We start from the raw sequence: 72,089 nt of genomic DNA, 5'->3' as shown, positions 1-72,089 counted from the left end.
CTGACCCTTTGATAAAACAATTGTTTGGTTTCTGCACTGATTAGTTTACAAAAGTCATTTTTAAAAACCCTCTTATATACTTTTTGTAGGCTGCAAGCCTATGAATATACCCAAAATACAATTCAGTGGGAGGGAAGCTTACTTATGAGTAAGTTGCCTTGTTACACATCACCCCTCTTCTCCACAGAAGAGGCAATCTAGTAGTACAAGATTTTGGTAAATGTGCATTTTAATCAGTTTTTAATGTATAATTTAGTTATCAACTAATTTATAACTAAATAAAGAAATGAATAAATAAACTAACTGAAATGGGAGCATAATATTTCTTACTGTAACAAGAAAACAACTGGCATCTGATACTGTATATGCCTATCTATTTTGTTCTCTATGTTCTGACTGTTCATAACAACCAAACTTCTTCTAAAAAGAAATGATTATCTATAATGTAGGATACAAGCCACTGTACTTCTGAAAAATGTTTATGACTGTTCTTTATTCTTTTCCCTTTATTTAAATGAAATGATGAAAATAAGTATCTTAAAGACGTAAGAATCATGGTTACATGTACATAACAGAAACAATGTGGAGTAATGGCATGCATGGGGATGATGATGTGGGGAGGGGGGCAAATGACTTCACATCTGTAAGGAACTTTAGAGCTGATCCTGGGGAGGGTATGAGAGAGTTATTAAGGGGAGAAGGAAGGAGCAGGTTATTACGGAGGGACTTGGACAAGAGATTACAAAGTCCGGAGATAGAAGGAATGTGAGAAAGAAAAAGAAAAATAATCGTGCCGTGATTAACATGAGACAGAGTGAAACTTGATCAGGCTCAAGATTCTGTTATTATACCCTACAACAATAAAGTAGCATTCCTAGAATCCCTGCAGTGTCTTGTTTGTTTATCTGGCCTACCTCAAAGGACTGACAATATCTGTTTCCAGGTCTGATTCAGTGTTTTAAAGGAACATAGAGGGATTTCTTATACAGGTAGTCCTTGTTTAGTGACTGCCTTTTACAGCGACCATTTGCAGTTATGATGGCAATGAAAAAGTAACTTTGCAACCTTCGCAGGTCTGTAAAGCAAAAGAAAGCTGAAGTAAGATTGTAAGCACAGTCATGGTTTCACTTAGCAACCACTTCATTTAATGACTGAGTTGCTGGTCCCAATTGTGGTTGCTACAGGACTATCTGTAACTGAAGCATTCTCACATGTCTTGAACCAGCATTGGAGACAAGGGATATATCCCATACTTTAGATATATACAGCTACTGATTGTCCAGCAGCACTTTGTCCAGGTTGGTGGTGTCAGTGGGCATAGGTTTTCCACCTCTCCTTGAAGTCCCCCACCTTCCAACTTAAAGAGTTTGATTGCTTTATTAAATAACTTGATGGAAAATTGTTTTATAATTTTCAAAGATTATGTAGTTTTGCACCTCTATATCGGTAAACTGAAGATGCTGAAGATTTGCTGATGACAGTTCATGATAACCATATGATTGGCTGCTAAAAATGATGAAAACTCTAATTTCCAATGTTGTAAAAAAGGCGCTATGCAAGAGGAAGGGGCAATTTTCAGCAGACTAATTCAGACAGCAGCATCCAGTATTTCTCCAGTAATGCAAGTTAAGTCTATTCAACAGAGATTGATAATGCAATGCTCAGAAATAATTCTGTTGAACTAATAAAAGTGAAGCCTTTATTATCATGAACAGTTTATTCCAATGTCCTTTCCTGGGGTGCTTATAATTATGTTTGTTATATCATCAAGCTGAGATTCTCTCCCCACCACACATGAATGTAATTTGCTTCATGCTAGCTAAATTCTTTTTAAATCAAGGCGATTTTACAATTAATATTTTGGGTCATTAGGAATGGTTTCCACTTCTGGTTGGGTTTGATATGTTCATTGGACTAATCAATAAACAATAAACTAAACTAAATACTGCTGGTTGTGCATGCAACTAGGGATATCAAATAGTGGCACCTGAAAAAAACATGTGGCTGTCACTGCTAGGTACAGGATAAGGGGATGCCCAGTGGAAGCATTTAGTAATATGGGAGAAGTGAAGTAGATGTGTCAGTCTGCATTCAAATATAGGATTGCTGACTAGTAGGAAGTAGAACCTGTGTTCCCTCAACTTTGCACAGAGCCAGATAACTACTTTCTTCAATATCTGCTACTCCAAATGGTAAGTATTTAAGCTGCAGGTTAAACCACTGAGCTGCTGAGCTTGCCGATCGGAAGGTCGGTGGTTCGAATCCGCATGACGGGGTGAGCTCCCGTTGCTAGTCCCAGCTCCTGCCAACCTAGCAGTTCGAAAACATGCCAATGTGAGTAGATTAATAGGTACCGCTTCGGTGGGCAGGTAATGGCGTTCCGTATAGCCATGCCGGCCACATGACCACGGAAGTGTCTACGGACAGACGCCGGCTCTTTGGCTTTGAAACGGAGATGAGCACCGCCCCCTAGAGTCGGATACGACTGGACTTAATGTCAAGGGAAACCTTTACCTTTTCAGATACTTCTAAGAAATAGTGAATAACAAGCTGCATTTCTCTCTCTTTCTCCTTCCCTTGCTAGTTTCTCAGAGTCCATGCAGTTTAAAATAATATACTTGTTTGAATTTTGGGTGTAGGAACATAATATTCCAATATAGGCAATATAGATGTTTTAATGCCTTTTATAAATATAAAAGAAAATAAATCTGAGGCAGTTATATGAAAATTAGAATGGTTTCAAACATTTCAGTGGATTCAACAAAATGAAAGACAGTATATCTCACTGTTTTGTATCTGTTTATGTGAAGATGATGTGTTTGTGCATCTGTGTGCAATCATAATATCTTTGTCCAAGAAAAAAAAATGTTCTGGTAATTTAAAAGATGCATATACTGATTTGAAAGTATTGCTCAGTTCCAATCCTCATGATGTTTATACATCATTCAGAGACACGGCTTCCAAATGAACTTTTGTACTGCTGATTAAAGAACTGCATTTTGTCTAGTCTTCCTTTTAATCAGCAAACATAAACGAACAAAAGAATCTCTTTCTTTGTCATTAAAAAAATGCAATCAGCTCTTAACCTCAGGTTGTTCCTCAATTTGCATAAAGATTAAGCTCTAGTCCCCCATTTGGAGCTGAGTCTTTGTAAGTGGGTACAAAGTCGAAGTAGTGGTAGCAATCCAAACTTTTATTATTATTTTTTACTTTGTCAAAACTTGAATGAGGCTTTAAATGGTTGTTTTGCAAAAATACAATCTTCTGGTCAGATGGATTCCTCCATAGACTATTTCCTTAACTTCATTAGACAAAGCTTCATTACTATAAAATAATCTTCTTTAATATATAACACTGTGTGACAGTATAAGGATAAAAATGCAGAGAGCATACAAGTTTCCTTGATTTGAACTATTTATAGGAACTTAGACAATCACTGCTCCAACTGAGCTCCTATATTTTTATACCATGTAAGTAAAAAGAAGAAAAATACATACTTCTATAATATAATGTCCTGACTAGGTTGCTTCACTTGGGAAAAGACAAAGTTATGAAGGATGGGAGCCACAGAACTGAGAAACTGAAGGCTTTCTTGTGAGACCAGATGGTTCTGTGCCACTGAAATGCAGAAAAAAGAGCAAACTTGTAGTTTTCACCTTTTTGACTTCCGCCTTTTATATTACTGGAGAGAGATCCTGTTAGTCTTCCACAGTCTGACACCCTTCAGAGGCACTGGACTACATGTCTCTTAATCCTGGGAAATGGGACTTGTAGTCCAATACCTTAAATAGTGCCAGGTTGAGGAAGGCAGGTGTAATCTGCATGAATTCACATAAGGGACTATAAAAGGCAAAGGGATGAAGCAGGCTCATAATTAAAAGATAAAGGTTTCCCTTGACATTAAGTCCAGTTGTGTCTGACTCTAGGGGGCGGTGCTCATCTCCGTTTCAAAGCCGAAGAGCTAGCATTTGTCGTAGACACTTCCGTGGTCATGTGGCCGGCATGACTGAATAGAACACTGTCACCTGCCCACCGAAGCGGTACCTATTAATCTACTCACATTTGCATGTTTTCGAACTGCTAGGTTGGCAGGAGCTGGGACTAGCAACGGGAGCTCACCCTGTCACAGTATTGCTTGTTTCTTCATGTTTTTATCATGCCATTCCAGTGCAAATCTAATAGCAACTATTAGTCTTTTCCTGAAACCCTCCTGCCTGCTTCCTAGTTCAGAATGGGAATTTTATAGAAAGGAATTAATTACCTCTTTGCTATATAGTAAAACACAAATGGGTTGGATCTCAGGAGCCAGACTCCTGTTTTTTATTAGATTTGGGTCTTTCCCAACTGCTGAATTGAAATGCTATCCATTCATCCAATGCCCTGCAGGTTTGTCTACATAGAAGAGTCATTTACATTGTCTGCTTGCTTTTCCCTTACTGGGCTTTCTGTGCCTAACTTAGTTCACCCGTTTCCTTGCCATTAATATTCATCTTATGTTCAGGAATATAGGAAGACTTGAAATCCTGTAAATTCAAAAAGTTTCACATCAGGGACTGCCGCCTGAACCTTTCCGTTTTCCCTTCAAAACCTTTCCTGTCAAGAAACTAAGAATGCAGAAGTTTCCATAGAGGTTAGAAGGGGACGTTTGAGAGAATTAAGAACAGTCAGTTTCAGTTACTACTCTGAAGCACAAAGATGTTTCTGAAATGTTCTTTTTCTTAAAGTCTGCTAACCAAGTATGAATTTGCCAAGTTCAGTTTTCAGTATAGCTTGAGAAATGTATCCTGTTTTGTCAATCTGAGAAACCACAGTTTTGGTGGGCATGGTACTGAGAGATGACTGGGTCTTAATTAGAAAAAATAAGAACCAGTTCTTTTCATGTCAATATGAAATGTCTTCACTGCTTTGTGTTTCACAAATTGAGAATCCAGGTCTAAATAAAATTCCCTAAAAGGCAGACTATCTAGCTGATTCTCAGATGGCTTCCATTAATTCAGGGTCTCACTGCTCACTCTCTGCTTCCATCAGCAAACGTTTGGCATGAGAAGGTGTTAATTGTAATCTCCCTGGTAGGTTAATTGAAATGTTTTATCTAGTATCTCTCCTCTCCTCTCAATTCAATTCAATTGATTTTATGATGGTCACTGACCAGTACAAGATACAATTCTATAAAAATATGCACATTAGCCATTAGCCATAAAATATGAGCCATCTAAATTAAAATAATTTTAAATTTGAGTTTACAAGTTCCAATTAGGTGTTAAAATACGTTTGGATCACAATGTAAGTGAGCCCCTTAATCAAGTTTAAAAACAATCTTATTAATTTGCATTATCATGACTAATATTCTATCAGGTATAAGTGTCTATAAAATATATATGTAAAATATTAAAAGGAGTGATAAAAAGAGTAAAATATCATATATAAAATGTGTTATATAGACCACAAAGTTATTACAAGGGATACATTACTACATTTTTCCAATCATAATCTGATGTATCTTCATAGCAGCTGCACAGAATCTGGCTACTTGCGCCGTGACCGTTGGATATTCATCTATAAGTAACATTTGTGTACAATCTATATCTTTCCATCTAGGGCATTTACTAATCAAAGATAATATTAGTTTACTCCTGAGCTCTTTATAAAAAGGACAACGGAGAAGCACATGGTCTGTAGTTTCTATCTCTTACAAGGGCACCGCCTTGCAGCTATTGGGATTTTTTTGTATCTGCCTTCCAAGACTGCAGAAGGGAGTGCATGGCTTCGAGCTAGGGAGAAAGCTTTCCGCTGGCTAGGAATTTCAAGTTGAGAAAGGTAGTTAGCAGTATTGACAATATATTTATTATGCTCTGAAGATAGGAAATGAGGGGCCTTCTGTAAGTCCATTTGTCTCTCTATATCCTTTATCCTTTGCTTCAGGGTCAATTTTGCCTGTTCGTAACCCATCCTAAGAATTGAATCTGTAGAAAATCCTAGCTTTGTGAGGCTAAATTCAATGTCCTTTAACCAAGAGGATTGGAAGTAATCTTGAAAAATGAGTGGTGCTAAACCTTGGGGATAATGCTTGAGTTTTAGCCAAAGGTTCAGGGAGGCTAGATGCACTCTTGCCTCGACTTTTATCATGCCGACTTCCAATCGAAGTTGAGCGTTTGTCACACATTTGGGCATTTGGAGTACTGCTCTAATAAATTTGGACTGCACTCTTTCCAGAGCTGTAATGCTTGAAGTCAGAGCACCAACGCAGGACCCGTAAAGGAGCTGGGCTAATGACTTCACCTGGAAGAGCTTAAGAGCTGCTGGAATATAGTGCCCGCCTTTGCTTTGGAAAAACTTTAGCATGGCATTGGCTGATTTTTGTCCAGAATCAGCTGCATACTCAAGGTGAGGTTTCCTAGATCCAGTGGCATGCACAACTACCCCTAGATATTTGAAGCTTGTCACTTGCTCTATTCTGTGCCCATTTATATGCCAGGAGCGAAGTTTCGGCCTTTTAGCGAAGGTCATTATCTTTGTTTTCTGATAATTTATTTCTAACTGATTATTAATACAATATTGGGCCAAGGATGTCAAAGCTCTCTTGAGACCTATAGGAGTCCTGGGGAGTATGACTGCATCGTCTGCAGATAGCAGCAGGGCAATACTTCAGTCCCCTAATTTAGGAGGATGAAAGTCTGGGTGACTTAGGCATCTTACCATATCATTAATGTAAAAGTTAAAAAGTAGGGGAGCCAAAATGCAACCCTGTTTCACCCCCTTTTGTACTTTAATTGGCTTGGACAGTGACCCAGATCTATTGCACCTGACCTTCAAGGCCGTATCTGAGTGTAGGGCACGTATTAGGTAGAGAAGCCTGCTATCTATTGAGGGGGCTTCCAACTTCTCCCACAGCTTAGGCCTAGATATAGAATCAAAAGCTGCCTTTAAGTCTATGTAAGCAGCATACAATGATGTTATCTTGTTGGAACAATATTTTTCAATCAAGTGTTGAAGAATCAGGCATTGTTCAATAGTTCCTCTGCCCTCTCTAAAGCCAGCTTGTTCGTCCGCTATAAGATTTCTCTGGTCCAGCCAGTCTTTGAGTTTTCCTTGCAAATGTCTAGCATATAGCTTACTAATTATATTCAGTAGACTAATAGGTCGGTAATTGGCAGGATCATTTATCTTCCCTTTTTTAAAAATCGGGACTATAATAGCCAGGCCACAATCCTCTGGGATTCTCCCCAAATTATCAATATAGGTAAAAAGTGATGCTAAAATTGGGGACCACCATTCAACATTATTCTTTAATACTTCCACTGAAATAAAATCCATTCCCGGAGCCTTCCCTTTTCTAAGTTGTCCAATAAGAAATTTGATTTCAGCCACCGAGACTGGGGGCCACTCGGTTAGACCTTCGTTCATTTGTATCAACATCGCATTGTTAGGATCCTCATACATTTTCTGGAAATGGTATTCCCACACCTCTGGTGAAATGTGAGAGTCTAGAATAGTAGATGACAGTCTGATTGAACAATAGTTGCCAAAAAAGAGAGGTGTTCTTCAGTTTGGCAGCTTCAATAAGACGTTTCCACTTGGTTTTCATATCCTGCTTCTTCTTATCAGCCACCAGTCTCTTATACTGTTTTTTGCTAGCAAGGAGGTGTTCAAGAGATTTTGTATTTGTGTTGTTAATAGACTCAGTCTCAGATTTATATAAGTGATAAGCTGCAGTGAGGGCTTTCTTAGCTTCAACACATTCTTTGTCGAACCATGTCTTAGAGAAAGTCACAACCCTTTTGCTGTCAGGGTTAGTAATGCGAGTTAATACCGGTTGTAATTTTTGTATTAAATTTTTATACAAAATCAATGGGTCTTGTGAGGTATTGGGAGACATAAATGATGATCGAATTGTTGGTAAATCATCCTCTGCCAATGTCTTCCTCACCCTTTGATCAAGTTGTAAGGTCCATCTGGCATGACAACTTACTTGTCCTGCTGGTACAATGACAGGGGTAAAATATGTCTCCGGCCGCAGCTGACTAGTAGGTATCTTCAAATGCAGACATAAAGGAAGATGGTCATTTTCTAGATGCGGAAGCACCTTAAAGGACTCCACTGAATGTAATGAATTAATAGAGACTATGCTGCAGGTTAAAACACTGAGCTGCTGAGCTTGCCGATCGGAAGGTCGGTGGTTCGAATCCGCATGACGGGGTGAGCTCCCGTTGCTAGTCCCAGCTCCTGCCAACCTAGCAGTTAGAAAACATGCAAATGTGAGTAGATTAATAGGTACTGCTTCGGCAGGCAGGTAACGGCGTTCTGTGACTGTCATGCTGGCCACATGACCACGGAAGTGTCTATGGACGAACGCCGGCTCTTTGGCTTTGAAACGGAGATGAGCACCGCCCCCTAGAGTTGGACACGACTGGACTTAATGTCAAGGGAAACCTTTACCTTTACCTTTAGCATATAATCAATAGTACTTCTCCTAGTTCCAGCCATAAATGTATATTCTCCTGGGTGATCACTTTTCATGGAGCCATTTAGTATGTATAGATTAAACTTGTTTGCAAACTTGGCCAGACAAATCCCAGCATAGTTAGATCTTTTATCTTTGAAGAGGCGTACAAGAGTGGCATCAGGTAAATTAGGAGCATGGGTTGGTGGGTACTGCTGAAATTTGGAGAACAGTGTTTGGTCATCAGGACCTAGCCTGGCGTTAAAATCCCCCCCGAGTAGTACCAAGGCACTAGGATATTCCAAAAGGAGGTTATCCAGGTACTGCTCTAGATCTGACCACATTGCCTCTATTTCGGCTCTTCTTTGTATTGGCGGGAAATACACATTAATAATTAATAAGGAAATATTTCCCAGATCCAAGAGTATAGCCATAGTTATTTGACTAAGTGGCTGAATGGATTTATGGCCTACTCTCAGAGTGGTAGAAATTGTTGGCAGATGCTGGGAAAGCCTTTAGCCCAGGAGAGGTCAACAAAGTCACACACCAAGCATTTCTATAAAAATAATTTATTTACAGAAAGCAAAAACAAAAGCAAAACATTTAAAGGACTTAGCTCTCATTGAGAGCTACCTGGCTTGCTACATGCCGGCAGAGAGAAAAAGAGGAAGTGAAGAACAAGTCCGGGCAGGTCCTCCCCCCAGGCTATTTTGCATGAAGCACGTGAGAGGAGACAATCACTTGCAACCTTTTCACCCGGCCAAATGATTAGGTATAATAGTAGCTTAATCTGTTAGTAGGAAAACCTCAACAGAAATAAGAATTCCCAGTCCACCTTTCATCCGCCCTGGCCCTCTGCCAGCGGTTGCCTCCAACTTGTACGAATAATAGCCATTGAATACAAGATCATCAGCTGTCCAAGTTTCCTGAAGCAAAAGGATATCCGTATCTAACAAATGATCTAAATGGTTAAGGCCTTTGTTACGATACGATCCGGCTATATTCCATGAAATAATTTTCAGGGGATTTATCTTACACTGGTCTGCATACCATCAGGCGATATGCATTAATATCTTAATCTAGACAAACCCTCTTAATGACCCAAATGGGTCCCATCCATATCCCCATCTTCTAAAGAGCCAAGGTTGGAAATTTCTAAGGGTTGCTCGTGAACTTGGGCCACTGTAATAATTTTTGCTTTAGTTGTTTCCACTTGCTTCTGTGTGATATTAATACTTGTAGTGAGAGCAAAAGGCTCCTCTATCTCAGATATTACATCTGGATTTTGTAGTTCATGGTTCTCATTGACAGCTTTCTGCCTACAGCTAGTTTGCTCTCTCTTTTCAGTGCATTCATATTGTTGTCCCAAGTGAGGATTTTCTTCTTGCATTGTTTGAGGTGTTAAATTTAATAGAGGGTTCGCTGTGTGGCAAGTTGCCATTAAAGCTCCTTTCAAGTCATTTAATTTCTTAAGTGTATTAACTTGTCTATTATCTGGTGGAGCACTGGATAAGTTAATTAAGTTCTGTTCTAAAGGAACAGGAGGCAACTGAATTGTTATCGGGTGGAGAGAATGTTTACTATTATTGTTCCTTGGCATAGTCTTCATTAATGAGGTGTCCTTGAATTTATCTGCAGGAGTATTTCTACTATGAGTTAAATTTATAACACTCTCTTGATTATGCTGAATTATAAGGGGACTAACTTCCTCTGAATGAAGAACTTGAATTGGGAATATTGAGAAAGTATTCAAAAAAGGTTTCATTTTTAGAAGCATACTTGGTATCACAGAAAGACCAAAAGTCAAGAGAATCCGTCTAAAGCTGCCTCTGACTGGTAGCCAGTCTATCTTTTGTAAATCCACAAATCGTTTCTCACATCATAGTAACTGACTTAATGATTGCAGTATAGCTCTTTTCGACTCCCATTTGCCTCCATTAATTCTATTAGTTTGTATTTGAAGGGCTATCTTATTGGGTTGTAAGTAACATTTACCTAATACAGGTTTTTTACCCTTTTCATCCATTTCTATACAGATGTTTGTCGTTTTCTTATCTTCCCTTTCAGCTCCTAATATAGGGTTAACTTCAGAGGCTGAAACTTCCTTTCCTCCGCAGCCTGACTGAGAGGAGCAGTGCAGGTGCAAGCCCTTAGCTTTATCAGAGGCCTCAGTTTGATTTGCAAGAGTTATGCCAAATTCAACCAGGGAGTCTCTTAAAGAATCAACTTGAGTTTTGATCGTAGTCAGTAAATCAAAGATTGAGAGAACTGTCTGTGCCGTCAATAGACTGTGTCTGGTTATAAATTCCAATGAGTTCTGGACTTCCAAGCTTTTATGATCAAGGAGTCCTTCCTTATTTAATTGTTCAGCAGCTGTGCAGACAGCAACAGCCTCTGGGGAAGAAGCATTTTCTATCAATGATGAAGAAAACTCCAACAATTGCTGACTCTATCTCAGCCTGTAAGTCCCACTCCAAAGAATCCTTTCTATTCAATAAGTAAGTTGGGGAATCATAGTTTACTGACAAGGTTCGTTTACTTGTAACAAATCTGTCCACCTTCTGTTGTTTCAGCAGTTTAGAAGAGGGTTGTGTGGCCGAGGGAGTCCTTTGTCTCTTCCTCCTTTTCCCCATATCAAGAGATAAGTGGTATAAGTCAAATATAAATAAGCAAGGGAGGCTCCGTAGTAGGATAAAAAACTATCTAAAGTTGAATGGTGAGTTTAAAATGTGATAAAATAGAAATAAAAGGAACTTGTTAGAGGAGCTCATTACAAGACGTTGCCTATCTCTCCTCTCTTTTAATGCTGTGTTGTATGCTTTTGTTTTAATAAGTTATTTCAACCATACACTGTCTTGAGTATTTTTTTTATCAGAAAGGTGGAATACTTAAAAAAAAAATCTTTAAATTCATATATTCACCTGCAAGATACTATTATGCTTTATAGGACTCATACCTATATCTTCCTTGCCACAGCACCAAAGTGCTCCATTAACTTCTTGTAGAGGATATTTGCTTATTTATTCAACTTATATGGCCGCCCATCTCACCTGGGTGACTCTATTTTCCCTCTTATCCTGACCCTAAACTTTACAAATGGAGAATCTAGGATGCTTGGAGAAGGAACCTTGGGATGACATGGTCACTGCCAGCAATCTTCTCAGCTCCAATTGTTGTTTATTCATCCAGTTGCTTCCGACTCTTTGTGACTTCATGGACCAGCGCACGCCAGAGCTTCCTGTCAGTCGTCAACACCCCCAGCTCCCCCAGGGATGAATCCGTCACCTCTAGAATAGCATCCATCCACCTTGCCCTTGGTCGGCCCCTCTTCCTTTTGCCCTCCACTCTCCCTAGCATCAGCATCTTCTCCAGGGTGTCCTGTCTTCTCATTATGTGGCCAAAGTATTTCAGTTTTGCCTTTAATATCATTCCCTCAAGTGAGCAGTCTAGCTTTGTTTCCTGGAGGATGGACTGGTTTGATCTTCTTGCAGTCCAAGGCACTCTCAGGATTTTCCTCCAACACCACAGTTCAAAAGCATCGATCTTCCTTCTCTCAGCCTTCCTTATGGTCCAGCTCTTGCAGCCATATGTTACTACGGGGAACACCATTGCTTTAACTATGCGGGCCTTTGTTGTCAGTGTGATGTCTCTGCTCTTAACTATTTTATCGAGATTTGTCATTGCTCTTCTCCCAAGGATTAAGCGTCTTCTGATTTCCTGACTGCAGTCAGCATCTGCAGTAATCTTCGCACCCAGAAATACAAAGTCTTTCACTGCTTCTACATTTTCTCCCTCTATTTGCCAGTTATCGATCAAGCTGGTTGCCATAATCTTGGTTTTTTTGAGGTTTAGCTGCAAGCCAGCTGTTGCACTTTCTTCTTTCACCTTCATCATAAGGCTCCTCAGTTCCTCTTCGCTTTCAGCTATCAAAGTGGTATCATCTGCATATCTGAGATTGTTAATGTTTCTTCCAGCAGTTTTAACTCCAGCCTTGGATTCCTCAAGCCCAGCATGTTGCATGATGTGTTCTGCGTACAAGTTGAATAGGTAGGATAAGAGTATACAGCCCTGCCGTACTCCTTTCCCAATCTTAAACCAGTCCATTGTTCCGTGGTCTGTTCTTACTGTTGCTACTTGGTTGTTATACAGATTCTTCAGGAGGCAGACAAGATGACTTGGTATCCCCATACCGCTAAGAACTTGCCACAATTTGTTATGGTCCACACAGTCAAAGGCTTTAGAATAGTCAATAAAAAAGAAATAGATGTTTTTCTGAAACTCCCTGGCTTTTTCCGTTATCCAGCAGATATTGGCAATTTGGTCCCTAGTTCCTCTGCCTTTTCTAAACCCAGCTTGTACATCTGGCAATTCTCGCTCCATGAATTGCTGAAGCCTACCTTGCAGGATCTTGAGCATTACCTTACTGGCATGTGAAATGAGTGCCACTGTTCGATAGTTTGAACATTCTTTAGTGTTTCCCTTTTTTGGTATGGGGATATAAGTTGATTTTTTCCAGTCTGATGGCCATTCTTGTGTTTTCCAAATTTGCTGGCATATAGCATGCATTACCTTGACAGCATCATCTTGCAAGATTTTGAACAGTTCAGCTGGGATGCCGTCGTCTCCTGCTGCCTTGTTATTAGCAATGCTTCTTAAGTCAACCTCCCTCTTCAGGATGTCTGGCTCTAGCTCCCTGACCACACCGTCAAAGCTATCCCTGATATTGTTATCCTTCCTATACAGGTCTTCTGCATATTCTTGCCACCTTTTCTTGATCTCTTCTTCTTCTGTTAGGTCCTTGCCATCTTTGTTTTTGATCATACCCATTTTGGCCTGGAATTTACCTCCAATGTTTCTAATTTTCTGGAAGAGGTCTCTTGTCCTTCCTATTCTATTGTCTTCTTCCACTTCCGTGCATTGTTTGTTTAAAAATAATTCCTTATCTCTTCTGGCTAACCTCTGGAATTTTGCATTTAATTGGGCATATCTCCCCCTATCACTGTTGCCTTTTGCTTTCCTTCTTTCTTGGGCTACTTCTAGTGTCTCAGCAGACAGCCATTTTGCCTTCTTGGTTTTCTCTTTCTTTGGGATGTATTTTGTTGCCGCCTCCTGAACAATGTTGCGAAGTTCTGTCCATAGTTCTTCCGGGACCCTATCTACTAAGTCCAGTCCCTTAAATCTATTCTTCACCTCCACTGCATATTCCTTAGGAATATTAGTGAGCTCATATCTAGCTGATCTGTGGGTCTTCCCTAATCTCTTTAGTCTGATCCTAAATTGTGCAATAAGAAGTTTGTGATCTGAACTACAGTCAGCTCCAGGTCTTGTTTTTACCGACTGTATAGATGTCCACCACCTTTGGCTGCAAAGGATGTAGTCAATCTGATTTTGGTGTTGTCCATCTGGTGAAGTCCATGTATAAAGCCATCTCTTAGGTTGTTGGAAGAGAGTGTTTGTTATGCAGAGTGAGTTGTCTTGGCAGAATTCTATCAGCCTATGTCCTGCTTCATTTTGTTCTCCCAGGCCATGCTTACCTGTAATTCCAGGTGTCATTTGACTGCCCACCTTAGCATTCCAGTCTCCTGTGATGAAAATAACATCTCTTTTAGGTGTGCTGTCCAGTAGGTGCTGCAGATCCTCATAGAACCGCTCTACTTCAGCTTCTTCAGCATCTGTGGTTGGGGCGTATATTTGGATCACTGTGATGTTAGATGGCTTGCCCTGAATTCGAACTGAGATCATTCTATCGTTTTTTGGATTGTATCCAAGCACTGCTTTAGCCACTTGACTATTAATTATGAAGGCTACTCCATTTCTTCTGTGGTCCTCTTGTCCACAGTAATAGATCTGGTGGTCATTTGATGTGAAGTGGCCCATTCCAGTCCATTTCAGTTCACTGACGCCCAAAATGTCTATCTTTAATCTTGACATCTCACCAATAACCACATCCAATTTGCCCTGGCTCATAGATCTTACATTCCAGGTTCCAATGGTGTGTTGATCCTTAGAACATCGGATTCGCCGTTCACCACCAGCACCGTCGGCCGCTAGCCATCCTTTCGGCTTTGAGCTAGCTGCGTCATCACGTCTGGGGCTAGTTGAACTGATCCTCTGTTCCTCCCCAGTAGCATTTTGACCATCTTCCGACCTGGGGGTCTCATCTTCCGATGGTATACCGACATATGTCTGGTTGTACTGATCCATTTAGTTTTCACAGCAAAAATACTGGGGTGGGTTGCCATTACCTTCCCCAGGGATTACATTTAGTCTGACCCTTCTGTCATGACCTTCCCATCTTGGGTGGCCCTTCATGGTTTAGCTCATGGCATCATTGAGGTGCTCAAGCTCCAGCACCATGACAAGGTAACGATGCTTTGCTGAAGTCAGCTCCAATTAGACCAGCATATATGTTAGGGGATACCCTTTCCCATCTGGACACAGAGTACTGTTCCTCCATGGTAATTTTGGCTATGGCTGTAAAAGAGACTGATTGTCAGCCCTACAAGGTAGCCCAGACCAAGAAACAGATGCCACATAGGCCTAACTATTAGAACAGCTACATTTGCAGAGTCTTGCAAGTCTGAATATGCTTTTATCTTCTTGGGGGATGCCTATCTGAATTGTTTTAGTAAAACACTCTTCGTATGGCATTAAGCCATGTTTATCTGTTGTCTTGGTAACGGATCTTCCCTCTCTCTGTCAAGGTCATCCTTTATACTTTCTACATAAACTACCTCACTTACATAACTTAGTTCATTTCCTTTGGGGGGGAGCGGTCTTGACATGGGAATATTGATTTATAGAAGACCAAATTTAGGAAACTGATATTCCCATCAGTACACAAAAATAAAAGAATTTTTGTAAAATAAAAGAATTTTTGTAAAATAAAAGAATTTTTTTAAAATAAAAGAAAGGCTCCAGAAGGCTCATAATGCACCTTTCTTCCCCATTGTTCATGAATACTTAGTTTCATTGGGGTATTTCTCAGAAAGGAGCACAATGCAGCATATCTAGGATGGGAATATGCATCTCTTCCAGGAGGTCAGGTGACTGATACTCTTATGACTAGATTTTTTCCCCCTGCACAACATTCAATTGAAAAATGAGTGTCTAAACAGAGAAAAGCCCTCAACAAACTCTAAATCCTGTTTTTAAATATGTTGAGTCTTGTACTCAGTTCCTCCCATAGTTTTCCCAAAGTAACAAGAAATAAGGGAAGAATTATTTCAGGGGAGCCACTCTGAAGTAAGTGGCCTGCCAGAGTAGCAGCTTGCTTTATTTATTTATTTATTTATTTAATTTATTTATCTCATTTGTCCCCGCCCATGTCCTCCTGTCGGTGGACTCTGGGTGGTTTATATGTGAAATGAGGGCCCTGTTGGTTTAGAGCCGTGTTTCTCATCCTTAGCAACTTTAAGACATGTGGACTTCAACTCCCAGAATTCTCCAGCCAGCCATGCTGGTTGGGGAATTCTGGGAGTTGAAGTCCACACATCTTAAAGTTGCCAAGGTTGAGAAACACTGGTTTAGAGAATGTAAACCATTGTGAAGGAGCTTCCATTGTTGGCTCAGCAATCCTTCTAGCCTCACATTGTAGAGGACACAGCAGAGAGAAATCTCACCCAGATCACCCTAGATCTCAAACTTCATACTGGACTGAAACTGAATTATTCCATTATATAACTCAAAATACTGGGTTGTTTTTTTAAGAGAAAGAGAATCTGGGAGTACACTCCCCAAATTTGGCCTCCTCAATAGTTCATTAATTTCTGGGCTCCAGTATGAGAGAAAACCTGGAAATCAGGGTAGCATTAAATCTCTATGATCTTTTTTAACCCTGGTTACTTGGAAGCAAATCCCAGTGTGGGGGTAGCGTTGAGCACAGAACCCCACTGCAGGCCTGTTCCTCCCTAACTTCGTTCAAGCAAAATGCCATCAAGTTTGGCTGGTGCTCCATTCCTCAGGAATGATGGAGTTTTTAAAGGTTAATAAAAGAACTCCAAGCAGCTAACAGCACCCTTGCAGAGTAGAAGCATGAACCAAAAGAGAACTTGCACATTAAGCTTAATTACGTTCAGAAATTACAAAATTACGAATTATGTTCAGAATTACGTTCAGTCTTCACACTGTAGTTAGATGAAGAAAAAATAGAGATAGCTTACTTTTATTCAGTAGATCTGCATACAGGTAGGTTCATAGTAGAAAGCACTTAATCATCACTGGTTCTTTGTAGACACTTTCTATGTGGAATAGAAAGTCTGTGTACAGGTGAGATTGTAGAGGGAGGAGCTGCATTCTGCAGCTCTTCCTGCTTGCATGCGTGCCAGAAGGGTAATGGAGATTGTTAATCCCCAAGCCCAAGAAGGAGGAGGAAGTGGAAATCAGGTGATCCATGTGACATCCCACAAGCACAATAGAGATGCGTTTGCTAGAGAGACCCCCTTATGCTTATGAGACAATGCTCAGTTGACCCCTGATAATTCCAACAAGGAAGTCTATCTTTTTGCCAGGATAACCAGATGGTATATAATAAAAAAAAATCAGGTAAAATAAGTATTCAAATGTTGGCTCAAGGACTCAGTCCTGTTTTGCCACATTTTCTGGTGAACAACTAGTGGCCTTTTTTCCTCCAGATTCTACTGGTTTGGAGTGGGAAGGACAACAAGAAATCCATCAATTGCTACCCTCAAAGTACCCTGCATTACGTTGGGGCAGGGCAACGTGTGATCAGCCTCCTTGCTAGCGCAGTACAAACAGGCTGTGGAGGTAGCCCTTTTTATATCATCATACTCTTCTTCTGACTGAAGGATGAGAGAAGCATTGCGAGGAAGAGCCCCAACTTAACAAGTGGGGACTTGCAACAGTCATTTACTGTAGTAGTTTTCCTAGTTGAAATGCTCTGTCCTGATTTCTCCCAACCAGCCATCACTCCCACCAGGGAAGCGTTTAATACCACCTTTTTATTCTGTTTTCCTTTTCTAATGGAAATTCAACATTCTGCTTTTTTTTTTGCCCCATCAGTTTTCATTTCTGCTTCTGCAAATTTCATGATTGCAGCACACAGATGCTGCTGACTTTCCTCCGTATCCCATCTTGACTCTATTCCTGTTGGCACACAGTGCCTGAATTCCCTAACACAATGTTTCTCAACCTCAGTAACTTTAAGATGTCAGGACTTCAACTCCCAGAATTCCCCAGTCAGCTTGGACTTCAACTCCCAGAATTCCCCAGCCAGGTGGGAGTTCATGTCCATACATCTTAAACTCGGTAAGACTGAGAAACACCACACTAACAGAAAGATAATGCAGATATATTTCACCAATTTGACACATTCATTCAGAGGAAAAATTGCAAGCAGCAGCTAAACAATCATGTGAAGTGTGACACTCTGAATTTTAGTACAAAATGAAACCCTTCATTTAAAGAGAGAAAATATAACTCATGTCTGACAGCAAGACACCCGCAGACTGTCAAGCTGATAAAGTCTTGCTTTCAGAACATACTGAGACCCAAGGTAATTACAAAAGCACATTACAGTTTTATTATGTCAAAATAGATGGAAATTGTGAATTGTTAATGTGCTTGACAAGTGCAGAACTTGCTTTTGCCAATATTTTAAATGAACAAGAGTTTTTTAAAAATTGGGGAGGCAAAAGCTATGAGAGTCAGTTTGGAGTAGTGGTTAAGGCACCAGGCTAGACACTGAGAGACTGTGAGTTCTAGGCCCGCCTTAGGCGCAGAGCCAACTGGGTGACCTTGGGCCAGTCACTCACTCTCAGCCCTAGGAAGGAGGCAATGGCAAGCCACTTCTGAAATCTTGCCAAAAAAACCTGCAGGGACTAGTCCAGGCAGTCGCCAGGAGTCAACACTAACTTGAAGGCACATGCACAAAAACTGTATAGTATAGTTTAGAACAGTGTTTCTCGACCTTGGCAACTTCAAGCTGTGTGGACTTTAGCTCCCAGAATTTCCATAGCTAGCTGGGGAATTCTGGGACTTGAAGTCCACACAGCTTGAAGTTGCCAAGGTCGAGAAACACTGGTTTAGAATATGAAAATGAGCAATGGCCCTGCCCTAAAGATAGGAAGTCTTACCATACTGACTGGAAATGCTGGGATCTGTAGTCCAAACTTATCAAGAGAACTCCAGGTGATATACATTTCTTTTAGGATTGCCCTTGGAAGGGGGACGTTGTAATCCTGCTTTTCTGGCAATGTATTAGTAACCATTCCCACCCCCCAAGTTTGAGGTAGAAAAGGAAGGGTTTTTTTTCTCCTGGCCCTACAAAATCCTGATAGCAATATGTTGCTGTCAATTTGTTCAAAACAACTGCTGCAGTACAAAGAAACAGAAGATATTTGTTATAAAAGAACTCGTTAGGTGAGTGGGAAAAAACATGGGATGAGTTTCAAGGCTATTTCTGTTTTTAGACTCTAATATATTATTCTGTTAGTAGTAAGTTTGCTAATACAATGAAGAGAGAAAAAACAACTGAAAAAAATGCTGCATCAAGTACAGGAAATACAGGCTCATAACAGCAATGGAGGATTTGCTGTATAAAAAAGTCCTCATGGGATCTGGATCCCACTTCACCTATCACTTCTGAGTTTCATAATCTTGACAAATTATTAATGGCAATGCATGGCTACTTTTTTTTTTCAGATCTAACATTCTGGTGCAAAAGCTAAGGAATTTTTTTAAAAAGCCCTAAAGCTACCTTTGCATCTTCTAATGTTAATATTTTTATAACAGATTTTGAATGTGTTTTCCTCACTGGAAGATAGAGACATTGCCCTAACTTTATACAGAACCATCTAGTGTGCCAGTTGTATTGGACTGGGAGTCCTTTCAGACAGTTACTCATGCTCTACTCATCTCAAAAATGGACTATTGAAATGTCCTCTACATGGGACTGCCCAAAAAAATCACCTGGCAGCTAGTCCAGAATGTGGTGGTAGGGGCAATAATGGGTATGCCATTGCACGCTGATGTGACGCCATTGCTTCACGAACGGCTTATGGGTACAATTCAAGGGGCTGGTTATCACCTATAAAGCCCTTCATGGTATAGGGCCTAGTTATTTGAGGGACTGCCTATTTCCAATAGTTTCTGCCCAGCAGAGAGGGTGTGTTTCAAGTCCCTTCCGTTAAACAATGCCATCTAGTGGGTTCCTCGAAGTCTGTCTTCGCTGTCATGGCCCTTGCCCTCTGGAACAGCATCCCCCCTGAGATTCATATAGCTCCCACCGTAACCATATTCCAAAAGATAATGAAAATCTCGCTATTTTCCCAGGCCTTGTGGTAAGGTGGTTGGTGAGCCCCTGGAAGATTTTGTGCTGATTATGTTTTTTCTGTTTCTGTAGGTACATCGTCTGTTCTTTTATTTTATTGTTTTGGCTTTTTATATTGTAAAAGTACCGGAGTAATTGGGCATTCTTTAGATCTACGTAAATACATACATACATACACCTTTTGAATAAACTCCATTAACAGAATGACCTTTGTTATAAAAAAAATTCTCAGTAAAGGCCATTCAAGTGTTTTGTTTCAATTCCATCATTTGTTCTGTTTTCAAAACAAACATTTATTTGGGTTTTAATGTTTTAAATAACATGTAAGTTATTTTTGGCAGATTTAAGCATTCCTACGATAGTGAAGACATGGGGACATTTTTTGTTCTGACTTAAAAGTCATGGAGCTTTTGACACTTCTGAGCAATGCTTCTTTATGGTTTATCTTTTTCAAGAATGAATGGCAATTCTGCTGTTCCATAAAAAGATAAAGATGGCCTTGTCAGTAGACTTCCTCCCCTCCCCGAAGCCAGGAATCCTGTCTTTAAAGGATTGACAGGTAAAATACAAACACTTGCATTTATTTATTTGGTTGGGATGAATTTGGGGTTTAGTGGGACAGAATTCATAATCACTCCAGAGTTCTATTCCTAAGGCTGACTGGGGAATTCTGGAAGTTGAAGTCCACACATCTTCAAGCTGCCAGGGTTGAGAAACACTGCTTTAGGGTTTTTCAACATGGACTTTTCATGCTCCCAAATCAGCCCTGCAACAACTGTTGTCACTGTTCAATAACCAAGTCATTTTATTTTATTTCAAGCTCAGCCTGAATTGAGAACTTCAGGAAAAAAATCATAATTAGTTTTTCTTTGTAATATTGCAAAACTTTTCTTTGTCGCTCTAGAGGGGCTTTGGGGTGATCCGTTTTCCCCACTATCTCCTGGCTCCTAAACCTTTCACGGAAAAGGTGTCTTGGCAGTTTTGCTGTTCTCCTCATAGAAACCACTCAGATTTTTTTTTTAATGTAAAAAATTGGTTGTGAGGGAATTGGTTTTCTTCAGGCCCTATGGCAGGCAGAACAGAGCAATGATTGTTTGCTCCTTGTTCTCATCATTGTGAATTTGGATGAAGAACACCTGATTGCAGATTTTTCAATCTGTTTTTGAGGAACAGAACAGTAGAACTAATGATGGTGGAAATATTTTTGGTTGCTAACTTACAGCTGTGTAGTTACAATGGGCTGTGCTGTTCTATAACATTTTTTTTTTCAGAGTTGAAGTATTTATGCCATTTGCTGAAATACCATGATAATTGCAAAGATTTCTTTGTTTTGGCAAATGAATGAGGTGATAAGGCTTAAATTTTACTGCTGTTTGTGATAAAACAGCACTGAAGAAATTAGAAGAAAATAATCAACAGTGGTTAGATATGTCTTTCTTTTTCTGTGATGGGGATTCAGCTCCATGTTAACAGTTTAAATTGTAGCCTTGATTTTATAACTATTAGCTAACTTTTTAAAGCTCTACAGTATATGTTTTATAGGTTAAATCTACGTAAACAGATTCATGCTCCACCACTATATTCAGTAGTGTTATTTTTCTTTAGCCATAGTAGCTACAAGATTATGGGAACTGAGATTCAGCACATTAGATGGTACTAGTTTAGAGACAATTAATGTAGGTATTAAACAATATAGTATATAACATAGGGCAGGGCCTCATAGGCTAGCAGAACCTGCTCAAAGATACATCAATCATCCCCACAAATTGTCTTCTACCTTCCAAAAATGAACAGAACCAATCCAACTTGTCTTACTTGTGGACTTTCCATAGGCAGAATGCTGGACTAGATAGGCCTTGGTTCTAATCTTAATTCTATTCCTCTGTTAACTAAGTCAAATGTGCAAATCTGTCAGTATTGATTTAAGCTACCCAGGAGGGCAAAATTCAAATGAGCTACATCTTTCCAAGGGTTTTACTCACATTTTGAGGGTGATAGATATCTAATAAAATCTTAAAATTGGCATCCTCAGTAATTTGCCACTGACAAGCTAAGGTTCCAAATTAGACTCATCTGAATAATTGTATCTGCAAAATGCTTTCTTATAAATCATTTAGTAATTATTTTTGTAAGCCAAAGTACAGACCTTTCATTACAACATCAAGCAAATCCTAGAGTGGTAGAAAATTTCAGATGTCTTTGATGCCATTACCCCAGAAAATAAACCCAGTAATGTTCCAAATCAAATCAAACTTTAGTACATAAGGCCAGAAAAGAATGACATAAAAGCTAAAAAGTGAATACAAATATACATATATATCAACTGATTAGTATCTATAAATATAAAATATGTAACAAGAAATAAGAATGACACATAGAATATAAAAGTACAAGGATAAATTACAATGATAATAGAATAAAATAACATAAAATACCAGTAAGTAAATAAGTCAGAATCTTCAACTACAAGTAAAACAAATAGCACATATAGAGGCACAAAACTGGGCAGGATATACTTGGGTTCTTATCAAATAAGAGGAGTGACAAATAGAAGTTGTACTCTCTGCCTGGAAATGTCATCAGGATGGTGTGGATGAGAGTCATCCTAGAGTCCCTGTAAAGGAGCATATGGCTTAAAGACTCTATTGAGCCATCCTCACATGGGCTTAGGCACTGGTGCACTTGAGTATTCTTATAGTGTCCAAAAAGGACTGATGAGGGCAGTGTGTCTAGCCTGGCTAAGGTAAAAACTCTATGAAAATTTGATATTGCAATAGACAGTAAATTTATTTATTTGTTTGTTTATTTGATTTCTACAGCCGCCCATCCCAACAAGTGATTCTGGTGCAAACATTTGGGAAGAATCTCCCAAATTATAGGACTAGCCACTAGTCTTAGATGAGATTGAAGGTCCATGTCCCAGATCCATTGCTTGATAGTGCATCTGGCATTTTCAAAGCCTGAGGAGGAGGCTCTCCATTGAAAAACCCAATAAATGGATTTTATCAGTAGCTTTCTTAGGCCACGTTGATTTAAACTGTTCCCTAAGGACCAAAGAGACCAGACCTATAGGGAAGAAAATTAATTTTAAGCAAAAGTTGATAAGCAAAAATCAAGCTCTAGCCTCCTCAGAAACTAAACCCATCTCCAAACGTAAATGTTCTAAGCAATACGCAAATGGACCAAATGACACAGTTTCATTGTTTCTTGTTCCATTAACACCCTTACCTGGGTCAATCAGATGGGAGGAGCAGTTTGGAAACACCAAAAAGAGGTCAGCTGACCCACTCAACAAACCCCATTTAGTTAGATTTAGTGTAGAGAGACCTAGATTTACAGGCTGTTAGACATACCCCTCCCCACTTCCCCACAGTAAAATGTGTTGTAGGAACATCAAAACCCTATTTCATTTACTATTTCTCTGCTTAAAAACAGATAATGACTCCTTCAGCTAAAACTTAGCTCCTGATGACTTCATGGACATGAAGTTTTGTTGGCACCAATCCAGAAATGGTTTGCCATCTATGGGTTTTTTTCTTTCAATTTTTCAGCGTAATCATTTATGAATAAGCCAATGTTCCCATAGGAGACATTTTGTGAGAATGTCCACATGCTCTCAAAATTCCAGATGTACCATGCAGCTCAAAAATGTTGCATATTCTGGGTTCAAATCCTTATTCAGCCTTAGTTAGCCTAACAGGATTCTTGTGAGGGTAAAATGGGGAAAAAGGACTCATGGAACCATCCTGATACATTTGAGACCATACATTATGTTCTACTTTCTCTAGTTTGGATATATAAATCCAGGTCTGACAGAGCCACGAAACTACAGAAATCCAAGCAGTAACTTGTATATGTAGAGTCCTTGGTGCTCTCTGAGCTTGGTTGTTTGCTTGCAGATATTTCTTTTCCTGACTAGATAACATCAGTGCTGATGATGCTACCTAGTTGGGTAATGAAACGTCTGCAAGCAAACAACCAAGCTCAGAGAACACCAAGTACTCCACAGTTCAACCCTGAGCTACAGATACTCTCTTCTACTGAAACTTGTGTATCCTTCTAAACATTATCACACTGTCATGCTTCCCCTTTCGAAAATGCTATCCACTCTTTTGTTTTATTATTATTAAAAATGATGTTAATGATTTATTTGGCTCCACAGGTTCTTGTTTCTAATTTGTTTTGTTAAGCAGAATTTGCTGGTAGTAACATGCTGTTTAGCAATCCCAATGATTCCTAGATGTATTCCAAACCTTATGGTGAAGTCATTAGGACAGCTGGATAAGTTCTTGATGGCCCGCATACAATGTTAATCTAATCCATCTATTGAAGTGGAATCCAGCCAATCTCAGTAGTCCGTGAATAGCTCTTAGTCTGTTTTCCATCTGGAATATATGCGTTTTTGCATTATTCGTGCCATGACCTGCTTTGTTGTTTCTTTCATGAATGAACATCTTCTCAAATGGCATTTTGATGGTAGATAATGTGATACACTTTAAATAAAATAATTTACAGTGCAGTCTCTCAGAAGTCTATTCCCCTGTGGTAAATGGCACTTACTCCAAGTAAGTATCTGCAGGATTACAATCTAAATTTCTATTACTGATAATGCCCAATAAGGATTCACATCTGCTCTCATATTATATAGAATCAGGATATCATTTTCTTTACTGGACATATATTCACTCCAGTTTGTTCCTTACCCAAGATTTAGAGTCAGAGAGGAGTATCAGCAGGAATATGTAGATCTTAGATGAGAAATTGGTTGATTATCGTATTTTCCCCACATTTTAATTTTTTCCTCACCAACTTGGTTATAAGGCATCCAACACTTCAGTCCTCAACTGGAAAAAAATGGTAAGCATCCCTTTTATAGGATAATAGTATTGTAGGGAAAAAAATGAAAAGATAAGGCGATAAAGAACATATTTATTTATTTATTTATTATTCCGATTTCTATCACTGCCCATCTCCCCCCAAAAGGGGGACTCTGGGTGGTTTACAAGAAAATTAAAACATGAATGTATAAAATTACAAAGTAAGCAACCAAGATAGTAAAATAATAAATATAAATATAAAATCCAAATGGGGGAAATTACATTCGGCAGGGAGGACTGTACAACACCAGCCACCCCCAGGAGGAACTATTGCCCTTCCCATCCCAGGTGAGGCAACAGAACCAGGTCTTCAGGTCCTTCTGGAAGGCTGGGAGCGAAGGACTTATCTTCTTCCCCAGAAAAAGGAAGGTTGTTCTGAATGTGCATTTTGTGTATGAAAGAGAAAACTGAATTTTGAATAAGGCTTGGTTCAGGCATAGCGCTAAGCCAGAAATCAAACAAACCACATAATGACGTAAGGCCTTTTCCTACTATCAAGTTAAAATGCTGTCCGCCCATTCTTTTGCTTTTAGAAAACTAAAGAAGCATATAATTTGCTGCCCCCACTACCTTATACCTCAGTTCTTGCTTGCTGCTGAATGAGGTTGTCTTGACCTTAGGCTGTGTTAATGTGCATTTCTTCAGTCTTTGGTCACTGACAAAGCATATTAACATAACCTGCCCCACCCTGACTGCTGAGCTCTATTCTGACCAATGATGAGAGAGACAACTGGTGCCAATCTTACTGGCTTAATGAGGGGGAAAGTTAAGTAAACAATTGGTAGATTCTCCTGGCTTTGTTTCCCTTTCCACACAGCATCTCTTGCTGATGGGAATAAATCTACCAATTAATGTCCTTAATGTGGGGTGGGGCTGGGGAGCAGGTGAGTTTTGACAGATGGCTAGATCCATGGATTCAGCCTTCTACAAAACTTGGTACTGAGAAAGCTGATCCTCTTCTGGCTGTGGCTCTCTGTCTTGCTCATCTCTGATTTCAAAGAAAAGTGTATTACAGGTAGTCCTTCTTTAGTGACCACAATTGGGACCAGCAACTTGGTCGTTAAACAAAGCAGTTGCTAAGTGAAACTACGACTGTGCTTATGATCTTACTTCAGCTTTCCTTGGCTTTACAGACCTGCGAAGGTCATAAATGCGAGGATTAGTCGTAAAGTTATGTTTTCATCACTGTCATAACTGCAAATGATTGCTAAACAAGGCAGTTGCTAAACAAAGACCACCTGTATTATTATTATTCCAGATGTATTCCTCTTCCTGGCTTATTCTCCACATTTGATTTTGTTCAGCTTATATGAACTAATTTAAGATGTGGAACCAAAGAATGTTATTAGTTTTCATATATAATTCTATAAACTATAGCAGTGCCTAGTAACTGTACTTGTTGGATTTGATACCACATCTATGCTGCTTACAGTCTGTAGATGCTGTCATTTGAGAGGCAGAAAAGAGAGAGAGAGATGGTATCATCCATTCTGAGAGTATATATTTCTGAATTTGTGCACTTGGAAAGGTGTGGAACTTTGAAAAGCCCCACTTCCATTTCTTTCTTTTCTCCTCTCCCATACAGTAGCTGTCTTTCTTAATACAGATATTTTATTAATGCAAGAAAGACAGAAAATCCATAGTATAAAGCCTTACTACCCAGTGAACAGATTGTTTATACTGAGCTGGTCTCTCTATTCATTGCATTAGTTCTATAAGTCTTGAGCATGATTATAAAGCTCCTGTCTCAGCATTTATGTTGTACAGTACTATTTTTTGGTGCTGAGGATGTACAGCAACATTTTATTGCTGGTCCCACTTGTGAAATCCTATCTAGCAGAAGGTATGGGCAAACCCAATTTTGGTTTCTGAGTTTCTAATGTTTGCAAATCTGTCAGATTTTCATTTTTCTAAGTTTCATGTTATTGAACAAATATCAACTTTGGTTCATTGAACTGGAGAAAGTTTGCAATAAAATGTGTATGTTTTTGATACACATGTCTCTAAATAAAAATATATATGTTTACAGTTTTGCCCAATGGACACATTTTTTGCAAGGAACTTTACTTAATGTGGTGCCTTTTTATACACAATATGTTATGTTCACAAATATACACACACACATAACTGTATATTTCTCAAATTAGTGATGAATTGCATTGCTAAATTCAGAGAAGTGAAAATTTTGAATTATAGTTTTCAGGTTTGTATAAGGTTCAAAATGTACTGTAAATCAATCTAACCCTAAGATTCAAAGGTGAACTGCTGTATTTCTATCATATCCCTTCCCAGCACAGCTCTACCTATTAAATACTTTATATAAAAATTTGAATCAAAAGTTAAAGGAAATAGAAAATAACCCAAATGTGAACCCTTAATATACTGTACAACTGTATAAACAATCCTCAACCATATAACTTTCAGACTGTTAACATCTGTTAACATCCACTTCAACTGGACAATGGAATAAAACATGGACATGTTTTAACTGAAATCTCCCTTGCTTCATCGCTACTTTTCCTTTCCCCCAAATTTCCCATTTTCTTTGGTCACAGTTCATTGCTATAGTACTCCTGCAGTAAAATGCCTTGTGGCATGAATCCAGAATGTAATCACAGACCTTTTCCACTTTCAATCTATAGTTCTCCCTGCAGAGTTAATACAAGGGCTGCTTGAAACGTTTGGAAAAAATTCAAATAGACCTTTTGCTACTGTTATGTTCCATTATGCCCATTTCTAAAAATAATAATAACAGAGTAACATCATTCCATGCACAACAAAATCTATAAATCCCATTTCATGCAGAAGGATTTAATAAATATTCAATAATTATTTTAAAACAATTTATATTTTAAAAATCAGACAGATTTTTAAAAAATCTCAATTAAAAAAACATTAACACTGCTTATGCAATTCTATTGAGCAATTCTTTCCTTATTTAAATCCAATTCAGCCATTATTTTTGAAATAATTTGAGAACTTATTTCAAGTGTTATGGAGAGAACCACATCATTCACATCCTGCACATGTCCTATTCCATGAATGCTATATTAAATTAAAAAGCTACAGTTGGTAGATTGTGAAGGGAAAATGTGTTTTGTCAGAAAACTTATGTTACTCATCTACTATGCTACCCAGTGACAATGCCTTGAGAAATTAGATTTTGCAGTATTAACTTGGCAGATATAGAATGAACAACAGTATCATGAGAAAATAAAAAACAGTTTTTATGAAACCAGCAAGCTAAATATATTATGTTTTCGTTTATTTTATTATTTCGGGCCAATTTTTCAAATTATTTTTAACTTCTGTAGTGCAACCTAACTGAAGACATACAAAAATTCATAAGTAGTTGAGTTTTTATCGATTGCATTTGCTTAATTCACATATGCATAAACGTTTTTCTGAAATGAGTATAGAGATGACTGGATCAGTCTGTCTGCCAGTTTCACAGGTGTCCATTCCTAATACATCTTTCTATGACACTACAGCACATTATTTCTTGACACTCTGCAATTAAGATTAAAATTTACAAAACTGAAGAACATTCCTGTTCAAAGAAGTAGCAGTGCTGATGCAGGACATACTGCCCTTCCTCTCGGTGGGCTGTGTTGTAATATTGCATAGCCAAATCAGATTGCATAGCCAAAACCAATGTAGCATAAGCATTGTGACATCAGCGTCATTTTCAGCTGCTGTGGTAGTTTCCTATTTTGGGCGAGCATCTTTTCTTGCTTGGAATGTAACTGAAGTAGTTATGGAAATAAGCAGCTAATTGAGCAGTGAGCAAGATGAACTCTAGAAGAGCCATGAAATATTACAGCTTCTCCACCATTCCTTTCATTTTCTCAAATGAAACTAGTGAACATTTGGTCCAAATCTGATCTGCAGTTTAATTTGCCCCATTTATGTCCTAAGTCTTTCTGCCCTCTAGTGGTACATGCTGTTGAATTTTAAGATAGTGAATTAATAGTCCTATAGTTGAATAGAATTTATTCCTATCAGTGTGTTAGGATTGCATAGTAAGACTGCTTCTGTTTCTTGGATTGCGTTAATACCAGTACAACATAAACTACTCAAATTCATAATGATTGTTTAATAAAGAATAATAAGGTATTATTATGGAAGCTATCTTGTGCATTTTAGGTAGTTCAGCTGTAAGTTGGAATGGTGCTATATTAAAGCAATTAATTGTTTTAAATGTTTAGATTCAGAAAATGTTCATCTTCAGAAAAAGGAAGAAAAATAAATGACTATATATCTGGCTAGTTCGCCACTGTATATCTCTCTCAACAAGCTCTTAAAAATGTCCTCAATACAAAGGCATAATATTGCAAATGCGTCTTTCAATATGGCGCCCATGGGTTCCAGTGTGCCCTCAGATTTTTCCCTTGGCAGCCTCTATCCTCCATGTCTCATCTGACTTGTTTTGGTTTGTAACAGGACATGCTCCATGCATGCAATCCTTTTTGTGAATGGTCAAATTCCCTGTCCTCATGGCAGCCACTGAACATGCTCTTGACCTTCTAATATGTTCAATAACAAGAAATACATATGTATATTCATCCAGAAAGGTAAAGACCATTACATTCACTGATGCTTATTCAGTAGGATTTTTTTTTTTGAATTACCACTTAACAGTTTTTCAATCAATTTATTATGACTTTGCTTAAATGCCAGCTAAAAGAAAAATAGAGCTGATTAATAGGTGCTTCAATGCTGTCTTTCTGTAGTTAGAGACTGCATCAAGGGAAACAGCAGCCAATAAAGAATCTTATCAATACCAACCTTCTTCCTCCCATCTAGGCCATGGCTGGGGTGTTTGGCACGTAAGCATTTGAAATATATACTTTGAGTTCAGACAATGCTCTAAGACATGGTTTGATACACTCTTGATTTGTGGAATAAGCTACAGTAGTTTGGTTCACTTGTAATGCTAAGCCATGAACCACTGCAATGGCTGGGTTAACACAATACACTAATCCAAAGCTAAGCAAATCTCATTATGGCTCAGAGCAATGTATGAATTCAGTATATATGGTGAGGTGGTGGAGGGGAGGGAAGGGAAGGGAATTTTTGTCAAAACTGGATGTATAAAAAGAAATAATAGAGCATTTGTAAACAGTACAAATTGTAAATCTATTTTAAAGAGTAAATAAAAATAAATATTTTATAGCCCCCAAAATAAGTTGGGCATTGTAATAGGTTTTTCATTTTCTAACAGCCTTGTTTTCTAGCAATTATGATAACCACATTTTAATACTAAAGCTAAAATCCTAAAGGTAATTGCATAGAATTACATTACACTTAAATATCTGGCTTTATTTGCAAGTAAATGCATTTAAAGTTCTAAAGATATAATTTGTCATAAATATATATCATTTACACTGATTTCATCTGATACTAAGGATGCTTTATTGTGCATTTAAGTATTTTTTGTTGAATCTGGTGGCATATAAACACAGTAAGTAAAAAATAAAATAAAATATATTTTTATGGTGAAAGGATCATTGTGCGCATATATACCTTCTATTCATATACCTATAATTTATCTGCATAACACCCTGGGGGTGGGGCGAGGAAATGCATTTCTTGCACACAAATTGAGCATGACCACCCGCTGTCTGAAAGACTCATTTCAGAAGTATATTTTAATGTGGCCAGCTGCTGAATTAGTCAACTTTGTAAGCTGAACATCTGCTTAATTCTGGGCTCCAATTTATTTCATGACAACAAACAGCATCAGGATGTGCATAAGAGATTGCAGCAATTTCATTTGAACTAGCAGAATGCTAAATCTACCTTAATTCTGCATGAATGAATAATATAGGTTTCACTGGACAAAAGCTATACTTCAGAACTCATACATGACCTTTACAGCATATACTGCAGATTCATCCCTGATGTCACATTACATTTAAAGAACAGTCATTTTTGTATATATTATTTAATAATTCTCTTTGTTTTCTTTGAAGACTCATTAGATTCTATCAGATGGTTAACATTTGGAATTTTTATAGCATCTTGTGGCCACTCTTACAAAGCAGCTATTATGAGTCTTCCTCCTTCACAAAAAATGATCACATATGATATGATCATCAAAATGATCTACTGGTTCTGAGTGCAAACATTGTGGATCAAAATTTGTCACAAGCCCAATGTGCTACAGTACATTAATATGGCTATGCAACACTTGCATATGAAAGCAATTATTCTTTTTATAAAGGTAAAGGTAAAGGTTTCCCTTGACGTAAAGTCCAGTCGTGTCCGACTCTAGGGGGCGGTGCTCATCTCCGTTTCTAAGCCGTTAGAGCCGGAGTTGTCCGTAGACCCGTCCGTGGTCATGTGGCCGGCATGACGACACGGAACGCCGTTACCTTCCCGCCAAAGCGGTACCTATTGATCTACTCACATTTGCATGTTTTCGAACTGCTAGGTGAGCAGGAGCTGGGACTAGCAACGGGAGCTCACCCCGTCATGCGGATTCGAACCACCGACCTTCCGATCGGCAAGCTCAGCAGCGCAGCGGTTTAACCCGCAGTGCCACCGCGTCCCTTCCATTCTTTTTATACAATGGCTTAAAATGTATTTCAGCTTAAATGTAAATATATATGTAGTTTCAACCAAAGCATTCACTGTATAATCACCTTGCCTCAAACACAGACACTGTTTCTGTTAAGGGCTTGGACTGTTCAGAGTCAAAGGCTAAGCCTTAAAGGCCCAATCCATCAGGTTGTCAGCCTCAGGAATTGGCAGACAATTAGTCAACCTGAGCTGACTCAGCAGAAAAATCAGCAGAACCAGGTGCAGGAATAGTTAGGTAATGAGGGCCCAATCCTGGCAGAACACCATTGACCAGGATCCATTCACAGCTTCAGAAAACCAAAGAAGGGTGCTTTCTTCAGCTCTTTGAGAAGCAAGGTCACCAATGTCTGCTCTCCTCTAATTGTCTCTGCCTGTCCCATCAGATCTGGCAGGAGGGGCATGCTCTCAGTCGCATCAATTAGAGAATGCCATCTTGTGGGACCCAGATCATGTGCCTTTTCCTTTGCAGTGCCTGCCCTCTGGAACACCATACAGCCTGACATCAGCTGAACCATGACCTTATTGACCTTGGGGAAAACTGAAGACCTGGTTATTTTCCCAGGTTTGGGGACTGGGAAATTAGTTGAGCCCAGGTGGGTTGGTTGCTGGTTTTCTCGGTTGCTGTAGCATGTTGTTATTTTTATTTGTTGGATGTACAGTTTTTAAATTTTGCTAGTTGCCTAGAGTCGTGTTTGTGGGATGAGCAGCCATATAAATCAAACAAACAAACAGAGCCACACCTGCATCTGGTCTATTTAAGAGGAGATGGCCCTTTTTTGGGAACAACTTGCTAACCTTGGATCTGTGTTCCTATGTCATTGCTTCCTGAGCTGCTTTCTGCTTCTTGGCTCTTCAACTTGGACTGGCTGACTAAGCTCCTTGGTGTTTGATTCTTGGACTGTCACAAACCATGTTTGCTTTACTGAACCTGTGCTATTTCTGATCATGCTTTCTTGTATCCTTTCTTTGACATGCATGCATTTGCCAGCTCTCTGCTTGCCTTTGTATTAGAATGCTTTCTACTTACCAGTAAACCTCTTGTAAATTACTTACTCTTGTAAATTATTAGGATGCATTAGCATCTCCTTGACCAGCCCTGTCCGTACATCTTCAATTCTGAGAACATGTGGTTCCGTCATAAGAAAACACATGACTCCAACAAATGGCAGCATCTAGCTAGCCTTAGTTCATCTCAAAAAAGCTAAGCATGGTCCATCCTAGTTATTACCTAGATGAGAGACCACCAGGAACTCCCAGGGTTCTATATTTGACATGGAAGTGAAAAACAACTTGGAAGAACATGATGAAAAATATGAACTATGTTGGTGCAAGAAAACACATCAACATGTCCATTCAGTCATAGGCTTTTTTGTGCCCCACCCCAATACATTGTAAATAATGCTCAGTGCATGCCATCTTCCACTCCATCCTCTTTAATGCAGTTTTTAGGTATGGAAGAGGGAAGACAGAATAGTCTTTTCGCAATATTGTATTGCCAAAAATTGTATTCCTGTTTTTTTAATTTGGCAATTTAATTTGGCAATTTGTTTTTTTTTTATTTTGAGGAGGCAAATAAATCTTTTAAAGCTAAATAGTGAAGGTGGAGGGCATACCTAACCTTTTTGCATTTGCCTGTAGAGGTTCAACTTGTGAAGGTACACACCAGCACCTTTTTCTCGTTTTGCATGTTGTTTCTGGAAAAGCTGGCTCTGCCCATTTGGTAAACTTCTAAGCATCAGGAGTCAATTGTAATTTGAGGGAGAATGTACTCATAATAAATCTACAACTCATATTTTCTAGCAACATGTTGTTCTGCCAATGGCAGGAGTTCTTTTTGGATTTGGAGGCAATAAACACACCAGTAGGTAAAGGAAAGTAATGCTTTATTTAACTAAGAATAAGTGCAGGCAAACATAAAGCAAATATACCTCACCCAGACACACAATCTCCCCTTCAGCTGCTAGGAGCCCCGGGCAAAGCAGCGGGAGAGACCCCAAGACCTTCAATCAGTTACACTGCATCTGGTACCGGATCAGTGCCGAAGCTCCCACCCAGTCCCTGACCGCCAGGCTTTTTATCCCTTTGGCCACTGACTGATTGATTACACCTGGAGCTAGCACTGGGGTAAACAGGTGGTCAATCAGGATCCTCCCAACCGCCCTACACCTGGAATGTTCCCCTCTGCCTTTGCCAAAGGGAGTAGTACAGAAAATGATAAGAACCAACTCAGATAAACAACACATTCCGTTATACAATCTGAAAATACAGTGGACTCAGCATTATAAAAGCAGTAACAAGGGAGATGGACCATGTCAAACCTATCTCCTCGAAATACAATAGTCTTCCGCAGGGGTTTCCCATACACGTTACCCAGAATAGCTATTCACACATGGAGCAGCTACCAGGAAGATGGATTGAGAGGGATGACATTTGCCTAGTAGCTAAGTTTCACATTTGTCAGGATTAGTTAAAGCTCTTTATAAGGTAAACCTCCTTTATCTTAAAGCTGGGGTTTCAGCAACTGTGCAAAACTATGAACAGCTGGATGCCTTGTTACATTATACTAAAGGATGATATAATAACGAATTCTAGCTAATTTAAATTTGCTAGCTGAATTGTGAAAGGATATCCGAAAGTCTCTTCATTCCTAATTTCCTTCATTTTCATTTCCTTTGAAGACAGTGTGCAATAGACCCAGATATTAGAATTATATATTAGGGGGTCCAATGTAGACTGTTTTTGGAATAACACGAAGTGTTATCTCAGACATATTTGAGAATAGGAGCGTATTTTAACCCCCAGCCTACAAATTCCAAATGGATTTCCACTCCTGGTAACATATTTTGCAGTAGCGATCCAAAATATTTGCTGCAAAGGTGGAAGGGTGGTTTAAGTGGATTTAGTCCCTCACCCCCTTCCATTGAAATTAGACGAGTTTTGCATGCCTTTACCATAAAACGTGGTAATGGTAGATCTGTTCAGTCTGTCCCACTTAAAGCTAAAAAAAATGAAACTGTACTAACTTAAATTGATCTAACTAAGTGCACTGTGAGACTCTTCTTCTTTTCCTTTGTTTTAGAAACATCTCCCCACTTCCCCTCGCAGTCTGAAGTGACGGAGACCGTTCTTCCTCACTGACAGCGTCGTCGAAAAAAGCAGCCTTCCCTAACCAGCGCCCTCGAGAAGCGCAGGACTACAATTCTTATCGCCTGTTGCTAGAATGGCCGTGCTTCGACTGAACACCGACGGGCGTTCTATTCCAACACGTCCCGAGAGGGCGCCAGATTGGAGAACCCGCCGTCCCAGGGCTTCAGCCCAAGCCTTTCCCGCAAGTGCCCAGAGGACGCCCTCTCTTTCGGCGAGCCTGGGAAGTGGAGCGCGAGTCACGGGAAAGACAACGAAAGTTGGCGCTTCGCTTTCTTCCCACAGGGCGCCTCCGTCCGCTGCAGCTGCCGGGGCGAAAGCTGCCACGTCACTGCCTTCTTCCTTTCTCCTGCTGCTTTGGCTGCCCCCCCCCCCCGGCCGAAGCTGTTCCTGGGTAGCGGCGCCTGGGCTGCAGCTCAGCCGAAGGAGGCCGAGGTGGGAGCGAGCGAGCTTGGCTGGTTGGCTGTTTCCGCATTGCCCGCCAACATTCCCTTGGCTTCTGCAAACTTAAGGGACTCTTCTGGGAAGCTCCGGACTAAAAATCTCTACCTTGACCCTCCATTTGGTTGGAGAATGACTCCCTTCTTTTCGGTTCTTTCCTTTTTCGGAACAAAAAGAGCCAGGGATAGCATGGGAAACAATAGGTCAGACCGGTTTGAGATATTGGTGACCGAGGTAGGCTGGCTTGTTATTGGGAGAACGGCGGGAAAAATAATTGCAGAAGCCTTTTAACGAGGCGCCTGGAGTTCCTTGAGGGTCCAGCCCTTGTGCCGGTTTGCCGGGGAGTAGTTTGCTTTGATTGCACAACGCACGAATCAGCCCAGTGAGATAGGGGTTCAGTCAGTTTATTTCCATACGTGTGGAAGCTTGGCAGGCTAAGTCACTGTCTCCTGTGGACAACCAGCACTATACTACTACTAACAGCAACACAACCACAGGGACATTTCCTTTGCCATGAGTGGACTGAGAGTTGTTACCTATGTTAAAGAATGTGAGTCTGTATAGCTACAGCCTCATCGGTAAAATCTGTATTATGTGCAGCACCCTGTTCTCTTATCTACAGGCCTTAGGAAGAATCATTTATTTTTTAATTGTGTTTTGGGGGGACGGGTTATTCTTAATTTGCACACATACATTGAAGTATTTGCCAGTCTAAAACCAGCAGTCTAGTTCGAGTAGGTCAAAAGAATCCAGCCATTTATGGATAACTGGGAGGGGAGGAAAGAAGGTGATTCAGGGCTATGTTCTGGGCCCAAGTGTTGAGTTGCAGCTGTAGATCTTATCATTAATGTCAAAGAAAGTATATATCTGGTAGGATCTTTGAGATAGGTAGGATCTTCCATTAAGAAGAGCCTGTGCGTAAGGGGAGTTCTTCAGCTATGGGGTCTGCTTCATCTTTGGTTAATCCAATGGTCACTGTTGGGGAGGTGATTGAAGATCCATATGAGGGAGGAGGTGGTGAGGCCTGCGAAATTCCTGTTGAGGTGAAGCCGAAGGCCCGTCTTCTGCGCAGTTCTTTTCGGCGTGTGGGTGCATCCCGGCCTGGAGGCCTCATTGGTGCAAGCTTCAAATCTACTGCTTCTGTACAAGAGCTGGAATGCATGGCCGAATATGAACGCCTGAAAAAGGAATATGAGATCTTCCGCATTAGCAAGAACAACGAGGTGGCTGCCATGATGAAGAAAGAGGCCAAGCTGGACAAAGAAAACAAGCGCCTGAGGGCAGAACTTCAGGTACCTGCATAGGGCTGTGGCACCAAGACTGACAAAAAGAAGCTTTCTGTTAAAATAGTGTGGGAAATCTGTGGCCATCCTGGTTGTGATTCTTAGCAGACTCAGCCAGAATATCTAATAGTAGTGAGGGATGCTAAAAGTTGCAGATGAGCTGTATCTGGAATGTCTTCTAAACCCCTGGATTAAAAGATCAAATGTATTCAAATTACACTTTGGGGATTAGGAAGAGCTTTCTGACATCTAACAAATTAACAGGGTGAATAAATTAAATTTTTCAGACCAGGGGTTAACAATGTGACTTTTTTCCCCTCCAGGCACTTCAGAAAACATATCAGAAAATCCTCAGAGAAAAGGAAAGTGCTTTAGAGGCCAAATATCAAGCTATGGAAAGAGCAGCTACATTTGAACATGATCGTGACAAAGTCAAAAGGCAGTTCAAAGTAAATGATTCCATTTATTGGCTTTGCAGCCATGGATAAATGTGGAGTAGCTGCATGTTTGGGAGAGTCCTAAGTTTTGCTGAAGTATGAATATTTTTTAGAAATACAATTGGAGTTCCTTTTCCTAAACAGCTTAGGAAAAGACACACAGTATGTATGGAACACTGGGGAGTATCTTAGAAGTCAGAATTGACAGGCTGTTACCTTGAATAGGATCACTTTATATTAAAAAACTTTATTGCCAGTTCCACTTGTGTCTAGATATTTCCCTTTTATCTTCACAAATGGATAAGTAGGGATTGGGGTTCTGTTGGTTAAGACTCGGGGGAGGGGGAAAGGCTAAACTCTAAGTTGAAAAGGTATGCTAATTTCATGCATAGAATGAAATATTAACACAGTTTTAAGAACTGGATATACACTTGCTCAGAACAATCTTCATTTATAGATTTTCAGAGAAACCAAGGAAAATGAAATTCAGGATCTACTGAGGGCCAAGCGAGAGCTTGAAGCAAAACTTCAGAGGTTGCAAGCTCAAGGTATCCAAATATTTGATCCTGAAGAGTCAGATTCGGATGACAGCTGTGCAGAAATTACTGGTATGAATGCTGTTGTTTTACCAGTTACAAAGAGATGTTTTATAAATCTGTGCACTATACATTAAACAGACAAAAATATACTATTTCAAAAAGCCAAAATAACTTCTAAGCAATAACAGTGGCTAAACTGATTCTTAGTTAATCCTTTAAACAAGCCACTTCCATTTCTCCTGTTTTCAAACAGTGACTTTTTCTTCTTCTCCCCTCCTTTTTATTTAAAATACTTAGTCCATTAAACTCTCTAAGTGCAAAGGCAACATCTTGATCTGGGCATACCATTTTTTAATATTGAAAACTGAACAAAGAAACTTGACAGAAATATAGAAGTAGGTTGCCACTGACTTTCTGGGAAGATTTGTAGAGTTCCCAGTTCTAGCCTATAACACTGGGATTTCCTACAGTGCTTGGTCATCCATGTAAATACTAACTAGATCTGGCCTAGTTCAGAGTTTCCAGATCTTATTCTGATTCTGATTTCTTGATTTGTATGAAAATTTGAAGCAGGAGAAGAAGGCTTCTGCCCCTTATCATAATATTCTGAAAACATCATCATCATCATCAACCACAACAACATGCTTACTATGGATGTACTTTTTTGTATCTTCCAAATTGAGGCCAAAGTACACTTTACAGTGATATGTTTTTAACTATCATGTTTAAATAGGCTAATTCCCGCTCTACTAGTTTCCTTCCAGAGAACTCCCTTTGCTTTCCTGCTCTTTGCTTCTGAAGAATAATGGTAGTTTTGATTATGTTTTATTTGTTGAATTGGCATCTGTTTCCTTTATTTTAAGCTGCTGGAGGTCAGACAGAATATTGGACAGGAGGAGTCTTGGGAAGTGAGCCTTCCATGGGCAGTATGATGCAGCTTCAGCAGTCTTTCAGAGGACCTGAGTTTGCACATAGTTCCATAGACGTAGAAGGACCATTTGCAAATGTCAGTAGAGGTAAGTATTTGGTACTCTTTGAAGCAAGAATGATGATAACAACAATAAACCCTTCTAAAAGTCTAAGACTAAGTCTTGTAAGGTTCTAGGGCTATAATTTGTACTGAAGTATAGAGCTGGAATTCAAAAATATGTAGTTCTTCATCTGCAAAGGTATTTAGATTTTGATCAGTGTTTAATATCAGTGAAGAATTGATATTTGTATGAGCCTGCTTCATATATCAGACTAAATCTAAAACTTTCTTTATAGATGATTAGCAATACCAGATAAGATTTAATATGCTGAATAAAACTTTTCTTTCTTCTATCTCTTTCAGTTATATGTTAAATAGGTGCTCAGTTATTATTTTTATTTTTATTTTAAAGCCAGTATGTCCATTAAGCTCATTTCTTTTTAAGCATAGTATCATTTTGTCCATGGCTGGTACAGGATGTTTTCATTCTTCCCTTATCTTCCAAGCTGATCTTCTTTTTCAAGACATATGTATGAAATATTAAGCCTGCAGCGAATAAAATTTGATAGCTAAAAAAAATGGGAAGGAGTCTGAACCCAGCATAATATATAGCAGGTTTTTTAATCAATAATTCTGAACTTCTGTCTAATAATTATTAAAGTTTAGCTGCACTTAAACGTATGAACATAATTTTTTTTTAAAGTGAAGCCAATATTGGTTAGTGTATATATAACAAGCAGTGAACATTCTTATAGGAAATCTTTCAGAAGATTCAGCTTTGGACACTTTCATAGCACCAGCATTTAGAGTGCAGAGAATGTGAGAAATGAGCCAGGGGATCTCTCCAGCTGACCAATAGAAGAGTGTAAAGAATGTTATCTAATCAGTGTCCCATTCTCTGAGCTACTTCTGGCTGTGGAGTAATAAAAATCCCCTTTGCTCTCACACACCACACAAAAGGAAATAAATTGCAAGCAGCCCCCTCTGTGTTTTCAGTACATTTATTTGTAAGTATTTGCAAAATAAAATCTGAGATTGCTATAATGGAAGCTACATGACAGAAGATGAACTGAAAATGTGTCAACAAAAGCACTGAAATTCTCTGAAGCTTCCTGTTGGCCTTGCCTCTGTGAGCTGTGAAGGTGAAATGACAGCATCTCAAGAATTTTGCAAACGCTTTCCCCAGTACCTGTGACAGTCTGTTGTTATAACAGCTGGATTGGAAGAGGGGGAAGCAAATTCCAAATAACTGTAGTGCAAATGGAAAAGGACAAGCTATGGGAACAGGACACTGAATCTCTGTGAGTGGTTGGTAATGGGGAGAGGAGAAACTTCGGCTTGATGTTCTTTATCTTTTGTTCTCTACAGATGATTGGGATGCAGCTGTTGCCAGTTTATTGCAAGTCACTCCTTTGTTTTCCCACTCTTTGTGGAGTAACACAGTAAGAGTGTATCTCATCAATACTGAAGAGACTCAGTTAGAAGTGGACATATTCATAAAGGTGAGAAAAACAGCACTGTACAATATGCTACTGATTTGTATGTCTTTATTGTCCCATATTCTGGTGATACAAACCTACATATACTTCCATATGGGTGAGCAATGGGCCTAATTTTATAGAATTTGGTGGAGGAGACAGTTAAGTATGAGAGTACTGGGCCTGTATGAATAAGATTTAAGTTTAATTCTTGGCATTTTGTAGTTTAAAAAGGACCTGGACTGGAGTAACACTAAAGACAAGATGTCTGTCTGAAGTTGTAGAGAGCTACTGTCTGTTGAATAAAATACATGACTTGCCTTAGAAATAATACAACAGTACAAAGTTGAATGGGTGTTTCTAGATTTATGACACAATGGTAGCCTAACCTGTGACACAGTTAATCATTTCAGTGAAAAAACACTGACTTTATGTATTTTCCCTTCACATATTGAATTAGTATCTGGTTCTATAATGGTATAACATTATTTTGAATTTAGATTTGCTCTGAGTGTGAGAATTTCCACCCAATTATCAGAGATTTTGGTTACGTTTTGTTTTGTCTCCACCCTGCCCTAATTTATTAATGGCAGCCTTAACTTCTGTTGATTTTTTTAAAGATCATTTTTCATTTTTCTTCAAATCACTTGTTAATAGTGTTCAACAAGAACTGCAGATGTATTTTATTATGTAAATATTTCTTAATTTAATTAACATTGATGGTCTCAGTCACTGGCCAGTTCTGTAATAGGAAAAATGTTCTCTGTCAGGTATTCTGGTCCCAAGTTGCTTTGGATCTACAGTATTTATGATTTAAAATTGAAGTCTCATATTCGTAAGACTTGACTTATTTTGGAAAGCTTTTCAGTAACAGGACGTTCTAACCCCTCTGGACTGAACTTCTGCCTTTAATATGAATCCAGCTGAGTGTAGTAATCAAAATTGGTGATCCTGTTCTGTGTCCTATCTTAACTGGAGTTACATTGGGTGGATACAAGCAAGAAGGTCTTTTGATTGCTCAGAAGATACTGAAATTTTCCTTAAAAAACATCGGTTCGGCTCTATTACAGTGTATCTTTGTGTAGTAATGAAAATAAAGCTGTTTCATGCAGTGCTGCTTATTCTCAAATTTAGTCTAGTTTAGTCTGAAATTCTTCTCCTTATACTTTGGTGGCAATGCTTATTATTATGGTTGCAATTTGTATGCTTTATTTTGTAATGCGTTTGAATTCTGCTTTTGAATTTAGGGAGATTTTAATTTTCTTCTATGAACCAATTTGGATGATCTTTTATAGAAAAGGCATTCTGTTGGAATGCTTTTGATATATACAAGTCATTATCAACTGCTTTTGCAGCTTACAAGATCCAGTGTAAACAGACTGAAAAAAATTAGGGACTTTCCTTGCATCCAGAGCAATTACAGGTTTATTCACCCAATAATAATATTATTTTGATAATAATTTGTGGTCAAAGGTAGGTATAATTCTTATCTATAGTTAATAGTAACTCCAGTTAATTATAGTAACAGCTTAAACAATGTACTAATCCATAATGTGGTTTATTTGGCTTTGGTTTAGAACGTTGTGTGAATCCAGTTTTTTGATTTGTAAACTATGGTTTATGGCTTAGCTTTAGATGTGAAGCAGGTCGTGTTCTATTTCTTCTTAATTTTCAGAAATACTCTCCAAAACTTCAGAAATATTGTGAGACAATGGAGTATTTTTTTCAAGTTGTCCATTTTCCAGTAGAAAATGAGAGTTCTCTACGTGCTGTGAGGAAATGGGAAATTGAGAAAAGTTCTCTAACCATTTTGTTTTTACATTTAAGTTTGCCAAGGTGAGTTAATAACATTAAAAGACCTTAAACAGAAAAAGGCTAGCTTGTGTAATTTTGAATGGTTTTTGGAAGAAAAGTAGAATGGGAATATTTTAAAGAAAGGTATAAAGGTAAAAGAGAATGTTACTGAATTACATTTCAGTAAACTTAGGGAACATAGTTTTAAATATACGTAATAAATTATTTACGTGTTCTGGTAAAAAATCATCTTCAGTTTATCTGATTATCAAGATCTATAATAATGAAAATATACAACCTTTTATTCCAAAATTTTAATAATTTTAATATGTTAATTTTTTTGTAGTTTGCATATTCTAATCAAAGTACATTTTATACTTGATTTTATATGTAGAAAGGATACCAAATATAGTTTATAATACATGATTTTAAGATAAATTTATCTTAAAAGTACAATATCTTAAAACCGAAAGAAAACAAAAATGTAATGAATGATACAGAAGAAATCTTCCTCCATTCAGGCAAAACTGTCCATATCAGAAATGAAGATTTAGTTGACTGCAGAACAGATTTGCTTGGAACATGTTCTCCATTTGCTAAAATGAACATTGAGATTGGACAGGTTTAATCTTAGCCGTGCATTCAAATCAGCAGGCAAAACTCTGTCTAAAGAAGTTTCTGCCACAATGGCACTTTCACACAGGGAATCTGTATTCCATATCATCTGTGTTTGGCAACAACTGATAAATTTTAGCTTAGCTGCAGTGTATCCAAAATTGCAAAAAACAAAAAATGCAGCCTTTCCATTTGCAATGATGCTCTGCAGCTCTGTGGCAGGAACTCTTGCCTCTTCCTGCCCGATTCCTGAACTTCAGTTTTCATAGTGGTCTGTTCATGCGTTCTAAAGGAGGAAAAGTAGTGTAGCGGCTTCACTTCATAGATCACAGCAATTGTTCAGAAATACTTTTGCGTACAACCAAAGCAATGCTTGCTATCTTGTTAATTCTGCTTTACAACACAGCCAGAATTGATCTGGGCTGTTTTGAGACCTTGCAGATGCAGCTATTTCTGCATAGGTACTGGGGTGAAGATGACATGAGTTATATCTGGTTCTCCGTTCTTTTTGGCACATGACCAGTTGACTTCAAAGTGCCGGATAGCTGCTTGGATTTAGCTACTACCTTGTGGATTGGAGCAAAAATTTGGGGTTTTATTTCTTTTCTGTTTTGAGGGAAGTGTGAGAGTTTTGATGTTCCAGTACTGGCATTCTCTATTCTCCCTCTCACAGTCAACCTTCAGCATCCTGTTAAGGTATTTGTCTGTAGGTATTATTTATAATGCATCTCCTCTTCCACTCCAACATGATTCAGTTATAGCCAGTAGAAAAAAACAGAGCTGGTTGCAGAATTGTCAGCATGCTATCCTTTCACTGTCAGTACTGAAAATAAACTTTTAAATCCAACAGAGAAATTATGGCTTGGCATCCTTAATAGCAACTGTTCTTCTGTTATTTATGAAAACAAGCAAATGTGCAAAATATGTTCTGGAAATACAAAGTGGGTTTCCTAGCAATTCACTTTTATTTTCTCTTTTCCATGCAATAAGAAATGAAGATGCTGAAGTAACTTGGTGTGGGTACACTGATTTTTTTTTTTTACTTTCCTGTTGGTTTGGAGGGGTTGGGAAATGGAAACAGTGCTGTGTGAAAGTTTCCTACTTCTGTTCAGAAACTTCCACCATGGCTTTTCCTAGCAAGCTTTTTGAACTGGGCCTTTTAACCATGTCCTTTGAGGATCCTTGCAACCCATCACAATTGGCATACTGTAATTCAAAACAGGCAACTGAAGCTAGACCTAAAAAACAAGTAGATCCCATATGGAAAACTCAAAGGAAAGAGTGAATGTTTTGTATACAGTCCATGACAACTTTGATAGGTTTTGGCAAAGACTTCTGAAATCCTGAAGAGCCACTGCCTTGATAGGATTTGGCAAAGACTTCTGAAATCCTGAAGAGCCACTGCCTTGATGGGTAATACTGAGTTAACTATTCTCACTTACTATATGTCAGCATTATATATACTGTAGATTTATTACATTCAGATTGATGACCTGATGCTCCAATTCCTAGTAAAGAATTGAGATAACAGATAACTTTTGGTGGGGGGGGGGCATTCACCTTCACACAGTTGAAGGTAAGAATAGGCCTCTATGAAGTTTTAAATTGCTGTTGAACTTACATGAATAGATCTGGCTACCATTTTAGCCACATTCTTTGTAAAATTAATATTTATAGTAGTTATTTGTAGGGCAGAGAAATTTTTGCCCTCAGTTTTTAAAAATGCATGACTTAATTTATACTGATAAGGTTTGACCATTTTGATTGGCGCTTATAGAAAGGTACAGCCTTGGGGTTAACATTGATTACTACAGCAAAGTATTATAGCACAAGAATGCTGATTTCCAATCTAGCTGTCTACTGGATGAGTGTGAAGAAGCCTTTTTGAAAAACCCTGAAGGGAAACCCCGGCTCATTTATCACCGACTAGAAGATGGTCAAGTCAGTTCAGATTCTGTGCAGCAGTTAATTGAGCAAGTTCGCTTTGTGAACAAAGCAAAGGTAATGAGAAAGAGAGACACCTATAAAAGTGGAACATTTAGGATGATTGATTTCTTTTGCTTTATGTAGCATAGTAGTTGTAACAGATGGTATTAGCAGGATTTGCAGATTACCCTTCTTTACCCTAACCCTAACCCTGCACATTCAGGTTCAAATATAGGCTAGAAGTTACAAAACTATTATATTCATTTCATGTGTAGGCCTGCATATATGCATTAACAGTGTTCTTAAACTAAAAATAAAGAATGAAACTTACCCCTTTAATGTGACGTTGCCCGAATTTGAAATAATTTTTTAAATAAATCGTGATCTCCCAGGGAACCGCTAGTGACCTCTCGCAGAACCCTGGTTGAGAAACCCTGACGTAGAGCATAAAGATATCTTGAACTGCTTTTCTGGACATTACTACAAACCTTCTGATTTTTTTGTCTCAGTAACATAGGCTTCACACAGGCATTTTATATGGAATCTGGATATAATATTCTTGTTGCTTGTATTAAGAGTAGTGTGTGAAGCTGGCCTTCAGAAGTATGTACATTTTGTTAAACATAAAAATAGCCCTATAAATCTTTCTGTTATTAAAGTTTGTCAGCTATAAGGTGACCTATATCTTTCTTTTTCTCCTTAGATCATCAACCACGCAGGAGGATTAGAGGAAGGAGCACATGAAGTGTATAACTATGTGGAAAAGATTATAAAACAGGTATTATCCATAGTCTCTTGCTCTGAAGTTTATGTGGATGATGAAAAAGCAGTATATAAATGTTGTAATTCTTTTTTAATTGTAGCACATTCCACATAGGTTTCTTGATTCTGTTTTCATAAGTCAGAACACTTAATTATGTTTTTGTACTCTACATCTAAAATACTTTAAATAATACTTAAATTATTAATATAAAGCATGAATAGGATGAAAGTATTTGCAAACGCAAATACCATGCTTTTTGGCTAGTTTATCCTGATCTCTCATGTTTGACTGGATCAGTTTAGTAGTTATCTTTCAGAAAATGAGTATCTACCAATGTCTGAAAGCATCTAGTATATCTACATGTAATTTAGGGTGCGAGCATCTAGGCTGTTTTCTGTGTATTTTAAAATGTTTACAACCTAATGCTTTAGTTGCTGGGATAGTATAGTCAATGTAGTTTTAAAATAATAGTATTTTCTGTTTCAGGAATATGTGAGATGGCGGCTACGATAACCCTTTGGTTAATTTTGGTTTTGCTAGTATTGAATACAATAAGGGTATAAAGCAACTTGGTTGTATGGGTGGTACAACAGTTCCACTCTGAGCTACCTAGGTTCTCTACTATTGGATGGTACACTTGTTAAAAGAGAAAAGATACTTTATAGGTCATCTTGTTAACTGAGTCAGCCCAAGATTTTTTTTTCCTTGGAAGTTACAGGTTCCATAGTTTTCTAATAGGTGAACAAATTGTGAAGAGTCCTTTTTTAATTTTCATGCTGGAGAGCAAGCCAGAGCCTAAAATCATTGTCTTTTTAGAAATCGGACTTAGAGAAGAGTCATGACTCTTTCATAAGATTTGCTTGTATTCCGTTATAGGATATATTGGGTTGTGAACTTTCACAATTAGAAAAGAAAGATGTGACTGATAATGGTGACTCTTCAGTTCCTGAAGAGGAACTGTTTGGAGATGTGCTGTGGGATGCACATGATGAACAAGAACAAATGGAGTCTTTCCAGCAGGCATCTAATTCAACATGTGAGCTCGGATTTGACAAAGTAAGTTCGTACCCTCTCCATGAGGGAAATGTTTGTGGGTTTTTTTCTCTTTTATTTTAGAAAATATGAAAGGAACCATATTTGAGAATAACCTTAGAGGTTTTTAGTTCTTAGACAGATGTTAGAGTTGGTTTGGGAACTGATGCTAAAAGTGCCATATTAAACGTTTGTGAATGTGGTTCCTATTTCTCTCTTTTGGGAGAAAATGTTATGGTGTTATTCCAGTTTATTTGTATGCCTCTGACTACTGAGATAATGCAAAATACTTCACTATACAGGCAGTAGATTATACAGATAGAATTTCAAGCCTCTGTACTGAACCCTTCTAGAATAAAAAGCACACTGGGTACTAGCACAATTTGTATTTAGGAGCAGTTCAAAAAGGCACAAGTTGCATAATACTAATTTATTAGCATCTCTTCCTACGATTATATTTTAAGTTACTTGACATTTAGAGCCACCATGCAAGTTATGAGGAATCCATCAACTTAACAAAACTTTGGTTTCATTCATTAGTCTATTTCATATAAGAAAATTCTACAAATTTAAGGAGACCTCTCTTGCTTGTATCATTATTACTGAAAGCATTATTGTATGTTCTTCAGGGTTATTTTTTTCTAAGAACAAGCAGGCAATGATATAAAAAAGATCCATACAAAAAGAAGAACAATATGGTCCAAAGTAGTAATTATAAGTAGAGTTAAAAATACTGCCTGAAGCATAACCAACAACACAGCATTGTGCTTACCTCACTTTTGCATTTCAAGGACAAAATACAAGGTTTTATTATTTCATAAGTGATAGGAAGAAGGCCACTTGTCAGATATATCTTGGCAAGGGCAAGAAGACTCTTGCTAAGCAGTCAAACAAAGGCAAATTCATACTTAACAAAAGTAAAAAGCAAAGACAGAATTCTGTCAAACAGTTGCAGAGAACAAGGGCAAAGCCATTCTTGTGAACCACCTTCACAAGGCCACCACTGTGCTTTGATGGTTAGGTCACTTTGAGGCTGAGCAAAAAAGGTAAACTATTACATGACTGCCTGTATTGTGTGAAAATACTAAATCAGAAACAACAAATCACATAGCTTATAGCTATAGCCTATGAAGCTGGTATAAATGTTAATTACATGACTGAATACTGATGCCATGAGTAGACATGATGGTAGTTGAACTCCCATATTTTTATAAGGACAAAAGTAACCATGGGGTTAGATAGGTTGGGTATATTGAAGCATTGCATAGCTTTTTTTTTTCCTTAATAGATTGTGTCTGAAAGGAAAAAAAGATGTCTGAAATAACAGAAAAGAATGATAGAATTGCAATTCCATTGTAAAATTCAATGAATAAGACCAGGGTTATTGGAAAATAAAAGCCTTGCCTCAAACAACTCTAAAACGCAATTGAACTGCGACCCCAAACACACTAAATTGTATTGTCATTGAGCTTTTCATGTTCAAACTGGGACCATCTGAGGATTATGATTAATCTACCCATTATTGCTTAAATAAGAACCAGGGTAGTATGATATGTTCAATAAATCATGGTCAATAAATTCTGTTTTAGCTTTAAACTAAGCCAATGCCAATATAGTTATCGTATATGCACACGAGTTAATATGGAAAGGACTGAGCTTTGGGATTAACAGAGCTTTAAGATCAAGTAAATGCACAAATGCTTGGACCTAACTCCACAATTATTTATTAGATTGTGTTGTTGCTTCATTTGCAGTATTATGAACGTCTGAATGATCTGGTGGCAGCCCCCGCACCAATTCCACCCCTCCTTGTATCTGGAGATCCAGGCTCTGGAAAATCTCTCCTTTTATCAAAATGGTATTTTTTTTTAAGTGTATTCCTAGGAAATGTAGAGTAAAAAAAAAAAATCTGTTCCCTCCTTCAAGAAATACCCAGCTGTATGTGTATATTCATGTATGTGCCTGTGTGCATTCCAGATATACTTTTAAATGTGAACTACTAGTTTTACTGGTTGTTACATAAGCATACTAGCTCAGCTGGCATAGTGTTAATGAATTGCTACAGCTAGAACATGTGTACTGTTTGTCTTGCAAAACATACAAAATGGTCAGTGTGTGAGTGGATTTCCTTTCGTGTTATGTGATTTTCTCTGCCCCCCTCGCCCCCCATTTGTTCCATAGGGTCTCTTACGGGGAGTTAGCCAGGCTCTGTATATTATGCATTTGTTACTTTACCACCGCCTCTCCCCGATCCTCCGAACAGTTTTTCTTGTGACTGTCCCTAACATTTTACCTTGGTGGTAATGTAGTTCAGCAGGAGAAAGAAGAAGAAATGTTCCACCTGTGCAATAATGTCAGAGCTAATTTATTTGTGTTTCTTTAGTGTCTCATAGTAATCCGTACAGGTTAGACCCATAAAGCCATTTTTAAAGTTTAAAATATTTATAGATACCACCATTTACTTTCTTAGGACTGTTTGTTCATATACTTTATCTAGAATTTATTGATAGATAGATAGATAGATAGATAGAGATATAGATATAGATATAGATATAGATATAGATATAGATATAGATATATCAAATTTGTGTGGCCGCCTATCTCGCAAAAAGTGACTCTGGGCAGCGTACAACCATCAAATAAAGCAACAGTATAAAAACAATCATTATAAAAAATAGAAACAATCATTATTAAAAAATAAAATATTAAAAATGAAAATATACAAACCACAAAGCATGGAGAGAGTGAGTATATCAACCACAGTAGATGAAACTGATGTTTGGAGACACCCTTCAGATTTCTACTCTAGGACCAACTGCCATAGAAACTGCAGCACAGAAGTTTAAATCTTGGGGGGGGAAATGGCAGTTTAGCGGCAAAATGTGTTACGTATAGAAGGCGTCATACACAGTTCCTGATACTGCGAGATAAGGCTGGAAAAGACCGACCTGAGTTCTTTCAGAGCTCCTGCCATTTTCTGCAGTGTGTTGACTATAAACTAAGTGGGCCAATCCTCTGATGCAGGTTCCGCTGGCTTTTTTTTTTCTTGAAGCTACTGTTATATCTAGTTGATTGTTCAATGTTTAAAAAGTAAATATAGTCATCTTAAAAGAAAAAAAAGTTTCCAGTGTAACAACATATTCGTATTCATCTATATTTCAGTAAATCTGTTTGTAGTATTTTAGCTGATAAGTATATTTTCTCTTACTAGGATTCAGTTACAGCAGAAGCATTCTCCAAATACACTCATTCTCTATCATTTTGTTGGGAATCCCATGTCTAGCAGTTCAGAGCCTACATTGATCCTCAAACGTCTCACTTTAAAAGTAGGTCCATTTTACTGTGTGTCAGCACATGGGAACCGGAGTGCTTGTTTACTGAATAAAATGAGAATTCTGTTTCACTATATTATATTATGCTTAAATTTTCTTTTTTGTATTTTTATTAGACATTTTCAAAAAGATATAAACAAAAAAAAGAAACTAGAAAGAGGGATAAAAGGATAAAAGAGTTAAGACAAATGGATAAAAAAGGGATGTAAAAATGTCATGGGAATTGAAGTTTCCAGTATATCATTACTTAATTATTAATAACTGAACATATTACAATGTTTTATAGACTGAAAATCACTATTAAGCTCTAAAATAAGCATGAATATTAAGAACCATAGCTAACACAGTATAAATTACCAAGTGAGATTATGAGCATAGTAAATTCATCTGTACCACTGAGCATCTATCCTGTTTTAAACATCTTGTAAAATTGAAATATAGATTCTGTGAATGGAGAAACTGAAATTTTGGATGTAGTACAAATCCATGTGTTAAGCTGTGGTCTAATAATAATTTCAAGCTTAAATTTTATTTTAATTGACCTTAGTATCTATTTTGCAAAAGCAAGAAATCTCCCTTTATTATGAAGAATATCGAGTATAAGAAACATTTTCTGCTGTTATTTCTAGCCATCTGGCTAAGGAATAAAACCAGGCTGTATTTCCTAAGCTTGCTTTAGGCAAGCACTGCTTACATTTCTCAGTTGGCAGCAGGCTGTTCTGCCAGTGCACTAGCCTCCCTTTGTTTGTTTGTTTGTGATACTGAAAAAAATATCCCAATTCTTTGTCTAAAGAACGGTCTTGATAGTACATGATATAGTTGCTACGGCTAAAACTGTGAAATTCTTGCGTTGGCAAGAAAGCACTTGGGAATCTCATGTAAGACATTCTGTAAAGTATAATTGTTGCTTTGAAAGGCATAACAATTGTACATTTTGATTTTAAAAGGATAATTTGCTACATTTAATATTGATTTCATTTATAGGGCCTTAATAGTTTTTCAGTGTTATTCTTTGTTCTAGTTTTGGAGTTATCAAGAATATTGTGCCAATGTACCTATACTGCAGCAAAGCTACAGTGGATCTTTCACTGGGCTAAGGAACAGGAAAATACAAAACATGCTGATTTTATGGTTAGAACCAGTGTGTTGTTAAACTAGAGAATATTTAACCATAGTTTGGTTTGTTGTTGGCTTACCTAAACTATGGTGTAGCATATGGGCTAAACTTGGAGTTAGAAGTTGTTAATTTATGGTTAACTTCCTATCCAGTCTTTGGGCAGAAATATGAGAGGCTGGAGTGGCCACAAAATAGTGCCTTTCCAGCTGCAATGTTTTTTCTAATCCTTTTTTTAAAAAATCTCCTCAGCTATGTGAGGTCCGAAAGGGTCTGCCTCTTCGTTTCATCTTTAGATTAAATGTTATTTAGATAAAACATTCTTGTTTCTGTTTAATCTCTCACAGCTTATGCAAAATTCCTGGTCAGTCTCACCTACATCGTTGGATCCAGCTAAATTATTAGAAGAATTTCCTCGTTGGCTAGAGAAACTTTCTGCTCGTCAGCAAGGCAGTATTATAATCATTATTGATTCAGTTGATCAAATTCAGGTCCAGTATAGTATCTTTGACCTTTGCATTACTGAAAGATGAATTTAGAATTGTTTAGATTATTTCTCACTATTTTAACAAGATAAAAGTTTTTTTTGCAGTGGAGAGAATGCATCAGAAACATGTGCGCGCACGCACACACAAAATACATTCACATTTGTAATTGTACACACATGGAAATAAGAAACTGGAATAGAACTGGAAGAGAACATTGCTCCTTGCTCCTGATTGACTGGATTCACATATGCTAAGCTATGATTTATTTTAAACATACTGTCAGACAGACTAAGCAATCTGCTTAACACATAAAATTAAGCTATAATATAAAGTGTGTTTTAACAACGAAAACATTGGCTGCAACATCCTAAGCTAAAAACAGATCCCATTATAGAGAGGCCTGGAAAAGCTCTTCTTTGGAGATACTGACTGTAACTTATGTAACCTCAAACACATAGTTTTATGCTGTTTGTGTGTATTTCCTTGTTGGAAAACAGAATTTTTGTGTGATTCTATTTTATGAAGGCAGTTGAAAGAGAGAGTGTAATGTAAAGGATATTTTTCAGTGAGATAATTTATATTAAAAATACATGTTCCTTTAACTTGTTGCAGCATTCTGAATTTTCAATTAAGCTTTTGTCTCTCAGCAAGCTGAAAAGCATATGAAGTGGCTGATTGATCCCCTGCCAGTGAATGTAAGGGTTGTAGTATCTGTGAATGTTGAAAGTTGTCCACAAGCTTGGAGGTAAGTTTATTTTGCTGTAAAATAAATGCTGTTTACACTATTCAGTCAGGAAAATTCAGGCATAGTAGTTTTCCTCTCAGTTGCAGATAGCAAGTTAAGTGTCCTGTAAGAGTCAGCTCCCTCTGCACAGTGCATACGGCAGAATGCTTTTACTAATCTAATCGATGAAGACAAATAGGCATATCTGCAAGGAGAACAATAGTGCTTTTTGCAGCAAGATGACAGTGTGGACCATTCAGAAATTATAGATGCTCCTGAATTGTACCACTTCGGAATGCAAGTGGGAGAACATGTTTGATACTCATGTCAAAAAATGTTCATTTGTAAATTATACTGATTTAAAAAAGAACCATAAAGCATATTTCTTGGGTAGAAGACTATATCAGAATTTGTACTTGGATTCTATCTTTTCTTTAAGTCAGGATTTTCTGATACGAGTCTGCATTTAAACATGGCTGTCTTCTAAAATGATTTTATTGGCTTAGATAAGATTTTCTCTGTGATAAGATTTTAGCTATGGGGATAATTTGATTTTACTGTGTTGCTATGCAAGATTATTTTATGTTATTCATTTCTGGTTCATATGCTGTTTGTAATCAACTGTTATTCTAAGATCCTTTTCATCAGTATTATTATCAAACCCAATATTCCCCATCCTATATCTCTGCATTTGATTTTAGTTTCTTAACTGAAGAACTTTGCATTTATCTCTGTTAAATTTCACTCTATAATTTTCATACCCAGTTCTCCTATCAATTCTATTTTACTTCTATATTTGTTTTCTAGGATATTAGCTATACCACCCAATTCTGTCTCTTCAAATTTAATAGGCATTGCTTCCAATTCTTCATTCAAGTCTTTTAATAAAAATATTGGAGTACAAGCCTTGCGGCGCTTCACTCTAATTTCACGAGGAACCATTAATGATCACTCTTTGATTTCTGAGACAGCTATGTATCCAAGTGATTGTTATGCTGTCTGGCATACATAACATTCAGAGCACTGAAGCTTCAGAGCTTTGCCCTGGATTTTTAAAATAGTTCTTGTATTTAAATGTACTCTTTCCACTTGTTAAATTCCACCCGTGACAGTCATTTTCTGCTTTCTCATTGAAAGGCTGTGGCCTACTCTTCATCTTGAACCATTACCTGTTAGCTATGTGAAATCTCTTATTAATGAAGAATGTAACTGTGCAGGCCTGAAGCTGACCAAAGAGCAGGTATTGCTGCTTCATAATTATGAATACTTTATCTTGGTACTTATCAGGCTTAATTGTAGATATTTCATGTTAAAAAGAGAAATCATTACTCTCATCTCATATAACATTAAAGAAAAAATCAAAATGTTCTACCATGAAAATGGATAACTCGAGGTTTAAAACGTATGAAAGAAAATGAATGAACAATTGTTCATACTTAAAGCCCCACTTGGTTAATTGCCATTAAAATTATGCTTGTTCCATTGCTTGTTATGATTTGGTATGTCTGTGTCTCCTCTAGATTATACTTGTGGGCTTTAGATTTTAAGTTGTTGCATATATGATTGTGAGTAGCTAAGGATGGTTAGCAAAGGAATCTAGTAACATTTCAATAATTCTCTTGATGTATCTTTTGCATGCTGTAGTAAGTCTGAGAATATATGGAACAGCTATTTTCATATGTTCTAAAACATGGATAGAGAACTAGTGGTCCTTCAAATGTTGTTAAACTTTTGTAGAATCTGTAGCTTCTAGGAGTCCTCACCATTGGTTGTGTTAGTATGGACTTCTGGAAATCATAGTTCAAAAAATCTAGAGGGTTCCAAGTTTGTGTCCGTGTTTCAGGATGCTGAAACTTGATCTGAAATGTACATATATTTTTTGAAAATTATCTCTTCCTATACTTAGCTTTGTATAGTTGTATGATTATGTGTTGGTATGATGTTTCTTATACTCCATATGAGGCTATGCACATGTACACAGCTTTTAATACTGTAGAAAAATTAATTTCATATTTGGTTGTCTACTGCTTTAGGAGAAGAAGCTTGAGAAACACAGTTGTTCTACTTCAGTGTGCAATGCCCTCTATGTCACTCTTTTGGGCAGATTGATGGCTGGGTATGTTAAAAAGATGCTGAAATGATGCTGCTGCTAGAAAATCTTGGATTTTATTTATTTATTGGGTTTTATTATAATTGTTTTATGTGATTTTAATGTTTATGTTTTATGGGGAATTTTATTGTAAACCGCCCAGAGTCCCTCTTCTGGGGGAGATGGGCGGTGGCTAAATATGAGTAATAAATAAATAAATAAATAAAATAATTGTTAAGGACCCAGGTCCAGTAAAATTAGTACTTTTACTATTCTTTGGAATTGGTATCAAAACACAAATATGCATAAATACTAGGATGTCCAAATGGACTTACAGTTTGCATTCTTTTTTAATAACATGAAATAAGTTCTCAAATGTTTTGGCTATCAAAGTCAGGTGGAAAATTAGGTAGTTGAAAATCCTTTTGCAATTATGATCATCTAGTCCTCAGTAGCTTTTAAATTCAAGCTCTAAGAGTTGTAAAACACTTCTTTAAAAAAGAAAAGAAAAGAGTCTCTTATTTGGAAATGAAATAAATGTTATACACAATAAAACTTTGATTTAATGGATCTCAGTTTAGAGCTTGGGTTTGATTGCTACAGCTTTTGGGCTTTGAGCTTTGCCCAAATTTTGAGCAATAATGGACCCTGTCTGAACAAAGTGGTTAGGGATGATGGGAGCATCATTCAATACAACTGGAAGGTGTCAGCCCAGCCTGGTGTGCAACCTGTTCCTGCTGGCTCCAGGTGCTGCATGGCTGCCAACATGGTCTCTGCACCTAACAGCTGCAGAGAAAGCACCTGCATCATTGTTGACTTCTGCTTTCTTTCCCTCTGCCTCTCTTCCTGATTGCCACTGCCATTCCCACTGCTGCAGCAGCTGGCACAAAGTTCAAGTGTGTTTTGGGGCTCAAAAAATCCCACCCATCATTTAACTGACATTAACAGACAGCCCTTCCCTCAATTAGGCTATTGAATCAAGGGTTTACAGTATTTATCACATAGATGTTCTGTTTGCAAATGATTCATATATGCAGTATTTTTAACTAGGGGCCCATTTTCGCCCATTTATTTGCTTGTTTTATTCCTCACTGTGAAAGATCTTGACAGTCAGAAGTTTGCAACTTAATTTCATGCTGTTAAAGAACATAGACTGCAGTTTCAATTAGACAGTCTGGTGTTTTTCACAACTGTTTTAATAATTGGTTGTTAGATTGATCTTATTGTTATTTACTGCAGTTTTCAGACATTTACAACCGTTGTGTCAACCAAGTCATAGCTTGTGGAATTATTTCAGAAGTGCTGTCTCACTCATGCTGTAGATAAGCCTTCCCCAGCTGATGTTCTCTACATGTGGTAAGACCACAACTCAAAGGAAAATACTTAGATAATTGATTTCTTCCACTCTCAGGATCTTTGTCTCAGATAGTCAAATCACCACAGAAGGCAACAGTACACAGTACAACAATTGCAACATGCAAAACTTGAATGCTTTTGTCCCTTTTATCAGCTCCAGCACAACTAATTTGAGATACACATTGCTGATCAACAGTTTTCCCAAATAATGTTGGTTGGGAAAGGTATCTACATTAGGAATTGGGTAGTTACCAAAAGCTATCTTATTTCTTGATTCCCGAAATATTTCCCAGCGTGAAAAAGGAATAGCAGGCAGAAAGCAGCAAACAAAATAGCAAGCTGTAGAACAGAGAAGCTCTTACACACCACACGCACACCCTTACAAGATTCAATTACTCCTATTTTATAACCATAAAGTTTTGGACTAGCTGGTTTTCATCAGTCTTGTCATGGGACTGTGGTTTAGAAGACAGTCTGGAGAGAAATCCAGCTGTCTTGCGCAGCTTTTCATCGTGGAAGTTCACGTCCTGACTCTTCGTACTGATGAGTCTTTCGGTCATACGATGATCTTCTCCTGACATTATTGTGTTAGTCCACCTTAGTATGACATTATATTTCCGTGCAGCTATGTAATCAGATAGATTGTATGGAGATTGAATATTCATCATACTGTGATTCATCGTGATCACTAGAAAAGGTTACTTGCTGGGCAAGCCTGCAAACAGATTATATCCTATTCAAACATGGATCCTCTCTGGCTCAGCTAGCCTTTGGTTTCCAAAGTACCCTTCTAATAAGCTGAGTGATTTCTTCTGTACATTCAGTTGTAGCATAACATTATGTCTGAAGCAGCATATTGGTTAGGAGTATGCTAAATATTAAAAATCTGTTTGGGCTTATGATGTTGTATGCATCCAGCCAATTATAGTTGATATAGCAAACCATGATTAAACCTTGTCTTAGTCTGATATATTAACTGAACTGTTGTAAATATAAGCATTGGAATAAACACCCTACCTTTATCCCTAGGTCAACCTGCCCTCTGTTGCATTATGGAATATACAGCTAATTTGCTTGACACCACTGTGTTGTCATATGTGGCAGTAGCTTCTGCTAGTTTAATGAGCTACATCAGCTTTCTCTAACTCATTACCCTCCTGATGTGTCCTGGGTCTCAAACCTTCTGGCTGACACTATACTAGAGAAAGCTGACCCACATTATGAGTCTATATGGCATCTATATAACTCCACAGGCTATGACTTAGTGCAACCACAAAAGCTGTAACTTTTAATAAGCATCAGTCCCTCTCACTATATAACATTCACTGCACAGAAGTTTATTAACTGTTTTTATTTGTATTATATTTACATTGGACTTGCTTTGCTTTAGCACAGAAAATACTCACCTAACTTTAGGCATCTTTTGTGTTAGTAAATCCAAAAGTTTTATTTAGCCTTAATTACCATACAGTTGTTTTCCCTGAAGGATTTCTGCTTGATCGTTAAGACTGATTGAGGTCTTTGGGATAAAATGTATCTCACAGGCAAATTATTTGCCTAAAAGTATAGTCATATTTTCATCTCTTTTTTTCCTCTTTTCCTCCCTTGTTAACAAATGTGGCATTTATCAGCAGATGCTCTTATGTGTTAACATTTGAGTTTTAGTTATACAGATGTATAGCAATTGTGACGATTCATGATTTTAAATACTTACTCCAAGTGAAAATTTGTAATGTATATTATCCTTTTAAATCTTTGGTATGTCCTTCAGCACTAGAAGCACTGAAGATATTGATGTGCTCCTTCAGAAGTGTTTCCAGTGCCAGGATGTCGTGGCTCTTTACAAGATAGTTCTGACATCAGTTGAAGAGTCCTTGAAAAGTGAAAAAGAGAAAAGCCTCATGAAAGAGGCAGGTTTACCAGGCTAATGGAGCTTTCTTTGCAGTAGCACATACAATTTTATGGATATGGCATTTCATTTAGTGCAGTGTTTTTCAAAGTTGGCAACTTTAAGATGGCTGGGGAATTCTGGCTGGGGAATTCTGGGAGTTGAAGTCCACACATCTTAAAGTTGTCAACTTTGAAAAACACTGATTTTAGTATATGGATGATGAAAGGCAAGTAAATTCAGTTTTTCACCCCTCTAATAAGATAGGAGACTGATAGCTTCCCCTCTTCCCAGGAGTTATTGGTATACTTTTATTAACGTTTTCTGGGGGATTGGACTCAGTAATTTAAATGCCCCCTTTGAACTCTAATACCATGATCACCAAAATCCCTTGGTGTAACACCTGTCTTTCAAAACAGTTCTTGTTTTTAAACTTTTAATTGTTTCAAGACTCATTATAAACTCTTGTAGAAGATTCATGTTGAAAAATTGATGTTATTTTTTTTATAAATCTAAGAATATTCAGAAGAAAAAGTAAATGTAGTTGCTTGCCTGTGTGAACCTATTACTTATTTATTACTTATTTATGACTACTAATAAACTATTACTACTACTCTTATTTATGTAGAAAATGTATACGGCCACCCACCTCACATAAATAACTCTGGGTAGCCACCAACCAATCCAAAAGAGAAAATGAAACAAAAATACAATTAAATGAGCCTTTTTGGTGTATTATGCAAAGGAAAGTATTAGGATACTTTGATCTTGATGTCCACATAGATGATTTTTCTGTGAAGGGGAACCCAATGAAGAAAAGAGTCTCATATGCTGATAAATGTAGTTTAGTCCTAAAGCATCTACTGGTTTTGTTAATGGTATTGTGTTGTCTTGATAGTCATGTGGCAGATTCAATAAGGAATTCATGATAAATATCTTAACATTGTTCATGTGTTTGTTCTATAGATTCTGTGCCTCATCATTGTTAGTCACAATGGAATCAGCGAATCAGAATTGATGGAACTCTGCCCTGAACTATCGTGGGAAATGCTGGCCTCCTTAATTTACAGAATGCACAAGATGTGCATTTTGACATATAGATGTGGCTTATTAAGGTTTCAGCACCTTCAGGTATTTTGGCAAAGAAATTAGTCACCTAATTATCTTACCGTATCTATTGTATTTACTCATCTGCCAGTTTCTGCTAATGTTGAGGACAGATTTTTTAAAGTTCAGAAATAACCGAGTAAAAGGCAAGGTCAATTAATATGTCACTTATAATACAATGCCTACAATTTTAATTTGTAAGATTTATGCCATTTCCTTGTTATGAGGTTGTTCTTAGGAAAACAAATTGTTATCCAGTACTGATGGGAAATCTCTCTCACATTCACAGTCACGCAGCAGGCAAGAAATGACAAATTCCTAAAAATTCATTACAGATTTTTGTTTTAGTAGCCTAGCATGTCTAATAATGCATGTATACGCCTGGATTTTTCTTTTACTTCCTGGGAAGTGACTTGCTGATTATCGTTTACGACACTCATTTGACAGATAAACTTACACAGATTCAATCCTGCAGGGTTAGTGCGCTCTGGGTTCCTTCAGTTAAACAATGTCATCTATCGGGACCCCAGAAGTGTGCCTTCTCTGTAACACCCCCTGTCCTCTGGAGTGAGGCTCCCCCCAGACCCAGATGGTCCCCACTCTGCTGCTGTTCAGAAAAGCAGTGAAGCCCTGGCTCTTCACCCAGGCCTCTGGCAGGGGAGACTGAGACCCCTCCTTTCATTATGCTTACCATCTTTTTATCTTTTCTGCTTTGTCGATTTTATTCTAATTTCTTTGATTGTTGGGAGCTGCCCAGAGTCATTGAGAATTGGGCAGCATACAAGTTTAATAAGTTGTTGATATTGTAGTTGTTGTTATTATTATTACCCAGTAGAGCTGATGTCCATTTTCAGGCTTGGGAGACAGTGAAAGTGGAATATATGGAAGGAAGTCAGAATGGTTTTGCCTCTTACAGAGAAAAACTGATAGACTACTTTACCAGGCAACTAAGGTAAGCTTTTCAGATTATGAGATACAGAAATGATTTAAAGAATATTTAAATTATTAATAAATGTTGAAGGTAGCTTTCATTATCAATGCCTTGTTGTCAGAAGTATCTGTCATCAGAAAATACGTACATCCCAGACCTTGGTATCCATGGTAAATGGCTTCACATAGCCACAATTTGGGGCATGTTTTTATTTTAAGCATGCAGAATACGGCAGATGGGCTTTTAAGCATTCATGTTTTTTCACATTCTCATTATCTGCAGTTTCATTATCTGTGGCTATTTGCTGGAAAAGAATACCTGCAGATAATAAAGACTACCAGTATTATATGATTGTCCTACATATTGCACACTATCTTACTGTACTTTAAATATTATATGGTAGGGCAGCTGAAGGACTAAGGTATAAGCCCATATTTCAAATCTCATTTCCATCACTGACTCATTTTAGTAGAATTTTCTCTGAGTTACTCTAGTTCCCCAGGCAGTAAATTCTTCCCTCACTTCTGGTTGTCTCCTTTTGTACAATAGCTCTTCGTACAGCTACGGAAGAAAATGCATGATTTTAGTTTCTCTGATCTTTTTTACATTATCACTACAAATTTAAAAACATTTCATTAGGCGTTACAGGTAGAAAGGCCAGATATATATTTTATGTTCAAAGAAATGATTTTGCAAAATAGTATTATAATTCTAGCTGTAACTTAGACAATTATTCCCCTTCCCTTGCAATTTGCTTTCTCGCCTGTTCTTCCACTACAATCACCCTAGGGAAGAAAGAGTGACTTGGAGGAGTGCAGATGAATTGCCCTGGTTGTTCCAGCAACAAGGGGAAAAGCAGAAGTTACATAAATGCTTGTTGAATCTCTTCGTATCCCAGAATCTTTATAAAAGGTAAGGACAGAGTATTCAGATTATGGCTTTGTTTGTAGGTTTCTGGTGTCAAGATTTGTTTTTGAATAAATATGGAAACCTGTTGAGTGAAATAACAAACAGCACAGCTCTGTAGTTACGCATTTTGGTTATTCAGAGCAAGAAACTAGTAAAAAAATTCTTCCCAAATCAACATGAGTGGCAACAGAGGCTTTGGTATACTTCTACCCTATTACACTTCGGAAGTTCTGTCTTATTGCCCTTTTAGCTCTGTCAGGGACTTTGTTTTAAACTAGAAAGAGGATTAAAGAGCTCTTTGTTCTGTATTTGGGGTCAGATATCTAAAGTGCACAGAGGGAGATAGTTTGCTGAAAAAGCTATATAAGAGGTAGGCAACCTGGAGCCCTGTGGATGATTTGGACCTCAGTTCCATTAGCTACAGCCTCCATAGTACTGAGAGTGGGCTGTGGGAACCACAGTTCAAACTATTTGGAGGACAAAGATTGTTGATATCTGCTATTTATAGTGGGGTGTGTGCTTGCTTTAGTTTTGGTTTACATTGGTCCTGCTTCTGTGTTGCTCCTTCATCCTTTTGCTTAACTAGGGAAGGAGTTTAGTTCAATGAACAAAGCATGTTCTTGTTATGGAGGAAATACCAGTTTCAGTCCCTGGAAACTGCAGTTTAAAAAGGCCTAGGGAGGAGAGATGGACATTGCTGTCCTTTGGGATGGATAGTTATGCCTGGGTAGCTCATACATGTTTGTGATCCGAAATATATAAATCTGTTAATTCTGGCTTCAAGATGGGTTGAATTAAGCAATAAGGGCAAGAGCTCGGGTTCAGATTTATAAAAACTTTAAGATATAAACATCAGGCAAAGCAAGGGGAAATACCTCATGTGATGGTAATGGTGAAGTTTTGTTTATTTAATTTGTATGTATATTAAAAGTATTTGCTATTTGCCCACTCATATGTTAGAAATACTGACTTGTCAAGAAATCATATACATAAGAAAAAGAGGTGCAGAAACTGCTATACTTTCAGAACTTATAATTACAGGTGTTGAAAACATGGAACATTCCCAATCCATTCTGAGTGTAGCAGAAATAATCTGACCTCAAAACATGATGTTCTGATAAGGAACACATGTTTCAAGATTGGATCATTTTTGTAAGTTTGAACAGCCCATTTAAATTCAGAATAGGATAGCCTGAGTTCAGAATATTTCTACTGCAAAATGTGTTGGATTATGGATGTTGGGTTTTTTTGTTGATGGAAGGTTTTTAATTTGCCATAAAATATTTTATATTTGCCATATTTTTAGGGGGGTGTTATTTGATGCATGCCTGGGGTCATGATTACAAAAATTAGGTGGCTATAAAAATCTTCTAAATGTTTTATGAATTTCCACTTATGATATAGCTCTTTGGGTATGATTCTACATTGTGGGAGTGTGTTTAAATTGATGTTATTGTTAGGAGCATGATTTCCTAGCAGGGTAATGCAGCTCTATAGGAAGGGGAGCCGCTGTACTGACCACTAGCTACAAAATTGTATGCTAGCCATTTCAACAGTGGTATGGCAGGCATAGATTATAAGATATTCGGATGCCTGTTGAAAATCTTTGCATTTCAGCTCCTTTACAAAATTGGAACGATGCCTGTTTATCTGAGGCTTTTTGCATCACCAGCTTGGTTCATGCATTGCCCTGACTCATTTTTTTAAAACTATGAACAACTTATAGTGGTCCAGTTCACCTATAAAGCAAAGCTATGTAGCTCTACATGTTGAGTTAAGCCAAAAGCAAACAATCCATGTTATGGCTTCACAAAATATATTAACCTGACCAATAAGATTCCTTGGAACATTTTAATGAATTGTGCTTATTGCTTATAGGGGACATTTTGCAGAACTACTCAGCTATTGGCAGCTTCTTGGGAAAGACAAGAGCTCCATGGCAGCAGAATATTTTAGTTCTCTGAAGTTATATGAGAAAAGCTGTGAAGGAGAAGAAAGCATGATCTGTCTGGCTGATCTTTATGAAACTCTGGGACGATTTCTTAAAGACCTAGGTCTTCTCAGTCAGGTAAGTACCTCTCCAGAAAAGAAGACACATTCAAATCTCTGTGTTTTTTCAGTGGCAAGTATAGAATTAAATTTCTGGAGAAACTTGAGTTTTTGTTTGAACAACTTTATTCTTTCTTTTAAACAAGTTTCCCACTTTTCATGGTTATGGAGCTTTGACAACAGATATAAAATATGTGTAAAAGTTTAGCGATGCAATGAATTTCGTACTGTCATTTTCACTAAATTGAACTATCTTGTGTAGAATTAAGCCAACAATTAACACTATGCCTAGGACAATTTTTTTTGTGTTACTGCCTATCCTTTTCTGACCCCACCCCCAACTTCTTTATAGGCAATTGCTCCATTGCAGCGCTCCCTGGAGATTCGAGAGACTGCCCTTGATCCTGATCATCCCAGAGTGGCCCAGTCACTTCATCAGCTAGCTAGTGTTTATGTGCAATGGAAGAAATATGGCAATGCTGAGCAATTATATAAGCAAGCTCTTGAAATTTCTGAAAATGCTTATGGATCTGATCATCTCAGGATTGCTCGCGAACTTGATGCTCTTGCAACATTATATCAGAAGCAGAACAAGTAAGAAAAAAATGTCCTCTCTACCCTTCCCTCCCCCCATCCGTGCCCCCATTTTTAACAAAGATCTTCCTGGGGGTGGTGCTAGAATTTTCTTGGTATTGAATTATCTGTGGCTATTTGCTGGAAAAGAACACCTGCAGATAATAAAGACTACCAGTATTATATGATTGTCCTACATATTGCACACTATGTTACTGTACTTTAAATATTATATGGTAGGGCAGCTTGGTATTGAAGAGCTTGGTATTGAAAAGAAGTTGGGTTTGAGAGCATTGGGGGGATAGGCAGGAGATGACATTGTTGAAGATGGGCAATGGGTTTTAATTATTAGTAAATAGTTAACTATTGTAAATGTATCTCATGGAAAGGTGGAAGAAAAATTAGGGACAATAGGAAAGAAATACAGTACAAAGCAAAGGAGACTATTTTATTGGTATTACAGTATTTCTTAGTTTATGTGTTATCTGCCTCATTCATTTTGTGAATCACTATAGCTAATGTTTTGAAATAATATTTTAAGGAATTGTTCCAGTTTGGTTTCACCTTGGCTTATCTAAAAAAAGTAAGTAGATTTGGACCTGGTTAATACGTTGATGAAGGCCACCAAGAAGTATTAGAACTCATAGGCTAAACTAGGAAGTAAAAAAAAATCCTGGAAGGAAGCAAGGGAAACCAGTTACATCCTGTTGCCAGGAAAATAACACAGATTAGTCCATGGAGTCATCAGAATTCAAGTTTGACTTGAAGGACGCTTCAAATTATGATCGTCTAAATATATTCTGCCACTAAAACTTCTGCTTATCTACCAGTGTTATTGTTAACTGAATCTTTCATTTTAGATTTGAACAAGCTGAACATCTCAGGAAGAAATCCTTCAAAATTCAGCAAAAAGCTGCAAGGCGTAAAGGCAGCCTGGTAAACTTCATCTTGTTATTTTAAATGTTTTTTACATAAGCAATGACTATTGGCTTGAGACAGCATTTTTTAGAAAAATGGCAAATGTTCTCAGATTGGATTGACATTCCTGTTAGTGTGGATTCATTTATAAGGTTTTGGCAATTGCAGTAAATCACTTACGAACATATATTTTAAGCTTTGTATCACATTTAGCTTATATAAAAATTTCCTACCAAAATAGATTGTTTCAGTTCAGATAGAAAAGGTAAAAATGCAGATAAATGAAAATCAAAAGCTGAGTCTATAAAAATCAGTAATTTGTAAATGTAAAGATCTGTCAGAACATTTTATATAGTACAATCCTGATGAGTACATTGCTTTCTCTTCTTTTCGCTCAAGAAGTTGGTATTTTAAAAATCACAAATATTTCCATAATTCTGAAAGAAATGTCTAGCAGTGCTCTCCCTACTTCTTATTTGTCTCCCTCCCTTTGTTTTGTTTATAAGATGGCAGATTTTTCAAGCAAATATTCTGTCTGTCTCATCTACCTATCTAAATGGATAGGTAATTTCTTGGGATATCTTTATATGGTTTATAATCTAGTTTTAAGATTTTCTTTTCCTTGCTTTAAAATACAGCATTAAACTGGAGACGACCTATTACAGTTAGTAAAACATGTACTTTGTCTGTGGAACAATCAATATTCAGATTCTACCATGGATTCTGCAGCTTGACTCCAAACATGTTGCCTCTTAGACATTTTCACTGGACCTTAGAATACCAGGGCAATAATTTCTTCATTTGTTTTTAGTATGGAGTTGCTCTTCTTCGCCAACGAGCTCTGCAGCTGGAAGAGCTTACTTTGGGCAAAGATACCTCAGATAATGCTCGAACACTTAATGAGCTTGGAGTTCTCTACTATCTTCAGAATAATCTGGAGTAAGTAATAATTAGGTGACAACCAATACATCTTATGCTGAAGGGTTGTTTGTAAGCTATCATTACCCCTAGCCAGAACAGTAGCATTAATTCTGTGCAGGGGTTCCATTTCTGGAAGTAGTAATATTGAATAGCTTCTTAATAGATATACTGTATCAACTTAAATGCATATAATATCCATTTGTCAGTGCATCATTTCAAATGAATATTTTCTACCAGCTTAGAAGATAGCAAAATCGATGTAATTAAAATCCATGGCCCTTTTGTCTGCATTGACTTGCTATATTTGTAGTAAAAAACATGAAATGTCAAAGTCTCAAAGGAAAACCTGATTTTTATTTGCTGGTATAAAGCATGATATTAAAGCCAGCTTTATTCTTATGCAAGCCATATAATGCCCTGTATTGTATGAATTCAAATATTTTGGCCAGTCCCATCTTCTAGATGACTCCAGAATTGGAGTTCAGACATGTTATGTTCAGTGTATGCTATCTTTAAATCACTTGTGATTTTGATGGGATCCTATGCATACATATTGTGACATTCATCAGGTGGCTATGAGGTGGACTCAAAGCTACTGCAGTACTGATCCCATCACAGATTCTGTATTGTGTTCATGGAGATACCCCTTTGGTTTTTGTGATTGATTCTCTTCCCTGTTTCTGATTTTTAATAAAATACAGTATATGAACTTCCACAAGATTTTAATTGACAAAAATTCTGGATGCAGTTGGGTCATAGTCATGGGTGTTTCTCTGCCCGTAGATTCCTAGTTTGCACATGGAAGTGTCTATTTAAGAACTGTGTATTCACCACTTGTACAACCGCCCAGAGTCCCTATTTTGGGGGAGATGGGTGGTGACGAAATTTGATAAATAAATATGCCTTGTTTGAATTATGATTATGCAGAATCTCTTTTTCTTCTGATAAGAAAATCTTAAGAATTGGTGAAACAGGGCAGATCCCTAGCTGTTATGAATAAAACAGGGAAATAACCAGTTTCTATTAATAAACCACACTTGTCTCAATTCATACAGATGCTAAATTAAAAAGAATGGTTTACTAATGATAATGGTCAGGTACATACAACATATTATGTCAAAAGCAAACAGGTTGTATGAATTTCTAAGAACACAGTATCTTCCAGCTGGAATGTGACGTGGCATAATTATTGTCTTGAATGCAGCTTTGTTGCTATCCAATCATGTTTTTGGGATGAGGGCTGACCTGGCCTGAGTCACTGAGATCTTGCTGGGCGCTAAAACGGGAGTTTCCCTCTCTGAAATGTATCCTCCTCGATTTCGAGTATGGCATCAACTGTGACTCCAGGGCAGGAGAGGAGATGTGACTATTGTTATTTGCAAGTAACTGGTGGCCTCTAGGGGCCCTGCCTCAGACATCACTGGATGTCAGACGCTCTTTATGAGGCTGGGCCACAGGGATCCGTGGGGATTGCTGCTCATTACCTTCCTCACTTCAAAGTGCTCCTGAAGACCACTCAGAAGCCACAACTGGTTCAGAATGCAGCAGCAAGGGCAGATCTGAGTGCTTCTAGGTTCACCCATATTATACCCTGCTTGCATGAACTGCATTAGCTCCCAGTTTCCTTTGGGTGTAATTAAAGGGCTGGTTATTACCTTTAAAGCCCTACATGGCATGGGACCAGGTTATTTGCAGGACTGTCTCCCCCTGAAGTTTCTGCCCATTCTACCAGATTGGGTAGGGTAAGCATGCTCCAGGTCTTTTCCCTGAAATGTTGCCATCTAGTGGGACCTAGGAATCATTTCTTTGGCTGCCCCTGCCTTATGGAATACCCTCCCCCTGCAGAGATCTGGCAGCCCCCCCCCCCTTTAGCTTTCTGGAAGTCCATCAAGACCTGGCTTTTTACCCAACCAGCTGTGGCTGATTGTTGGGGCATCCCAGGGGATGGCTGAAATGCCAGGTTTTAGGTTTGGTTTTATCATTTTATTGTTGTGAGCTGCCCAGAGTTGTCCTTTAAGATGGGCGGCCATACAAATTTTTAAATAAAATAAGTGAGTGACCAATAAGTTGCAGTTATAACTAGCTTGACTTTAGGAGAAGAAGATTTCCATTAAAACAGATGAGCAACCTTTCTGTTTGCAAGTGTTACTTTGGTAGTGTGCCATTGCCATAACAATATACACTGATACTTATCTCTAAACTGGTTGACAGGACAGCAGAGCTTTTCCTGAAACGCTCTTTGGAAATGAGAGAAAGAGTTCTTGGGCCCAGTCACCCTGATTGTGCCCAGTCACTGAACAATTTAGCAGCCCTCAACAATGAAAAGAAGAACTATGAGAAGGCAGAGGAATTGTATGAGCGAGCGTTGAACATCAGGAGAAGAGCATTAGCCCCTGACCACCCTTCTCTGGCTTACACTGTGAAACATCTAGCTGTGCTCTACAAAAAGCTGGTAAGCACTGATGCCTAACCCCCTGGGTACTTTAGAATATAGTGCCAGAATCCCTGACCATTGATCATCACTGGCTTGGACTATGGGAGTTAGAAAGCTGGAAAGCAAGACACTACCTATCTCTGGGTATGTACCTCTGTGCATTAAGTTCACAGAAAAGTTCAGATTGAAAAGCACTTTGTTTCAGAAAGATTTCTCTCTATCCTTCTCCGGGACTATGGAAGAAGTACATGCTCGCTCTCACTGTGAGTCCATGTAGGTGTATATGTACATGTCCGTTTCTGTGTCTGTGTGTGCACCTGCAAATGTAACCATGTACACATAAAGCTGTATGAATTGATTTAGTTGCAAAATTTAGATTTTCTTAACCCAAAATTATAATTAGATTGTATGGGTCTAAAAAAACAGGAAATATGGTTTACTTTGAGCTTGAAATAAAAACACACCCTAAAAGCTCTGTTGAACTGTTTCAAATTGACCATGGCTCAACAGAAAAAACAAACCTCAAAGTGATTTGTTTTTGGTGATTTGAGAATGTCAGTGATGGGAAATAGTGGGACTCAAAATAAGCCTCTTGAGCCACAAAAGTACAGACAACCACTGGGCATGGCAGCAAAGACATACAGAAATGCTGACTCTTTGCTGCTTTCTTAAACTATGATTTTGGGAGCCCAGGTGTGCAATAACCTCCCTTGAACTCTTCCTTTTTTGGCTGCTAACATACTATCTTTGTTTTTGGCCTTTCCCTCCCTCCCTCTTCTCACCTTCATTGTAACTGGATGTACAAGAGGTGCAGCCTGTGGCAGGGTATTCTTGCAAAAGGCAACTGGGATAGTGATCTTGATACCACATTGTAACTGGTCTACAGTAATGGCAAGACCCTTTGTTGGCAGCAAGTCTGTCATGAAATAAGGCCCAGGCAATTCCAAGAGAAACAAAAATCCAAAGCCTTCCTTTTCTCATGAATCCCCACATTGCTGGGGAGTACAATTGGTAAAAATTCCACCAATACTTTGGCAGAGATACATGGCAGCGGAAGCTTCTGCAGAGCCAGAGGATGGCTGGCGGGGGCACGTAGGCACCCAGGAAGGATACGTCTCCTGCTGCTGCTGCTGCTGCTGCTGCTGCTGCTGCTGCTCTCTCCTCCTTCCAGGCATTCCTGCTGCCCAGAAAGAGCAGCTTGTTCCAGATAAGGACTGCACTCTGCCAGCCATAAGGCAATGCCATAGGGCAACAGACTTGCTGCCCTTTCTGAGTTAGAAAACATCTGGTGAACAGCCATAAAGACTAACTCTGCACTGCATTCTTGTTTGTTCAGATTGTGTAGCTTTTCTCAGGTTAGTTATTTCTGATCACATTAGCCAATCAGACATAACCTCTCCACTAGGAAACACAGCTGGTGAGAGGCAGGATCCGGTGTGGTGGCTTCAGACCGACTTTCGGTGTGAATTGGGCTAAAAAGAGGACAGGTCGGGCTACTTGTGGGTTGGAAGGAAGTGAAGTTGGGCTTCATCTTACTACCTGAAATAGAATACTTGAAACATTTTCCATCTGAAATGATGGCATTTTAAGTCATATCCAAAACTTTTAATTCATATCCAAACTTTTAATTCATATCCAAATAGTCCTGTTTCTGGATGGTACTTGAAACAAAACATCTGAAAACCTGCCTATTTTGTTTTGTACACAAGCCGCCTGAATCATCTACTCTGTGCTTGAAAGTTTGTATTCAAACTGTTCTGCACATCCCTAGCAAACTGAGAAAGCCAGTTTGGTCTGGTGCAGTGGTACTTCAACTGTTTGACCCAATAACCTCTTTTCCCAGTCTTGAATAATGTAATTACCCTCACCAAAAAAAAATAAAAAAACAAGACTGTTGTCTTACACAAGCATCTTGGCAACAGCAGTCCCAAATTAGATTCTCACTGACAGACAAGCAATTATAAGTTGCTTCATTACCCCCAGGATATGCCCAAATTACCCCCAGTTTTAAGAACCACTGGTCTGGTGGTTAAGGCACTGAACTAAGAGCAGAGAAATATGGGTTTTACTCCTACATGGAAGCAAACTGGATGACTTTGGGCCAGCCACTCTGTCTCAGTTGTAGGAAGAAGGCAGTGGCGAACCACTTCCAAAAATGTTGCCTAAAAAACTGCATGAACTTCTCTATGTAGTCGCCAGTAGTCAAGACTGACAGGTAGGTGGGTAGATTTAACCCAGAATGTAAGCTTTTCAGTTGTGCAAAGGTTTCATTTTGATATATTGTTAGCTAGTTCATGTTTGCTTTTTTTTGTAGGGAAAGCTTGACAAAGCTGTGCCTCTGTATGAGCTTGCTGTTGAAATCAGACAAAAATCCTTTGGTCCAAAGCATCCAAGTGTGGCTACTGCTTTGGTAAACCTGGCAGTTCTTTATTGTCAAATGGTAGGTTCTCTTTTCCTTAATAATAATGAAAAAGGTAAAATTTATGATGTATACAGCTTACCTATAACTCAAGTCTAGGATAGTCTATGAAGTACTCAGGCAAGTAAATATGAAACATCACCATGTCCATAGAATCGAAAATACTTTAATTGAGACAAATTGACAATAGATACAGAAGTAAGGCATAGCATCGACATACTGCTTATTATTTGCAGTATGGCTTCTGGTTTGTTTTTTACTCAATTTTTTACTTGCTAGTACTATCTTTAAGAAAATTCAGAGGGCCACAGGTACTGGAATGGGTCAGTGGCTAGCCAGTTTTGAGTTTGTAGTTCATGGAGAAGCTTAAACTTTTCTCTTCCAATTCTGCCCCTCTCATGGTAGTTATGAACAGTGAAAGAAAGAAGGAACCTTATGTTTGCACTTAATTTTACTCATTGTAATAACTGCTTCAATTTTGGGAGAGGGAATATTTACAGCTAAACCTCTTCCTGTAGGCAGAGACACTGGTTTTCTAGCTTTAAAATGAATTTCAGTAAATATTTCTAAAGTACATGCTCTTGGACATAGTTTTTGTTTTCTTGCCTCACCTTTAGAAAAAACATCAGGAAGCGTTGCCTCTTTATGAACGTGCACTGAAAATTTATGAAGACAGCTTTGGACATATGCATCCTCGTGTAGGGGAAACATTAAAAAATTTGGCTGTGCTAAGGTATCAAACAAATGTGTTTGTTCTACTCCAAAGAAATAAATTACCACTAATTATAGCAACCCCTGACCTTGAGATTGATGGGTATTTTGAGTTCCAGGCAGATGGTACTGAGTATCAGAAGCATGTTGTCAACAGCCATATTTTGAGGCACTCAGTCTGTTACTAGCCTATGCAACTGTGGGTGTAGGCTGCATATGACTGAATGATCCCATCTTTAAATTCCCTCCATACTGATGAGTCTAGGCTGGAATGGGGATGTTCATGCTTTGTTGATTACTTTAGAATTAATCTAAGAACTGTATTAAGAGTTTAGGAAATATATATGCTCCTAGTCAACAACTAACTTTGCATGACGGCTGTTGAAAAGGAAGGATGCTTGTTTTTAAAGCGAACTCCCAGAAATTGCTATAATTGTCTGTTAGTTTAATTTAAACTCTATGGTTTACAACACATAAAAACCAAAGTTAACACTTTCATTTTTTTGTAGTTTTTATTATTTGCATGCAATAGAGGAAATAATAATACACTCTTTTGGCTACCCAGTGGGAGGCTATGTTTGGCTGTGGATGTTTCTGTGTCTAGAGATGACTTGGTTGTGAGAAGTGTATAGTGAATGTAGACCATGTATCTTTATTAAGATACTAATTTCTTTTTTCCCCAAAGCTATGAAGGGGGTGAGTTTGAGAAGGCTGCTGAGCTCTATAAGAGAGCCATGGAAATTAAAGAAGCAGAGATGCTGGTAATTGGTGGAAAAGCTACTTCCCATCACTCATCGACTGGAGACACCCTCAGCACGAAGAGTGCTTTTTCTCCCAATATGTTTTTTCAACATGGACAAAGATAATGGAAGGTAGCATATTAATGATTAAAAGGAAACATTTGAACTGAAAAGAAATAAGGTTCCATCTTAAGAGAGTGGGAAAAGTGAAGAGAAAATAAAAGTTAAAAATTAATGTTAATTAGTTAACACTGATCTTGAGCATATTCTATTAATCTAAGGCCCATTAATTTTAAGGATTTGGCTAATGCTTCAAAAATTATTATCAGCTAATTGTAAACTACATTTCCTATTAGTATTGGCAGTGTAAATACAACTATGGTATTAATTTTTTCTACCTCTTTTAGAAACAACTTGAATTGTTAAAATGATTCTAGAAAGTTCAGTAAATATTTGCCCCCAATTTTGTGTAAGTGGAAATCATTTAATGACCATTTGGATTTTTGTATTGCCATTCTTTCTCCATTGTAGTTATAAATGAAACTAGGAATTGACAGAACAATTACAATCTGCATACCATTGCAGAGGTTTTGATCTCAGTGAGATTTATTTTTAAAAATTAACTCTATAGTCAAAATTAATTATTTGACTACTTATACAGATGAATAGTTGAGATATAGAATATGAAAACTAATTCTCTCTGTATAGAAATATTTAAAAATAATAACACAAATGTCTCATTGTTAAAAAAATGTAGACTTTGGAATAGAAAAAACTTAAAATATACTGGTTTCATTTGTATCTAATATGTACACTATATTTTATTATTATTTGAATATACTTATGCTTATATTTTCTTATGCTTTTCTAAGGACTGAAATCAGTACTGTTTATGTACTTTAGCTATACTTTAATTAGTGTCCAAACATTGGCTTGGTTTACTGAAAAAAGCCAATTTCAAATATTGGTTTAGGAAGGTGAAGTTTTAATAATCCATAATAAATATTATCCACAGTACAGGGCTGCATTTGCACTTTTTATTGTTCGTAATTAAATGAAAATCGAGATTTCCTCCTGGGATGCTAGGATGTACAGCATATATGGATATCTGCCAGGATAGAAGCATAGGGATTAAATGATGACAGATATACGACTATGTCATTATGCAAATGTTGCCACTTATATATTTGCATCAGATGTTGGGACACAAGTATGTAAGGATGGCATTTGTATGGTGACATCACTGAATGCATCATTTTCGCATCATTGTCATGTTAAAGCCACCACTGAGCGTATGGCTGATGTCCTAACAGCCAGGAACCACGCTGAGACAAGGAACAGGTCTCTAGTGTTTTATTGTTGCTACATAACAGGGAAATCCTAACAAACTGAAGAAGCGTGGGAAAAACCCAGACATATAAACCCCAAAGGTTAAGGCGGGCCCGATCGGTGTCTCTTGGAATGGCTACCTAATTCCTCAGTGCTACGCATGCACTTTACAGCCTGGATGGGAGCCCCCTGCTCGCCATCCTTACTCATGACATCTGAAGTTCATTCTAATAGAACACTGAACTATAGAAAATAAACTATAACAGGTCACTGATTTTTTTTTCTTTTGACCAAACCTTGGAAAATATGTCATAACTGAACTATATGCTAAATATCTTTTATTTTCCTACCACTAATTGTATATCTGTCTGAATCCTTTTTATACTTCAATAGCTAGAAAATAAACAAGATATTTAAACTTGTTCTGAGTATTCAGTCTTATA

At 37.9% G+C, this 72,089-nt stretch overlaps 1 protein-coding gene across 1 annotated transcript; it reads left to right on the top strand.

Annotated features, from left to right (window-relative positions):
- Positions 1-34,517: 34,517 nt before the first annotated feature.
- On the top strand, positions 34,518-71,679 carry NPHP3 (nephrocystin 3). The gene is made up of 27 exons (XM_063303991.1): positions 34,518-36,069; positions 36,384-36,509; positions 36,955-37,105; positions 37,900-38,052; positions 39,375-39,508; positions 41,160-41,320; positions 43,747-43,894; positions 44,523-44,597; positions 45,459-45,638; positions 47,369-47,472; positions 48,826-48,940; positions 50,408-50,551; positions 51,196-51,293; positions 52,410-52,512; positions 53,306-53,388; positions 56,489-56,627; positions 57,572-57,736; positions 58,567-58,664; positions 59,433-59,555; positions 61,431-61,620; positions 61,954-62,195; positions 63,035-63,110; positions 63,904-64,031; positions 66,225-66,465; positions 68,762-68,887; positions 69,484-69,599; positions 70,263-71,679. The coding sequence occupies exons 1-27, from the start codon at positions 35,716-35,718 to the stop codon at positions 70,441-70,443; spliced, it is 3,954 nt and encodes a 1,317-aa protein (XP_063160061.1). The 5' UTR covers positions 34,518-35,715; the 3' UTR covers positions 70,444-71,679.
- The last annotated feature ends 410 nt before the right edge of the window (positions 71,680-72,089 follow it).

Source organism: Candoia aspera, chromosome 4 (genome assembly GCF_035149785.1).
Source record: "Candoia aspera isolate rCanAsp1 chromosome 4, rCanAsp1.hap2, whole genome shotgun sequence".
Taxonomy (NCBI): Eukaryota; Metazoa; Chordata; class Lepidosauria; order Squamata; family Boidae; genus Candoia; species Candoia aspera.
This window is presented reverse-complemented; position numbering and strand designations above follow the sequence as displayed.

Excerpts from the sequence above, each read along its gene's own strand:
- NPHP3 (XM_063303991.1), top strand. The coding sequence starts at position 35,716 with ATGGGGTCTGCTTCATCTTTGGTTAATCCAATGGTCACTGTTGGGGAG. Across the intron at positions 48,941-50,407 it reads TCAAACGTCTCACTTTAAAA|CTTATGCAAAATTCCTGGTC; the intron begins GTAGGTCCATTT and ends AATCTCTCACAG. Across the intron at positions 62,196-63,034 it reads TTATATCAGAAGCAGAACAA|ATTTGAACAAGCTGAACATC; the intron begins GTAAGAAAAAAA and ends CTTTCATTTTAG.